This window comes from Salvia splendens, chromosome 1 (genome assembly GCF_004379255.2).
Source record: "Salvia splendens isolate huo1 chromosome 1, SspV2, whole genome shotgun sequence".
NCBI lineage: Eukaryota > Viridiplantae > Streptophyta > Magnoliopsida > Lamiales > Lamiaceae > Salvia > Salvia splendens.
Genome location: NC_056032.1, coordinates 41438864 through 41493320, shown reverse-complemented (window position 1 = coordinate 41493320; position 54457 = coordinate 41438864). Strand labels below are relative to the sequence as shown.

The 54457-nt window shown below is 36.8% G+C and overlaps 4 protein-coding genes, 1 long non-coding RNA gene and 1 pseudogene across 9 annotated transcripts in view; 2 read left to right on the top strand and 4 right to left on the bottom strand.

The window, feature by feature from the left end:
- Positions 1–5125: 5125 nt before the first annotated feature.
- LOC121752283 (putative ABC transporter C family member 15) lies at positions 5126–12372 on the bottom strand. Its single transcript, XM_042147270.1, has 11 exons — positions 12052–12372; positions 8297–10638; positions 8122–8208; positions 7271–7918; positions 7021–7185; positions 6654–6948; positions 6357–6571; positions 5959–6264; positions 5805–5868; positions 5490–5729; positions 5126–5415 (listed from the first exon to the last, which is right to left on the bottom strand). The coding sequence occupies exons 1-11, from the start codon at positions 12086–12088 to the stop codon at positions 5282–5284; spliced, it is 4533 nt and encodes a 1510-aa protein (XP_042003204.1). The 5' UTR covers positions 12089–12372; the 3' UTR covers positions 5126–5281.
- A 16945-nt stretch (positions 12373–29317) lies between these two features.
- LOC121752276 lies at positions 29318–30158 on the bottom strand. Its single transcript, XR_006040295.1, has 2 exons — positions 30018–30158; positions 29318–29726 (listed from the first exon to the last, which is right to left on the bottom strand). It is a non-coding gene; the product is annotated as an uncharacterized LOC121752276 (long non-coding RNA).
- LOC121752267 lies at positions 29558–33533 on the top strand (annotated as a pseudogene).
- Positions 33534–34250: 717 nt separating this feature from the next.
- LOC121752245 (UMP-CMP kinase 3-like) lies at positions 34251–39932 on the bottom strand. 4 transcript variants are annotated; one of them, XM_042147226.1, is made up of 9 exons: positions 39805–39932; positions 38731–38773; positions 37619–37673; positions 37330–37447; positions 36935–37091; positions 36541–36621; positions 36180–36287; positions 36035–36106; positions 34251–35699 (listed from the first exon to the last, which is right to left on the bottom strand). In XM_042147226.1, exons 2-9 carry the CDS (start codon positions 38758–38760, stop codon positions 35688–35690), a joined length of 633 nt encoding a protein of 210 aa, XP_042003160.1. In that variant the 5' UTR covers positions 38761–38773; positions 39805–39932; the 3' UTR covers positions 34251–35687. The 4 variants fall into 4 exon arrangements, with proteins under 4 accessions (XP_042003160.1, XP_042003152.1, XP_042003167.1 ...); XM_042147218.1 differs by lacking the exon at positions 34251–35699 and having other exon boundaries at positions 35740–36106; positions 39805–39928; XM_042147233.1 differs by lacking the exons at positions 34251–35699; positions 37619–37673 and having other exon boundaries at positions 35740–36106; positions 39805–39921.
- Positions 39933–48443: 8511 nt separating this feature from the next.
- Positions 48444–50647, top strand: LOC121752237 (phosphatidylinositol N-acetylglucosaminyltransferase subunit P-like). 2 transcript variants are annotated; one of them, XM_042147194.1, is made up of 4 exons: positions 48444–48824; positions 49543–49615; positions 50107–50225; positions 50335–50647. In XM_042147194.1, exons 1-4 carry the CDS (start codon positions 48611–48613, stop codon positions 50457–50459), a joined length of 531 nt encoding a protein of 176 aa, XP_042003128.1. In that variant the 5' UTR covers positions 48444–48610; the 3' UTR covers positions 50460–50647. The 2 variants fall into 2 exon arrangements, with proteins under 2 accessions (XP_042003128.1, XP_042003138.1); XM_042147204.1 differs by having other exon boundaries at positions 48642–48828.
- A 114-nt stretch (positions 50648–50761) lies between these two features.
- The window catches only part of LOC121752229 (phragmoplastin DRP1E-like), a 5163-nt gene continuing 1467 nt past the window's right edge, over positions 50762–54457 (bottom strand). Inside the window, exons 7-15 of the mRNA XM_042147185.1 lie at positions 54292–54382; positions 54131–54195; positions 53646–53840; positions 53439–53558; positions 53290–53360; positions 51844–52069; positions 51694–51744; positions 51214–51609; positions 50762–51067 (exon numbers count right to left, since the gene is read on the bottom strand). Coding sequence (XP_042003119.1) covers positions 50939–51067; positions 51214–51609; positions 51694–51744; positions 51844–52069; positions 53290–53360; positions 53439–53558; positions 53646–53840; positions 54131–54195; positions 54292–54382 — 1344 coding nt within the window. The 3' untranslated portion in view covers positions 50762–50938. The remainder of the gene's footprint in view (positions 51068–51213; positions 51610–51693; positions 51745–51843; positions 52070–53289; positions 53361–53438; positions 53559–53645; positions 53841–54130; positions 54196–54291; positions 54383–54457) is intronic.

Here is a 54457-nt window from a genome sequence, read left to right as displayed (position 1 = left end):
CGGGGAGCCTCAGCTGATGGACTACCCTCCTTCGCAGCGCTCTGCAATGGACGTGGACGTACCCATAAGGCAAAAGGCAAAACGACGAACCAAGCAGAAAACCGTCCGCGGAGAGTCGTCATCTCAGTTCGTACACGACTCCGATGACGATTTTGAGGACCCACCTCCACCGAGCTCTGCACTTCGAGGCCGTCATTCTATTAGCCATACCGGTGGTACCGGAGAAGATATTGGCCTCAGTGATGTCCCCGCTTCTCCACCGCGGTCGTCTGTGCAGGAGGATCTTGAGAACGCTGTTGTTCAAGATACTCCTCCCTCAAGGATCCCTAGATCTACATCTACTATTGGGAAGGGGATACGGCGTCTGTTTATGCGGAAACGTCGTGACGATTGAACTAATTTGAACTCTTGATATTACTGTAATTTGATATTGATGTTTTTTCATTTGATTTGAACTCATTGATTTTAAGTCTTTATGATTAAGTATTTGGATGTCTGAATTATTATTTCCTAGTAGAAATGAAAATGAAAACAGGCAAATAAAGAGATATTGGCGTTTTTGTGAATGTAAGTCTTTGTGAAAAACGCCAATGCTATTGGCGTTTTTAAGTTAGTTTATATTTTGCCCGTTTTTTCTACAACGAATGCGGACATTCTGAACAAACACGCCATTCCCGTTGGCGTTTTTAATAAGACGCCATTCCCGTTGGCGTGTTATTTAAAAACGCCAACGCTATTGGCGTTTTTAAGTTAGTTTATATTTTGCCCGTTTTGTCTACGACGAATGCGGACATTCTGAACAAACACGCCATTCCCGTTGGCGTTTTTAATAAGACGCCATTCCCGTTGGCGTGTTATTTAAAAACGCCAACGCCATTGGCGTTTTTAAGTTAGTTTTTTCGTTGCTCGTTTTTTCTACGCCGAAAGCGGACATTCTGAACAAACACGCCAGTCCCGTTGGCGTGTTTCAGTAATAACACGCCATTCACGTTGGCGTTTTAAAGTGAAAAGACGCCAATTAAGTAGGCGTCTCTTTAAACACGCCACTCACATCGGCGTGGCCTATAAAAAAACGCTCCCACAGTTAAGAGTTTTTAATCATTTCATCATTATTCAATATATAAGTACATACAAATATTACCCTATACATTAGTCCAAATCTTGCTAAATACAGAAATCCAATATTACACAATGCATACGTTCAATTGTCTCGCCTTTTCCGCGTAAAAAAGCTACGGATCCCCTTCCCGATTCTGGCGGTTGAGAGTCTAGACGGAGGAGTCTCTCGCACAACGACATTCTCTAAATCAACCCCAAAATATTCGTCTCGCACAGAAGACCGAGGTGGAGAATGTGGGACATCACTGAGACCGATGTGTTCGCCTGTACCACCAGTGTGGCTGACAGAGTGACGACCTCGAACTGCAGATCTTGGTGGAGGTGGAGGCATAAAATCGTGATCGACATCATCAGTGTGACTGACAGAATGACGACCTCGAACTGCATATCTTGGTGGAGGTGGAGGCAAAGAATCGTCAGCGGCATCATCTATCAACTGAGTATCCATCCTTGGTGGAGGTGGATGCAAAAAATCGTCAGCGGCATCATCTACCAACTGAGTATCCATCCTTGAATGAGCATTCGGGCAGTTGCGCCTGTCGTGACCTGGTTGACGGCAATGTTTACATCGGCGTCGGGCTCGTGGCTGGTCAGCTTCACGGACATCCATCTGATTAGGAATCCTAGTAGTACGGTATCGACCGCGACTTTTAGGCATTAACTGAGCTCGTGAACATTGCAAAGTCCATTCAGGCACGGCCCAATAATCTTGGTGTCTGGGTGGATTGAACACCGTAGAATATTGGTGTACCCAAACACTTGTGCGGTATACGGGATCAACAAGCGACAGCATGTTGTCGTTTCTAAAACGCGCAACTGCCGCTGCATGTGAACATGGAAGTCTCCACATCTGCCACTTTTGACATTTGCAGTGCGAGTCCAAGTACTTTACCTTCCACTTATTAGCGCCCTTTCCACCAATTCGACGCTTTGTTCGAACCACATAATGCCCTGCAATTGTGTTGGGTGCTCTCACATTATGCAATTGACCTTTTGCATCATTTTTGCACACCTTTTCATGCGCCCACGGGGTAAGTGGTGTGGCACACTGTGTTGATGCAATTGACCGGTCATTGAACCATTCTATTGTCCTCCAGAATATCATATCAATGCAAGCTTTAATTGGGAGTTGTCTTGCGCCTCTCAACACATTGTTGTAAGATTCCACCATATTAGTGGAAACCTCACCCCATCTTTTGTGTTTGTCATACGCCAGATTCCATTTTTCTAACTCCACGGCATCAAGGTACTGCAAAGCCTCGTTGTTGACGTTTCGAAGTAAACGACGTCTGATCTTAAACTTGCGCTTCTTGGTAGCAATACCAATTTTCCAAACAAGTCTTTTGACCATGATACCTTTGTGATTCTGCAAAACATTCTTTCTAACATGTACCAAGCAAAATCTGTGATGACCCACATTGGGTTCTTCTTTCCATATGGGAGAATTCATTGCATCTATGATTCCCACATGCCTATCAGATATGACACATATTTCATGCTTTGCTACATGAAGTCTAATGCGTTCCATAAACCAATTCCAACTTTCTTTGGTTTCCTCATCAACAATGGCATATGCAACAGGCAAACATTTCTTATTAGCATCAAATCCAACGGCAATAAGAATTTTACCTCGACATCGTCCACGTAGATGAGTTCCATCAACCGTTAAAACTGGTTTGCATAGTTGAAAAGCCTCCACAGCTGGTCCAAAAGCCCAGAATACGTACTTGAATACCTTGTTCATACCATTGCTTAATATGTCATCGTGCATCCATTCCACAATTGTGTCAGGATTTTGTCTTTGCACTTCATTCAAATAAGCTGGTAAAACTTTGAACGACCACTCCCATCCACCGTATACAAGCTCAATCGCTGTCCTCCGAGCATACCATGCTTTCTTGTAACTAACTTTGACATGAAATCTATTTTCAATATCCGCCACAATTGCTTTTACCTTGTAGCAAGGATCGTTTTCTATCTGATGGCGAACACTCAACGCTATCATACCCGACGAAAGATTAGCGTGGCCATTATAGTTACGATCCCCCATGCAAGTATGAGCAGTGCTGAACACTCTAATTTGCCAGTGTTCATCATGCTTCCTCAGTGTTGCTCGGCACTCCCACAAACATGGCGGTAAGGACTTATCTTTCGGATTTCCCTGTGGCCACTTACAAACTGCATGCCATCTCTTTCCTTTACTTTCAACAACTGTATATTGTCGGATTTTTTCCAAATGCCAATGAGTCACAGCTGCCTTCAATTCCAACTTCGTTCTAAATTTAGTATGCAAACCGACATTGGTAGGATCCTTTTCACTCCAATAATGCACACTGGGATCATCACGCTCAAAGTTTTTGGGATCAAAACTATCATATGGACCTGGTAAGGTGCGAAAGTAGTTGATTTCAGGCTGTGGGAACTGTGGAACTACTCTTCCTCCAACTGCCCTTCCACCAACTGATGTTTCTCCAACTGCTGTTTCTCCAAGTGGAATGGATGGTCTTGAAGCAACAAATTGTTCATCATCCGACGGATCACCATCTGAGTCTGTACTAACCGTGTCGGAATCTTCAGAATTATAAGGTGATTGTGGATCAAGAAAGTCGGCTTTATCAGGACCTATTATGTCCTCCACCACATCACAATTGTCACGATCCCCTAAATGCACGCCTCCAGCTTCAAAATCTTGTGTTGCAGCTAAATATGGTTCTTCGGCTCTCGTAGACGTACCAACATCAAAATCTTGTGTTGCAGCAAAATATGGTTCTTGGGCTCTCGTTGACGTACCAGCATCATAACTTATGACATGATGACTATGATGTTGAGTAATTGCCGAATACTCAACATATAATTCAATTACACCTCCAATAACCATACTCTCACTAAACATTAGTTGCATGCATACTTCTTCTAGTTGAACACCTATAAACGTGACTCCGGATCCAAAGCATATAGTACGTTTCCATATTATTTGAATATTGTTTTCATATATGCTTATCCCCATCCTTTCACAAATTTTTTCCACAAGGTCATCGTACGAAATTGTTTCATCCAACATAATGAATCCTTTAGCAAAAGGAGGATCATACGAAATAACTGCTCCGGGAATTATCTTTCCACCCCAATATAAATTGACACACCACGTCATACTATCTGCAATAATGTAAAACACAAATAAATATGTATTATTTTTACATTCATCATTATGTAGAGTCAGCCAAAAAATTGACAAAATAATTCTATTAAATACACTACAATATGTATTATCATAACAATCCATAAAATATACTATAACATATAATAGCATAACAATTGGTCAAAATATTTCCATTAAAATATATACTATCATAATAATCCATCAAAATATTAGTGTACCCATAATAATTGGTCAAACTATTATATTAATTACACTACAATATATATTATCACAACAATCAATCAAATATTGGAAGACTAATGTTTAGAAGAATGAGTCTAAAATTTGATATACTAACCGATTAGAAGGACTAATGGTTGAAAGAATTAGCCAAATTCAAAATATCCACGCTTAAATCCACCACCGGGTCGACCCGAGCGAAAGGTTTTTATGCGTTTGGGAAGGGTTTTCGCGTTTTGGGGAGGGAAAGTGTTTAGGGTCGCGATGTTGGGGGAGATCTGATAAGGATATGGTTCAACAGAAACACGCCGCTCAAATTGGCGTTTTTAAGCATAACACGCCAACCTCAGTGGCGTTTTTATTAATTAAACACGCCAACTACATTGGCGTTTTACCTTAAAACACGCCAACTTCATTGGCGTTTTTTCCCGCCGCTGTATTTGGCGAAAATACACCTCCAATACGACGCGAAGATAAACGCCAATGAGGTTGGCGTTTTTACTAATAGAAACGCCAATGTGGTTGGCGTTTTTCCCATTTTTGGAATAGATAACAAAATGGGTACATTTACGTAATCTTTAGTGTAAAGTGCCCCATAAACCCGATTTTCCCTGATAAGAATAAGAATACTGAATCATAGTAAATTTTATTCCTTCATGTTATCAGACATTACTACATCTTGGTGGAATGTTTGAGCTAATAGGTTGGTGCCATGGATTTGTGATGGTAGGATTACAAGGCGTTTTAGCTGATCCAGAATTTTGTAATCTGCAACCTTGGTATTTAATGGAGACGCTGCAGCTTTGGTACGCCGTTAATACCGTGAGATCTCATGGAGTACTCCTTGATCAGTTTGGAGAAGAATGAATTCTCTCTTTCCAGTAACTTAGCTGGCGAGTCATACTCTGCTATTCTCCCTGCTCAACGAAATACTAGACTTGTTAGAGATTGATGCAGATATTCATCAAGCACAATTAGGTATGATAATTACCATCACTCAGCACTAAGACCAGATCACTGTCTATAACTGTGTGGATTCTGTGAGCTATTGTGACCACTGTCCTGTCTTGGAATTCTTGACTGATGATCTTCTGTATAGCTCCGTCAGTTGCTGAGTCGACTGATGCAGTCGCCTCATCCAGGACGAGGATGCTGCTTTTCTTTAGCAAAGCTCTTCCGAGACAGAACAGCTGCCTCTGGCCAACGCTCCAGTTCTCTCCATTCTCCACCACTGATGCCACAATGTACACGTTTTAAAAGCTTTCATGCTGAAAAAACAAATGCTGAAATGTCTCCACATACTAACCTGAACTTTCCAGCTTATCTGGCTTTTGACGCACTATATCCCCGAGTTGGCATTTATCCAACGCCTGCAGAGAAACCAATAAGGATCTTATCATTTGATGATTTTCTGTAAGTATTTCCTTATGTAGGCCACATTTTGTAGTATACGATTGTACCTCCCAGATTTGGTTGTCTGAGTGTCGCTCTAAGGGGTCAAGATTGCCTCGGATAGTTCCTTCGAACATGGTTGGATCCTGTGGAATGATACTGAGCCTTGATCTGAGATCATGAAGGCCTATCTTAGATATGTCGACATCATCAATGACAATGCTGCCTTCTCTTGCTTCCACAACACGGAAGATGGCCTGTATGAGGGTCGATTTCCCACTACCCGTCCTTCCCACAACCCCTACTTTCTTCCTCCCAGGGAAAGTGCAGGTGATGTTTTTCAACACAGATGGGAGATGCTCAGCATAGCGTATCTGCACCCACAGAATCAATGTATACATTGTTATTTACGAGCAACAGAAACAAGGAATACTGAAAGAAATGCCAACTTAGTTAGTTAGTTAACCTGCAAATTCGTAAAGCAAATAGTTCCAAAATCTGGCCAGTTTAATGGAGGTCGGCTGTCTTCTATAACCAGCGGGGCTTCACTTGTGAGGTTTGAGTACTGAAGAATCCGCTCGACGGATATCATTTTGTTTTCTGCATTGCATATATTCCATATGACTGAAGCTTGTTGAACATTTAAATTTATACCGTAGGTGACTGCAAGTCCTGCAATGCCTGTACGATAACAAGTTGTTGGTAAGTTGATTTTTAAGTTTTTTCCCTTTGATATCAAGATCAGATTTATGAGTTAGCTTACTTGGGTTTATGACCCCTTCAGGGAGGGTAACTAGCAAGAGTAGTGAAAAGGCAAAGACGAAATTGGCCAACTGGTTTAGTCTGAAAGAAAGCCACTCCATGGCAGATACATTATGAAACCATGGTCTTGAATGGTTGTCGATGAGGCAGAGGTTAGCATCAGTGAAGCGCGCCTGCTGGTCAAAAGCACGGATGGTTGCTGCTCCAGTCAGTGATTCTGCAAAATGATGAAGGATTGGAGCTCTTTCAATTCCTGCAAGACGCGCTAGCTCTCTTGCTGTTGGTATGTAATATCTCTGAAAATCAGAGGCAAAAAGGTTTACAGATTGGAGAACACATGAACAAAATGGACATTTTGCAAGGCGTACCTGGTACCAGATGCAGATAGCCGTCACTGGAATGAATATGACGAAAACTTCCCACGCAACTTGTGACATGACAGCTATAGTTCCAAGCAGCTGAATTATTGAGAAGGCGCACCAACCTAACTTGTTCGCCATTTCCAAGTCCAACACGCTTTGATCTGTGGAAACCTGTTAATGTAGTGAGTTTTATCATGAGCCTGCATTATCAAGTTTTTTTTTGTGTTTTCTCTGTCAAAAGTTGGGATGTGCTTACTCGGTTTAGGATTCTTCCTGTAGGGGTTGAGTCAAAGAATGCCATTGGAGCGCGGAGAACACTGTTCAGCATGTTGCTGAAGAGCTTTTCTGCCGTGCTCAGACCTGCTATGGCGACTAAAGAAGCACGGAGTAGCACACAGAATGCACTTCCCACAGAAAGAAGTGTGTAAACCAGTAGTATGAAGTTCATTCCATCAACTAGCTCGTCGTCTCCTGTTGGACAAGCCCAAGCCATCCAGTAGTTGCTGAGCACCTGCAACACTTGGAATGATGATTGTGCAAGAAGGATGATTGGAACTAATGCACCGCCTTTCACAGTGGTCAAGTAAGCCATGTAGACTTCTCTCCCAATGCTTCCTTTCTCTCTCTCTTCATCCTGCACCAACCTGCCTTCTCTCTCTGTTATTTCAATGCTTAGATTGTGCTCTGAATCTTGCTTAGTATGAGGAAATTCTTGCTTTATGTTGGCATCTGCGTCTATTTCATTCTCCACTGCTGCAAACTCTGTGGTTCTACTTGAGCTCTCCATGGTCATAACTGAATCTAGAGCATCACTGTGAGCACCAACTAAAACTTCGAACCCGATATTTTGCTTCAATAATTCATCAAACGTCCCAGCTTGTGCAATTTTCCCGTTTTGCATCACCTGTCAAAATAAGTTTTGTGATTTAGCACTAATCAACTCAGAACTGACACATGTAATCATATAAAATTCCACCAAAGTTGCATATATAGATACTTATTACTTGTTAGTATAAAAGATTATTTTTGGAAGAGAACAAGTGATGATCTTATTCATGCTTCACTTGAACAAAATATCGGCAAAAGAATATGTTTCTCACGACATACCAGAATGAGGTCAGCTGCAGGAAGGAATTCTACTTGGTGAGTAACATAAAGTATAGTTTTATCCTTGAGAATTCCCATCAAGCAATCCTGAAAAGGTAAAGTAGCCATTGGATTCAATATCAAGAGGGAAGAAGATATGGTTAAAGTATCAACGTTGTTATTCACATGAAAAAACCTTAAAGAGTTGTGAGCCAGTGTGAGCATCCACGGCACTGAAAGGATCATCAAGAAGATAGATTTCAGCATCCTGGTAGACAGCGCGTGCAATCTGTATTCTCTGCTTCTGGCCACCACTCATATTGATGCCTCTCTCACCTATTTCTGTCATGTCTCCAGCGGCAAAGAGCTCAAAATCCTTTTCCAGAGCACAAGCTTCAATTGTTCTGTTGTACTTATCACTCTCATACGGCTTTCCAAAGAGTATATTCTCTCTGATATCACCTGTCAATATCCATGGCGACTGAGGGACGTAGGCCTTGTCACCGCTGATCTTCACTGTCCCTGATAGTTTGTGCATCTCACCGAGTATGCATGCTAGCAAACTTGATTTCCCTGATCCAACGGTGCCACATATGGCCACCTTCATTCCCTTTTTCACCTTCAACTGTATATGATCGAGGGTCGGATTCCCTCCCTGTTCCATGTCCCAGCTGAATACTCCTCCATCAATCTCCACATGACGCTCTGTCTCGTTCCTTGGAACGAATTCAACTGCACCTGACTTGATTTCATCTTCCTGCAGGTATGAAGAAATTCTATCTACAGATACTTTTCCCTGAGCAATCACATTGAGCAAATCAGGCAGATTGAAAATGGGATCTTGAAGCATTCTGAATGTAGCCAAAGCCGACAACACTCTTCCAGCAGTGAGTGGAATTCCCATCAGTACACATCCACCAAAAGTGATGACCGAGATGAAAGTTGGCGAACCCCAGAAGATAAACGCGGTTAATGCAGACAGTCTAAGTGACTTCCATAGCCAGTTATGCTCTATCTTTCTCAAGTCAATAAGCTTCAGAAGATAATGACTGTCCCATGCTTGCAGTTTGAGAGTCTTCATGTTTCTAAGAACTTCTGACGTGGATTTCATGCGGTTGTCTTTGGCATCCATGATCTTCGTTTGGTATCGCTTCTGGATTCTTGTCAATGGAATGTTGCCAGACATCACTATCAGAGTTGCAGCCAACCCGACTATAGCTCCATTTCCAAGATTCATATGGAGAATGAAGATTGCTAGGGAGATTTGTACTGGCAGCATCCATATTGTATTCAAGTACCATATGAAGTCCGTGATCCTTTGTACATCAACGCTCATGAAATTGATGATCTCCCCGCTGCTTCGGCTCTGACGCGACTGGCTTGACAAGATGAGCCCCTTTTTGTATATCTGAGAGATCAAAGCAGCTCTCAGGCGAAGTCCAAGCTGCCGAGCACCGAAAATCCACTGCCTCTGTGCTATCGTTTCAACCAGTTTCGCCCCGAGGAAGCCTAACACAAGTAGGTATCCACTTCCAAGACTCCTAAATTTCTTCTCATTCAGGAATTCTACAAAGTAATTGATAAGGTAAGGTCCTACATAAGATGCTCCTGCACTAGTGATGGCAAAAAGTGCATTAATAGCTGCTTTCTTCCTTGCAAAAATGTACATTGCCTTGTACAGAGATGGTATATCACTCCCATCTCTTTCCTTTACGTGCTTGAGGCATTGATCGAAGTCCTGAGATAGAAAAGCTGCAGAATCCTTGGTATCTACATCCGGGACTTCATCCTGGTCAAGCGGCTTCTTGAATCCAAACTCAAACAGCGGGTTAAGCCAAGAGAAGGTGACAAGCTGGATGAAGGTGGCTTTTCCATAAGGATTGTCTCTCTTCACTTCTGAATTCTTTTCTCTTTTCCCATTCAGAAGGGGAGCAACAATGTTGTCCTCTGTTGTGCTAAGAATTACGGCTGCCTTACCTCGGATGGACAGAATAAGAAGACAGAAAGAAGCTGCAACATTGATCATATCATCATATTCTTGCAACCCAAGTTGATCATGGTTTATTACCAGGCAATGAGCATCAATCATTGCACGAGCAAGACATAAAAGAAAGCTAGAAATCCACCAGAATCTCAAGATCCATGGAAACTTGAGTTGCTTCCTGCTTCGTATTCTGTAAAGGACAATCAATGTGATTGTCCATGATATCACCTGCATCAACCTTGATGAAAGAACTGAGACTTCTGATCCACACCGACTGTGTTTCCATGCCAGCAATGTCACAACTTGAGTAATGAGCATTACGATGGAACAGATGATACTGATTCTGTAGGAGGGCCCATATTTTCCATCTGTTGAGTATTTTTCTACATCCCTCGGATTCTTTCTTATTTTGCTGAAATAATCTAAATTATTTCTTATGCAGGAAAGCAACAAAATCGCCAAGAATCCAAGTTGCATGATTATACTGGCTTCTTCCCAGTGGCATGGGGAGATCATCTCTGGCCATGCTACTTCAAATTGGAGAAGCGCTAAATCTGTCGGGGGATCGTCAGCGGAATAGAGGTTAACCACACATGAAACTCAAACAGGTACTTGTAACAATATCAAATTACTTTTCGATGCTTCATCTTTTCTGTGCTCCACTTATTAGATTTTTCTTGATTATGATGAATTGCTAACTGTATGCAATGCTTGAATTGAGTTTAATATACTATTTAACCTGTTATAGATAGAAGTTGAATCAGATTCCTATCGACTAAAGTCCCAACTTGATCCTGAACCATTTTTTAAAACAACATTTGAAATCATGATCAAATCTAAAGAAAGTGCCGAAAAATTTAACTTTATCTCAGTTTTTTTTTCACTCCTCTGAATCAGCATGTTTTCTCTCTCTTTCTTTCCTATATTATATACGATGCCTTTTAACTTCCGTTTTACTTGGATTTTTATTAGTCACCTCAGAGTACCCCATCAATTTATTTATTTCGTTAATTTTTTTTACTACTTTCACCTCCCAACTTCTTAAAGAGTCTGATTGAACAAATATATCCAAGAATAGCAAAAGGTGGGCTCAGTTCTTGCCATCTGAGTATGATAAGTTAGACCATCTTTAGTTTATGAACAGAACCCTTGTCCAATTCTGTACATGTTCTCTTCTTGGTAAAACAAATCTTATCAAACATGACACGAAATTTATACAAGACAAAAAAGAGGCAGCCCTATTTTAGTTCAGTTGTGCTACGCCACACACATCTTCATCTTCATCTTCTCTTTTTCATATTTTTAGACCATACTTTATCACAAAAGTGTGTGTAAAATGTGTCATCATCGTCACAAACATAGCAAATTAGCATAATCTTGTATTTCATTTGCTGTCATGTAATGTTTTAAAAGTCTAGTCTGAATCATAATGGTAATATTCCATTTATATTCTCTTAATAGAAAAGATCCCAACAGGGAAAAGGTTTATAGTAACATCATAATAAGGTGAGTTTCTATCCTCATCTTCTATAATATAGATGTCACATCAGTATTGGAAGTACATGGAATATATCATTTAAACACCATGGACGAAAAGTTCCAGACTTGTTTTACCCGGGGAGCTTAAATTTAGAATATAGTAGATCGAGTCGAGGGGGAAAGCAGAACCTTGATTTTTGTCTCTATTAGTAAATGAAATTTGCTTCTCATAAGAGCTTCAGTAGGAAGATAAAATAACAAATAAGTGTGACTCAGACAGTAGAAATTCATGCATACTGCTCATAAACAAGAATGAGATTTAGAAGATGAACATAAATTAACATATGTAAATCATGTTCACATCATAAACTGAATGAGTGTACATGTTAAAAGAAAAAACAGAAACACACTCATCTCCTTGACAGTGCGTGGAGTGTGTGTGCGCCCATGCATGGTGTGGACGTTGAGAGAGAAATAAGGAGACTTACTTGTTACACTGCTGAAAATTCGTTCATTCACCACCATTTCTCTCTCTCTCTCTCTCTGGCCCTTTTCCTCCCTTGAGAGAGTTAGAGAGGTGAATGCAAAATATGTGGTTGAGAAATAGAAACTCTCTCTTTTTCTGTTTTCCTTTTTTATATAGATGAATCAGTGTGTGTGAGAGAGAGAAAGAAAGTAAAAACAAAGTGCAAAGCAAAGCGCCTCCCTTGATAGTATGGTATAGAGACGTGAATGATTGTGAGTTTGTAATCGGCGAAGACAGTGATATTAGGAGAAGAAGACACACCGAAAACCCTCTTTGTATATACATAGACACCAGTATTTAATATATATACTTAATTCAATTGTATGTCTGCTGACTGCGAGTGTCTTTTGGAATGTCGTCTTCATCAATCACGTGAGGACGTGAAGTGAATTTCGGAAAAGTCTTTTTTTATTTTCACTCAACAGTTTATAATTAATTTTTGACCAACTGTGGTGAATGTTTTTAGGCATTGGTGATTATCTTTAAGGAATATCAGAGGCATAGATATTATACATCTCTTTAAAGAAGTATATCTGTACGAGCAATTCTTTCGGAGGAGTCGTTTTCCATGTCATTTGTTGCAGTTGCTGACAGGTATGCAATATATTACTATCAATTATTAGTATTACCCTCTTCGAAAAGAAAACATAGTGATGCGATCGATTGCTAATTTTTGTTAGGGATAATAAGTCTTAAAAATCATTCAGTTTAGGCTTATGATATTTTCCATGAATTTTAAAAGTGGTCTATAGAATTATTTATTTCTAAATTCTGTTTCTAGTTGTATCATATATCAAGAAAGAGTAACAAGATATGAGTGCCGGCGGAAGTATATGAAGAGGCTTTAACTTCTATTGAGATAAATAAAGTCAGTAGTGGCATAAGAAGCTTGTTCCCCAATGCCATATAAAGAATAATAAAACATAGACTTTACTTCAATTACGAGGGGACTATTAAATTATACTATTAGTACAAAATAAATATTCACACAAATTGTTTACGTATCCTCCAAATTAAGAAATGTAAGGTGTAACAAGAAAAGTCGCCAAAAAGTCAGTATTGTGGGGTATTTATGGCCTAATCATCCCACTATTAAATGTTTGCTAAAATATAGAGAAACTTTCGAAAGGCTTGGCTCGAGGCTTGTCGCTTGTGACATACATACAGTACTTACTTTTACTCAATAATCGATCAATCACCAAATTTGTCTCAGCTTTATAAGGAAAAATTACTACCACAAATTTTTACTCAAGCACTGAGATAATTCAGCTCAAGCCACTTTCCCATTTTCATAGATTTGAAGACATCTTTGAACATTTTTTTTAAGTCGGGGTTATTCAAACTGATATGTTAATGCATGATTTTGCATTTGAATATATTATGATATCTAGATATAGAGAAATGATGAGCATCTTATATAAGCACCTCCCTAGTTTGATGCGCCTTTATTATTATTATTTGTTTTATATATTAAATTTGATTCTAATATATTAGAAAATGTTATTAGCATTTTTTTATTTTATAAAATTCATAAAATTTTAGTTCAATTTGATTTTTAATTTTATGAATTTTATAAAATTAAAAATATCAATAAAAATATTTTTTAATATGTTAAAGTCAAACTAAATATATATGAAACAAAACAAAAAATGTTAAACTAGCAACTCTAATACTATAATATATGTAGCATATCATTTATCTTGCTCGTGATAGTAGGATATGCCACTACCATGTACTCAAAAACTAGTATCGAATAATATGAGCAATTAATTAATGATACATTAAATTTGTGATCATTGCACGGCGATGATTCTGTTTTTATCTTTTCTTTAACATCGATTATATAAATAGTAATATTAGGTAATGAAACTGACTATATAACATGATTAACAATCATAAATGAAAAGGCTACATACTCTGTCTTAAAAAAATATACTCCTAACTTTTTGAGAAAGATATAGATTTAAATGTGCAATTGATAAATTATAAAAAGGAATTTAAAAAAAAGTGATTGAAGTATTATAAATGAAGAATGATAGTACTAATCTCATTTGGAGAAAATAAAAATGTTTTCTAAATAGAAGTGATTACTTTTACGAGACATTTGAAATAGTCTAAATGGTCGATTTTTATAGGACTAATTATATTAATACATTCTATGATTAGCTGGTGAGCACTCGTAAAATGTATGGCATGCCAACTTTTCGAGTGGAAAAGATGGCAGAATGGGTACAGTGCATAGAATAATCATTTTCGACCTTTTGATCTTTTCTTAAAAATGGTAATAAGTGAATAATACAGCTAATAAACCCCTAAAAATGTTCATTGATCCTACTTACTAGTACTATGAGTTATAAAGAATGGCAACGAACGGGCTTCCAAATCCCAATTAGTTTAAAAAATATTTATGATTTTCCTTGCAAATTTTGCATTAGATTCGTGACTTTCATGTAGCATTATTAATATCTAATACTAGTCTATTAGAAGAGAAAGTTCATTTAGTTTATAAAATCCACTACTATGAGTTATAAAGAATGCAACGAACAGGCTTCCAAATCCCAATTAGTTTAAAAAATATTTATGATTTTCCTTGCAAATTTTGCATTAGATTCGTGACTTTCATGTAGCATTATTAATATCTAATACTAGTCTATTAGAAGAGAAAGTTCATTTAGTTTATAAAATCCACTACTATGAGTTATAAAGAATGCAACGAACAGGCTTCCAAATCCCAATTAGTTTAAAAAATATTTATGATTTTCCTTGCAAATTTTGCATTAGATTCGTGACTTTCATGTAGCATTATTAATATCTAATACTAGTCTATTAGAAGAGAAAGTTCATTTAGTTTATAAAATCCACTACTATGAGTTATAAAGAATGCAACGAACAGGCTTCCAAATCCCAATTAGTTTAAAAAATATTTATGATTTTCCTTGCAAATTTTGCATTAGATTCGTGACTTTCATGTAGCATTATTAATATCTAATACTAGTCTATTAGAAGAGAAAGTTCATTTAGTTTATAAAATCCACTACTATGAGTTATAAAGAATGCAACGAACAGGCTTCCAAATCCCAATTAGTTTAAAAAATATTTATGATTTTCCTTGCAAATTTTGCATTAGATTCGTGACTTTCATGTAACATTATTAATCTCTAATACTAGTATATTAGAACAAAAAGTTCATTTAGTTTATAAATTCCACATTAGTTGCTCTCACAACCGATGTAGAATATTGAGTCCGTAAGAGCATCCGTAGCGCTGCTCATTCGGACGGACGGCGTCCGTACCGCTGGCGCGGCCGTGTGCTGTCCGTCGCTGTGCTCTTGCCGTTGGCACGGCACTGCTCGATGCATCGAGCACGTCCGTGACGTGGCGCGACGGGATTGGCCAACGGCAAAGCCGTTGGCATTTTCGAATTTTCTTTTTTTTTAAAATCGAATTTAATATAAAAAATCAATTTTAAATAAAAAATATTTTCCCACTTCCCAATAAATTATATCTGTTTTCTCCCTACTTTTTTTTCAATTTTTTCCCCCAAATTCACATTTTCATCTATAAATACTCTCACTTCCACACAAAAAATTTCACACCACACTACACAATTCTCATATAAATTGTATCATCTTCTCTTATCAATTCTCAATCTTTGACTCTTACAAAATAATGTCCGGCTCTGTCGATCACCCCTCCGACTCCCGCAATTGGAACCACGAATGGTTCAGCTCACAACCATTCCCTAGTCCGGAAACGAAATTCTCGGCCCCTCCTCAAACCCAAGGTTCTCAAGTTCCGGGTGGCTACCGGCCTTACCCGTTGGACGACCAAGATGCCCCCGATGGGCGATACGGGTGGGCACTCTAACCCAGATCGGGAGGGAGCGGCGGCTCTCAAACTCCTCCTCTTCCTACCCCTACTCCTCGTGGTGTTCGCACCCCGTACACTCCGGCAGAGTTGAATCAGTTATTCAAAGCCTATTTGATTATCTCCGAAGATCCGGAGGTTGGCACGAACCAAAGCGGGGATAGGTTTTGGTGACGTGTCTCTCGCCGGTACAATGAAAACCGCCTGGCTGGAACCATCGAGCGCAATGAAAGTACGGTGCGCAATGCCATCTTCAGAGCCAACGAATAAATCCAAAAGTTCCAGGGGTATTACCTCCAGGAAGAGAGGTAGGCGGGGAGCGGCAGGAGCGAGCTCGACATCATCAGTGCCGTCTTGGCGACCTACCAATCCCAACATTACAAACCCTTCAAGTACCTCAGCGCTTGGCAGGAGGTGCGTGTGCATCCGAAGTATAGGGGAGGCGTATCATCCTTCTCCAGCTCCTCCAGCAGATCGGTATCCCTATCCGACGCAGGCGAGGATGAGGTGGCTAGTCAGCTTACCGGAGCTAACTTGGGTAGCCCCGACGCCGGCCCGAGCAGTTCCCAACGCCGGCCGCAAGGAAGGAAGAAGGCGACGGCCAACCGCCGCGACTCCATCCGCCCCCGCTCCCGCTCCCTTTGTGCCACCTCAACCCCCCACCAACTCGTTTTTGACCCTTTTGCCTCAACTCAATTTGGCCGATAGGTCAAATATGATTCCCGAGCAACTTGATTCACATTTGGCAATGATACGGGGTCTCTGAAAAATATTGGGGATAGGGCCAGAGGACTAGTCTTCCACGGGGTATTTTCTAGCCTTTAATTATGTATTTTTTATTTTTTTAGGATTTTAAGTTTGTAATTTTTATTTTTTAGGATTTTAATTATGTAATTTTTAATTTTTAGGATTTTAATTATGTAATTTTTAATTTTTAGGATTTTAAGTTTGTAATTTTTATTTTTTAGGATTTAATTATGTAATTTTTATATTATAATGTATTTTTAGTAATTAAAGTATTTAAATTAAATAATGGAATGGTGGGACCCTTAAGCATGTTCTTGCGGAAGAGTATGGATCTGGGTGTTGTGCTCTTGGGGAAGAGTAGAGAGTTAAAAAGTAATAAAAGTGGGTCCGGCCCACATCCGTGCTCTTGCCAAAGAGCACGGATGTGGATGCTCTAACAATCGGCTCCCCTTAAGGATAACATCCCCGTTGGTTACGTCTAGTTTTTTGCCAGGCCACCACTCTAGTCGTTTGGGCTCTCAATGAAATAGAGAAATAATAAACCAATTAAGAGAACTAATCCTAAAAGACTTAGTCTGTAGATCGGATCCATTTAGTCTATAAATCTCACACCGACTAGTTACTCTCACAACTGACATGAGATATTGAGTTGGTAACAAATAACTTAGCCAAATATTCACGATTAATACTAGTACTATTCTGATGTTATCTACGACACTTGGTGCGCCTGCCCAATTTGCATTAAAATCTTGAATGCACGATATTGTGTTAGTGTCGTGCCAATTATTACACTTTAAATAGCGACTATGCTTTTCTTTTGCCATAAAGGAAGGGAAATTCGTAACTTCAAGTAAGAAAGATGACAGATAATAAAGTTAAAATAACACCTATGATTTCTGATGGAATGCAAACTGATTAAAACTCAAATCAGAGTAAGGTTTCAATAATTATTTTGTGAGTTTAGCTGAAAATGTGCAGTAATAAAATTCAAAGATGTGTTCCCAAATTATAAAGAGTCGTGTCCAAGCGTTGAATTTGGTGGGCAATCAATATCTGAGAATGAGAATATAAAGCTGATAACTCAATAATGAAACTTCTGCGTGCCTAATTAAATTAATCAGGACCTTTGAGCCATTAAAAATATTGTTTTGTTAATTTACTACGAGCCGCTATTGAAAATAATCTCAGATTAATTTTTTTTAAAAATAAAAAATTGAATGCAAATACTTACATATATATGGAATAGGGGAGCGTTATTCTCCTATTCATCCCTTAGATCCTTTATTCTTCTTAATATAAGCCGTTAGATCTCATTCATCAACGGTACAGATGATCTGCATTATTACACTATAATGGTGCATTATTAGTCGGTGTGCATTATTCAACTGAAAAGCAGCATTATTACACTATAATGGTGCATTATTAGTCGGTGTGTATTATTCAATGGAAAATCTGCATTATTAAATGACACGTGGCACTAATCTAACCGTCGGATGACAAAATCGTGGGGCTGAGATCAAGAAAGAAAAAAGAGAAAATATGCAAAAAGGAAATGAATACATCCCATATGGAATATGAGGATTTATGTTAGCTAGGAAAACTGCAACATAGTGCTATATAAAAGGGCATTACGTGTCACTTGAATTAAATTGATATGACAATTACTGTATTTTGTACAAAATTCAAGTTCTGATTATATTTCATTTCAGTCCTTTCTATCTAATTTGTTTTTAGGTGGAAATGGAACTCGACTAATACTATCATTTTTTCTTGCACGTTACGAATTTCAGACCTTATCACATCACTCATCAATGGAAATACTAACTAATAGTAGTATTTGTCTTTTTAATCAAATAGAATAACTTATTTTAGCTTTGGTACGGAAGAAAATTCAAGTGATTTTGAAGATAAGTGAACATAAAAATAATAATTACATTAATAAAAAGAGAATATTATAAGTAATGGAAACGATCCATTATTATGCATATTAGTTCACGTGGAAATTCATGGCATACTCTATACTTATATCTCATTTTATGTATATAAATCAAAGATTTAGCAGTTTATGGTGGGTATGATGCTGACATTGCTGTAATTCATATAGTAATAGACAAGAGGAATGGCAGCATGATTAATTAAAGATTTAATACGAACAACACCGGTAATTACCTTAGATTTATTTAGGATTTTATGAATCCTAAAGATACTCTGACAAAGAAAGATTCTAGGTGCATGTGGAATATTATCACGCACGTTGACTCATGCTAATTTTGCATTAAAAAGTATCACCCACTAGTGTACGGGCTAAAAAGCATATGGCAAGTTAAAATTATCGATCCTCAAAGACTAAAAGCCGGTTTGAGTATTACAATGCAACTTTGAACACTATATAGACTATTAAAAGGGGTTTTTTATTTTTCTATAACTAAGATCAAAGAACAATTAATCAAGTAAAGACAAATAACTAAGCAAGACAAACAAAAGATGGTTTTTCACACAAATTTGGAAAGGTAGGGATATGGATCTGTTAGTATAGATCACGGGTTTCACCTAGGGATCATGCTCATCTATTAGTTCTCATGTGTGGCTAGGATGGTCGGGTTAATTGGTTAGACCCCCTCTCGGGTGCATCTAACTCGTGGATTAATCCCTAATGTAGGAGTTTCCTCCATACAATTCAAGATTAACTCCCTAGAACAACGGACCCAAGTCCTCTCTCTATGTAACGCACGTAGTTGTTGATTACCTAACCATTCTAATCATGCATCTCTCAATGTCACTAATTAGAATAAGATATATCAAATTGTTAGCTAGGCAATTGGATAATAAGAGTTCAATAATCAACAAAAACCAACACAAGAGATAGATAGCATAAATCAAGGATCAACCTATGGATTCCATACAAACATCACCACATCCCTAAGGAAAATCTAGTTACTCATGTTCAAAGATGAAACAAAAGAAAAAACAAAGCAAATGAAAGAAAACATGGATAGAAATTGGAAACTAGAACTCCCTATGGTAGAAATGATGGTGTCCCGTCTTTTCCTTCAATCTCTTGAGAGGGGAAGCTCCTAAGCCTTCAAAACCTCTTCAAAACCGTGCTCTCTTACTCAGAATCGTCGTGTATGTCTTAGGGCTCAAATGTGTGAAGTCCCCTCTTATACTCGGAGTGAAAATCAGGATTAAATGGGTACTTATTCAAAACACCCGGTCGGGTGATCTTTAAGTGGCGAAACACTCGGCCGGGTCTTCACTCTGGAACCCGATTTCTGCTACAAAACACCCGACTGGGTTTTCCGGGAAATGGAAAACACCCGGCCGAGTGTTCTCTCTGGAGTCAGCCTCGTTCGCTCCGTTTTGTCTGTTTTAACCTGCTTTCACTTAAAAACTCCAATAAACTCATTACTCCATCTAATTGATGACTAAATGGGTGAAAACCCATAATAAACACCTTAATTCACCAAAAATATGAATTAATCACCTCTAAAACCATCCTAAACTATGAGTTCGTCACCCGTTAGCATTGCAAACCATTTAATCTCATCTAGTGCAGGGTATATTCTTTTTTTTATACAGTAGGAAAAGAAAAGTGTCAAATTATCATTTTTTTAAATTTACATACTTATATACTCCCTTTGCCATTCAATCTGATTATATTGTGAATGGTATAAATTTTAAGTTAGTTGTTAAGTTATATGGAAGTAGAAAATGAAGTTGGATGCATTAAAAATGAAATTTGTATATTTTGTATGAGACGAATATAAGTATAATTATAGGGTGTCCAAATAAACTATGCAGTCCATAATGTCGTACTTTTCCTTAATAAGGGAAAATTAAAACTCTAGACCCCATGGAAAGTCTTTATCATTTGAAAAAAAAATCAATATATTAAATATTGCATTTTGAAATTATACACTTGTAGAACCACTTCTTTTTAAACAATTGTAAAAACCAATTTAAATCTCTATAATTATATATCTAGTCTAAAAATATCCTGAACTTTGCTAATTTCGATCCAAGACCCAAAATGTTAAGCTTGTAACAATATTGTACGAGGTTAGTTACATTTTATATAAATGAAAATTTCAAAAACACAACTCCAAAAAGTTAGAACAAATTAATTATTGTTATCAAAAAAATGGGTGGAGATTTGTAATCATAATAATCCCAAATTAAAAACGTCAAATTTAGCATAAACGGACAATACTTTAGTCGTCCACTATCCTACTTGAATCGACAAACAATGATACGAGCATATTCCTAAATTACATGCATATCTTATTATTCATTTAGTATTGATTTATCTTATCTTTTCCATAGTTAATTATATTATTATATTTGATTTACTAGATTTTGGTAGGATATTATTGTATCCCCACATATTATAAATATGTGTAGGAGACCTTCATATTATTCATTCAAGAAATATCAATTCAGTTTATCCTTTATCGTTACTTTATCTTTTATTGTACTTTATTTTCCGCAAATTCATCTCGTCAAACCCTAATTGACCGAGAACCTTAGGTTGCTCGACGGGCGGACCCCGCGAACGAACCTAACCCTTCTCTGGTGACTTCGCGCTGCCGGAACCGATACGAGTACCCTCGTATCGAACAACTTTTTGAACTGAGTAAGCAAAAAGATTGGTAAAATCAAATCAAATCCTTCCAATTTATTTATATTTTCTAGAGCAAAAAAAAATCATCGTTTGTTAAGTGATATAGTAGTAATTATTAAGTAAAACCGTTCCGTCGCGAAAAAAATCACTACTTTGGATAATTATTACTCCCTCCGTCCCGCTTTAGCAGCCCCGATTACTTTTGTGCACTCGTTTTATAAAAATAATAATAAATAGTTAAAGCGGAGAAATGGATCTTACTTTACCATTTCTCCACTTTAACTATTTATTATCATTTCTCCACTTTAACTAGTTATTAGTATCATTTTTAAACGAGTGCACAAAAGTAACTGGGACTATTAAAGCGGAACGAAGGGAGTACTACAATTTCAATAGTTTGAGCGTTTGATTGGCATTATACACGTATTTTGTAGGTTAGATATGAGATACAAATTGCTGATAAGCTCAAATATAGAGAAGCAGAGATTCGTGAAATTAAGAAATAGTAGATGAGATCTATTATCTATATAATAACATTATATCACAATCATTCACAAATTATTGGACACACTAGAGTCACATTATGGGCTAACCAAGAAAAAATAACCTATGTTGTATCCCCACGTCCACGAGTCACATGCGTAGACATCGATAATGCATCAACTTTTTTCAGATTTTTTATTTTATTAAAAAGTTCATCATATTCTATTTAATGATTGTTGAACTTTGGTTCAGTGTGTCCACGTTATTGCTTCAGAAATTATCCAGAATTTAGTTGTCGTCCAAGTCCATTTCATCTCACTTACTAAGTGAGTATGAACTAGACTGAATTCGACCATTAAATTTATGGAACTCATTAATCACTTATGAAAGTTTTTAGTCCTTAATTTGGATACATTCATTCATATTTATGGTTCATTAATCTTAATTAAAGTTTAATATCGCCATGGTTGTGTCTCTTTTTAGAAAATTTAATTTCATGAAAATTGGGCCGTCGCCTCACGAGGAAGCCAAGTCGTTAAATCTTAGCCCACTAATTGGGCCCATCATTTTTTGTTAGGATTACTTCTTAAACTTAAATCCAATGATCTATATTTATACTGATTCTTATTCTTCAATATTCCCTTTTATTCAAAAATCCAATTCATATGGTGTTGGTTAGAGATGATAGATATACTTGTCTGTATGCACATAATAAGACTATAAATGATTACTATGATGAAATCAAATTTGGTACATATTCCTGATTTATAATCAATTAAAGTTAAAACTGATCGATAAAAAATTCGAGATAAACGAACTAACCCAAGTACATGGTTATGCTCGAATATATTTTTAAATTTTATCTATTAATATTATTATATTATATTAAACCGACTGAACTATAAAGTTACATGTTCTAGTAAAAATATAAATTAAAATACTACTTTGGGGCATAAGAGCATCATCCGTAATGGGCGGACGATAGCACGCCCGATGGCGCGCATCGTCCGCGCCATGCATCGTCCGCACCCATTGCGGGTGCGTGCCATAGGGCACGGACGATAGTCGCGCCCTATACTTCGGTCGCGGAGGATACCATCGTCCGCGCCATCGTCCGTCCCATTGTGGAGGTCGCGGACGATCGACTCGGACGATGGCACGCGGTTTTGATTTTCTATTTAAATCTCGTTTCTCATTCAGTTGTGCATACGAACATATCGACTATCTCTTTACATATTCTCTCTCTACATCCAACCAAAATGAATTTCGGCGATGACACCAATAGTTCTAGTTCGTCTGAATCTGGTGGTTCACTGCCAACAGACGCCAATACCATATGGGGTACTACTTGGCCGATGACATCTACCCACGGTGGCCAGTTTTCCTAAAGACGGTCAGCTGCCCAATTGGTGAGAAGAGGGTTTTATTTGCGCAAAAGCAGGAGGCGGCGCGGAAGGATGTCGAGCGGGCATTTGGGGTGCTCCAATCACGGTGGGCAATTGTGAAAGGGCCGGCTCGTTTCTGGTACAAGGAAGTCATCGCCGATGTCATATATGCGTGCATAATCATGCACAACATGATAGTCGAGAGTGAAGGCGGAAGCATCACCGACTGGAATGAAGACGACCGTGCATCTAGCTCTTCAGGCACATCGACCGACACACCCGATAGAGGGTTACCGTTAGGCTTCGAAGAGGTTCTATCTAGACAGGCCTCAATGCGCAACCAACAGGAGCATGCACAGCTCATGAGTGACATGATTGAAGAAGTGTGGGCTCGTAACCGCCGTCGCTGAGTTTGCGTTTTTTTTAATTTGCATTGTAATGTATTAATTTTTATTAAATGAAATGAAGTTTATGAAATTCGTATTTTAATGTATTATTTTTTTAAAATTCGTATGGATTTTGTAAATATTAAAAAAATGATGACGTGACGCGCTATAGGGCGCGCCTTAGGGCGCCCCACTGCAGGTGGGGAGGTAGGAGGATAAAACTGCTGACGTGGCGCGCCATAGGGCGCGCCTTAGGGCGCCCCATTGCTAATGCCCTAAAACACGTTGGTGTACCTGTCCATTTCATGTACTCTAGAACGTGCATTTTTATTTTGATAATTATATATCTCAATAAACGATGAAACTAAATATTCCAGAGTAGGAGAAATGCCGGAACACTATCTCTCCATAAAAATTGAATTTTCGCTTCTATCAAAATATCATTATTTCAAATTTTATTGTATGACAAATGAATGTTAAGATATTTTAATTTATTTTCGTACACATATATATATTATCATTATTTATAGCATTATAATTAATGAAAATGAATTAATTGGTCTTTTCACCTTTTGTGCTATTTTTTACTTTTCTTTTTATTCAGTAATGTCTCCATCAAAAAGAAAAGTTGTGAGCTTTTAGAGTACTTTTTTCTAATACAAAGTTATACTAGTTTATATGGGTGAGGTTATTATAAATATCATACTACATAATTGCATTCAAATCAAAAAAATTCGTTGACTTCTGATTAGTATTATAACCTTTGTAATCGTAATATAAAATTACTCCATGATCTCTAAATATTACTCTATATATATAATGTGAGTGAGAATAAGTTAGTGGAATGTGGGGTCCACTACCAAAAATGGTAAAATGTGAAATGCGATAAATTTTGTGAGACGGACGGAAATGGAAAAATGTGACAAAATTTCAGGGACGGAGGGAGTATTATATTGGCTATTCTTGTATATGGGTGCTTATTTATTTTATACACAAATTAGGGTGGTGGGCTCACAAACCTACCATGACTAGTCGAATTTATAGAATGCAAATGATTCTCTCAAAAGCATTTTGAATTATTGCAACAAGCATAGTGAATTATTGCAGTTGTACAAAAAGTTCGTAATAAATTATTGCACATGCATATCTAGTTAGTATAAAATAAATTACGAGTACTATTAGATTGAAATAAAGTACATGTCGTGATTTGAATGTTAGTTATCTACTTATGTAATGTTCGGTTTGCTAGATAAAATAATACTAAGATATAATTTAGGATTGAATTGTGAGATTATTTTAGTCATAGGGGGTTAGCTATGACTAACTATCCAATTATTATCCATCTAGCATTGAATTGTGGGATTGAATCTCATGAACCAAAAACACTACATATTTAATTCGGGATACAATCTTGCAAACCGAACACCCCCTTACAGTACAAAGATTATACCGAAATAAAATCGGCAAACCAATCCACACTTTGGTAGGACTTCATGAAATCTTGAACAACAAAAACAAACCGTAAAATGTACTCCTATTTAACCGTAAAGTCAAATTTAAGTCCTCGAAAAAGAACTAATTCGGGCTTATCATGCTGACCCTACTTGTTTTCTCTCCTTACCCTACCTTTTTAAGTAGCTTTATTAAATCTTTTCTTTGACCTTCATTCAGAAATTAAATTCAAATATAAACAAATGCTTAATTAAACTCTCTATTAAATACTAACACAATGTGATCGTGTCGTGTTGGCATAAGTATAGTACTACACATCATAATCCACAAACCATGCCATACTTTAGTTATTCATGGTCACTAATTATTCATAACTATTTCCATTTTTATTTGTGATATAAGTCACATCACTAGTCCGGCATGAAAATTTTGAAAAAAAAAACATTGTAATTAATTAATTAATTGAAAGCACAGCCCTCTCCTACACCGTCTCTTTCTATAAGGAGTAATAGATTATCGATCATCGTTGAATCTTGAACCTTACCATAATTGGGAAATACTAGTATTTGTCATCAAATAAAGGGTTCACACCACTTGGTCATCAAATTGGGAAATACTAGTATTAATTAATGCTACATGGCCAAACCCTAGATTCTAGGTATAACTCATAAGCTCCTCCCAAAATATTAATTTTTTTTGTCTTAAACCATACAACTAAATCCAGAGCGCCTAAACAAACTATTCTCAATATATTCATCCCATTAATCAGATTCTATTTTGCAATAAGAAGACATAGTATTGCTTGTTCACTTGTTCAAGAAGATTACTAAGAAAAACATGTTTAAGCTTTTAAACTCAATCGCTACATAAAAAGTTAAAAACCTAGCCCATGAATAGAAATTAATTTATATCTTCTCTTATATTTTATTATAATTTCATAACTCACTAAACACAATTTTTATAATTTTCATGCCAAAATGAAATGTATCACTTGAATCACTAAACGCAATTTTTAAAATCTTCATGCCAAAATTGAATGTATCACACATGATCGGGATGAAGAGAGTATTGATATAGTCACAAGAAGATAAATTAAAATATACAGTACACTTGTGTGTATATAGAATAAAACAATAAATATAAAAGCTTGTATTCATGTGATGCCCACATGCATGGGTGATATTGGCAAGGACCACTCCACTCATGCATGACTCATCGGTTCCACCTTTAAATATTAATTATGCAGTCTGGCATGGGAGAGCTATCAACTACTAATTAATTCCAACTTCCTCACAAGTAATTCCACGCTGTGTCATTTTCTCTTTCTTAGCAAAATATAATAGTTACAATTTAAATATGAGGATATGTTTTATATTGTTAGAAATCACCCAAAATTTGGGTGATGCTACCTGTCTACATTTAATTATTTATCTTGCTATTGTTAGAAATATAGGAAAAACTCAAACCAAATGCATACATCGATATTATAACTACTATAGCCCAATGAGATAAAGAAAACGCAATGGAACAAAAATTACAAGTAAAATAAAACAAACCAATTATAAGTCAAGTTGATGAAAACCCTATTTTCAGAAGGTGAATTACACACCACTAATGCTCTTGGATGTTACGTATTATTACAAATAGTGGCAACGTAAGATTTTGCTATTGGGGATCCAATATATTGGCAACAATTGTAGGGTATTTTTTTATGCCGGCGTATTGCGACAAAGATGTGCATAGTAATGAGATAGAAATAATTAAATGATATGAAAATATGCAATCAAGTAATGAAGTAGGAGTATATAACATGAAAATTTTGTGTATAATAGTTGTAGAAAAATAAAAAAAAAATCACAAAAAATAGCAAAAAAAAATGAAATTATCAATTATGAATAAATTTTGAAATGAGTTAATTAATGAATTACTCCTATAAAACATAAAATGTTTTTATGAATAATAGCTGAAAGAAAAATAAAAGACATCACAAAAAATTGTAAAAAGACATTTAAATAATAAAAAACCCAACTGAACTTGATGGGAATCGAACTCAGGTTGTACATTATTAAAATAAATACTATATAAATAAGTGACGAATGAGTAATTATAAAAGTAGAACCCACATTCTACTAATTTTTTAACTCACTTTTTATTACAATTCTTAAAATCCTTGTATGATCAAAGTGAGACACTTATTGGGGGACGGATGCAGTAATTCCAAGAAGAACCACGTTTAACCTCCTATTATGTCTATCTCACAAATTTTATTAGAACCACGTTTAACCTCCTATTATGTCTATCTCACAAATTTTATTAGAAACGAATTTATCATAAAATGACTTGCGACTTTTGAAAGCAATTTCACATTAGACAGGTGTTTGATGTCGAGAATGTGCATTTATTAAATATAGACATTAATGATGAATGAACATGCTAATACTTATCTATCATCGCAACTTGTTTTTTTTCCCTTATTAATTGGCAAATCAACTGCAAAGCCAATGTAGCATACAGAGGTATTTACGTATTCATTGATCAGTGCAAGCGGCAAGTCGCCATGCCTAGCAATTTCCTTGTCTGTTCAATTTCCCTTAACATCACTTTGCCTTTTATTATTTCAATTTATCTTTTTGCTATTTTTTGAGATTTTTTTTTCTTACAGCTATTATACACAAAAAAAGTTCATATTTTATATTGTTTCATTAATTAACTTATTTCAAATTTATTCAAAATTTATAATTAATAATTAAAATTTTTCTTTTTGCTTGTATTATTTTGTGATGTTTTTTTATTTTTCTACAACTATAATACACAAAAAATATCAATGTTTATACTTCATTAATTAACTTATTTAAAAATTATTTATAATTAATAATATTAAATACACACACATCTTTATAACATCACAACTCTAAAAAAATACTGATTTTGAAAAATACCCTAGAATTATGGACTCCTAACGTCAAAATCCTGCGTCTACCACAATAGAATCTGTTTGTAGAGTCCAATATTTAAGTAATCGTTTTTTTATTTTTTACTTGTTTGTCAATTGCTTCCAAATAAATGTTCAGGTGGACGTTGAAAAATCGAGATGGTTTAAAGTTTAAACGATTAGTGTACTAAGCGATGTAATTAAATTTTTTACGATGTCACCTCAGCTAGTCAATATTTTTAGCTATTCCATGATTTGAGTCATTTGACAACCGTGTGAAAACCAAAACAATTGAAAGTTTTTTGTGTATTTAGAAGCAAAAAATTTAGTTCACATGCAAAATCAAAATTAAATTAAAATTTATGTATTTGAACACAAGTACAACTTATATTATAAACCTGTTTATTAGTATGCTTTTCCTCTCTAATAGGTTGAACTTGAACATATAGAATAACTGAAACATGAAACACCATCTTCTTATCACCCCCAAAACATTAATTTTGTAGCCTCCTCAAATGAAAATATCTTATTGCACCGCTGAATAGCATCAATCCTTAAAAGTGGTGTAGGATTAGTTAGTTGCACACTATTAAATAAAGAAATAATTTCATATTTATTACTCTCATTGCAACCTTTCTTTATGTTTTTGCTATAGATATAATCACACAAATCAAGATACATGGTACAGAACAGATATGCGCTGCAATCCCTATTTAATTCTTGCTACCCTTTGATAAAACAAATATAGTATACCTTGGGATGGGGAGTAAATTCCAGCACAAATAGCAAATTATCTTACATTATAAAATTTGTCTCAAGAATTTTTTATGTTGTTTCTTTTTCCTTTCAATAAATTGTTGACAGTGATATGTAAGAGCGCAGGGCTCGTTGATCCAAAGCTAGGTAAGAACCACCTTGCAAAAAAGGTCAAGATTGGATAAAATCATTCAATGCTCCACCACTTCAACACATAATTACATGTATCAATTAGTATGATATAATGTGTGACTAAGACTCCCTTAAGCAGTGTCTGATATCACTAATTTGGTACAAGAATTATGATGTATGATTCACAATTAGTGATCTACTCTATTATCTAGGACACCATTAGCCAACTCTAAATAGTAAGGTCAATTAATGTAAAAAACTTTAATGAGATTAAGCCCACTCAAAAAACTTATGCCCCCCTGCACAGGAGAAATGCAGACAGCTGTAAATTGGGTGCAGCTTACGTCAAATTGGAAAGAAGAAATAAAGCAAGCAGCAAGAGATCAGAAATCTTTGCCTAAACTTGGATGTGAATGCCCAACCATAACTGTAGCATACTGTTGACATTGCAAGCCGACACTCATCAATTTGGGCTGGTGAAACTCATAAATGCACCACAGCTATCCACAGGAAAAACACACCATGCTACATTATCACACTTCGTAACAATTATACATCAAATATTAGGTCGCCAAATTTTTCTCTGTTTGTCCAAGTGCACTGATAATAATTTAGGAGACCAGGCATATAGTAAGACAGCTGCCCACCCCAGGTAGGTATTAGATGGACTGGACTTAAATGAGATTAAGCTAGTGTACCATTAGTAACACCACTATTTTGTTATATGTATGTAATGCTCATTGTGCCAAAACTTTAAGTTGGAGAAGAAAGCTGACCGGTTGAGGAAAAATGGCTAGCAAACCTGGGATTCTCACTGAGTGGCCTTGGACATGGCTTGGGAACTACAAGGTGGTTTTCTTCTCTTCTTGCATTTATCTGCATTGACGAAAAAGAAAAAGAAAGATGTGTCATGCGTTACCTTAACTTACGACTTCAACTTGTTTAGAACAATGTTGAGTTTGCTCATTGTGTGTGTCGGCACATATCAGGCTCCTGCATTTTCACTTCTGTGCTTATTTGTGCTTCAGTTAGGTAGGTGATATTTTAGCTAACTTTTTCAAGTTTTGATGCAGTACATTGTATTGGCTCCCTCAGTAGGACATGCAATGTACTCGTACATGTTTAAAGGAGAAAATGAGAGAGATTTGTCAAATTTCTTGGTGTTACCTTTACTGCTGTGGAGGATGGTGCACAATCAAATGTGGATTTCACTCTCCCGTTACAGAACTGCAAAAGGAAATAACAGGATAGTAGACAAGAGCATCGAGTTCGAGCAAGTCGATAGAGAGAAAAACTGGTAATGTTCCTTTTACTCATCCAAACTGTCAATGGATAATTTTGAAACAACCTAACTAAAGTATGAAAGTGACTCACAGGGATGACCAAATTATACTGAGTGGGCTTATGCTCTATACGGTGCCCTTGTTTTATGAGGCAGCTCAACATCTCCCCTGGTGGAGGACAGATGGGGTGATCTGGGTATTTCTGGTTCATGCTGGTCCAGTGGAGTTCCTGTATTACTGGCTGCATCGGGCATTGCACCACCACTTCCTTTACTCTCGATACCATTCCCACCATCACTCCTCCATTGTCACTGAGCCTATTACATGTAAGTAACCACACCTCAAAATTACACTGCGGCATTGCAAGTGATGCACGCATCATAAAAGCATTCGCATCAGTTGCATTTGTATATCTCTACTTTCATCACATGTCATAAGAGGAATAAAATATGTTCAGATGCTTATAAAGTAAAGGACAGATTAAATCAACCTCTGAGTTTCTTTTATGATTTCATCATTCATGAATTAGTAAGAATGCATATATGCTCCACTAAAGCTATAGCCTTGTATAATGTAGAAAAAGGTAACTATAAAATACCTCAGTAATTCAGCCCAATCATGTTAGTAGAGAATTATACTTATGCCCCCCTCCCCACCCCACCACCCTCTTATAGTTTCTCCCAATTAATTAGTGATTGTAATAAGCACTTAAAGCATGAATATTAAGTTATTAATGTCTAATCCTTACTAACTCCAGAATTCCATTGTTTCTGTAGCTGTAATTCACCCATTCGCGGAGCACATTGCATACTTCTTGCTGTTCTCACTGTCATTTATCACAACTATCTACATGAAGAATATCTCCATTCTCTCTGTGACTGGTTATTTAACTTATATCGACTTCATGAACAACATGGGCCACTGCAACTTCGAGTGCATTCCAAAACAGCTCTTCTCAATATTTCCACCCCTAAAATACCTCATGTACACGCCTTCGTAAGTATCTTGATACATGACTTAATTTAATTTTTTTGAAGATATTCCTAGATATCTTCAGTTTAGTGTTTCCTTCAGCTTCCAATCTCCATGTACTCTTGTTAAGTGGGACCTAGTTTTGGCTGAGAATACCAATCCAACTTTACTTTGAACACATGACCAAAAAATTCTCTGGTCCCCTACCGTTATGTCCCACTATCTTCCAAGATAAACGCATTTATATACTTGCTTCTAATTTGGTGGTCAATCATATCTTCTGTTAGCTTCAGTCAACATAGTATGTCGTATTGTCCTACTTAGTAACTCTTGTTTTGAGCTTTCACTACACTTTCATGTACAATCTCATCTTAGTCCACTAGTACAATATAGTTCTTATGATTATCACTGAATGATAGACGTTCATGGCATAACTAGCAAGAAAATTTGTTTTATGCATAAAAGGCTAATCTGGAGCTTTTGACAGACATAAAATTATCTTAGTTCCAGCATTAGAAGAGTTATTTGTGATGGTACTATTTAAAATATCATATTCTCGATGATTCTTCCTTACCATAGCAGTTTCGATGCAGGGATAACCTAGAAAAGTTATTTGTGAAGATAAAATTGTCTTATACTTAATGAGCACTTAAAATGCTCAAATACCTTGTGATAGTTCATTTCAGCTGACTACATATTCTGTGAAACAGGTACCACTCGCTGCATCACACCCAATTCCGCACCAACTACTCACTTTTCATGCCATTTTATGATTATGTATATGGTACCGCGGACAAATCTACCGACTCATTATATGAAAGCTCACTCGTAAGAAAGGAGGAAGCACCTGATGTGGTGCATCTGACCCATCTCACAACACCAGAATCCATATATCATCTCCGCCTAGGATTTGCACACTTGGCTTCTGACCCTCAGAAATCCAAGTGGTACCTGTGGTTAATGTGGCCCATCACTCTTTGGTCCATGTTCGTCACTTGGATCTATGGGTGCACATTCATTGTTGAGAGGAATGTCTTCAAACAACTAAAACTGCAAACATGGGTCATTCCCAAATACAGCATTCAAGTAAAGAATACACTGATTTTGATTCGTATGTTGCAATGCAAAATGAAGTTTCCTAACATTTGTATCATGTTTCTGCAGTACTACATGAAATGGCAGAGAGAAGCAATAAATAGTATGATTGAGGATAGTATACTAGAAGCTGATGCTATGGGCGTTCAGGTGTTGAGCCTAGGCCTACTGAATCAGGCAAGTAACAGAGTCACAACCGGATACTTTTGTATCATAAACCTTATCAACTATTAATGATCGTAATATTCTTCCTCATGTGATGCAGGGCGAGGAGCTGAATAAAAATGGTGAACTGTTCCTAAGTAGGCACACTCAGCTAAAAGTGAAGTTGGTAGATGGAAGTAGTTTAGCAGTTGCAGTTGTGCTAAATAGCCTTCCAAAAGGAATAACTGAGGTTGTCATTAGAGGCAACCTATCAAAGGTTGCCTACTCCATTGCGGTTTCTTTATGCCAAGAAGGAATCCAGGTATGGATAATTGGATGATAGCACAAATGGAAGGATGAATATCTTATCAGTTAATTGACATCATATTCCTCAAATTGCAACAGGTATATACCAGATTCGAGGATGACTACAAAAAATCAAAGCAAAACTTACAAAAGAAACCAGTGACAATTTGATCCTCTCTAAGCACAATGCCCCAAAGGTAGTTTTAATGAAAGTAATGTGTGGTTGTGTGACTCAGGCTTGTGCTAATACAAATTGTGACTTACACAGATATGGTTAGTGGGAGACGGTCTAAGTGAAGACGAACAGCTGAGTGCACCCAAAGGAACATTATTCTTTCCCATTTCCCATTTTCCTCCAAAGAAAATGCGCAGAGACTGCTTGTATAACAGTACACCAGCAATGCTGGCTCCCAAGCATCTAGAAAATGTTGACTCTTGCGAGGTTAAGAACAATCCAAGTTTCCTATTAATTAATTTGTCAAGGACAATACCTAAACGTCATATTTTCCTTTGTATGTGAATGCGCAGAACTGGTTGCCAAGACGAGTTATGAGTGCATGGCGTATAGCTGGAATACTACACGGTATGGAAGGGTGGGGTGTCCATGAGTGTGGAAACATGATGTTTGATATTGAGAAAATCTGGCGAGCCAGCCTTGACCACGGCTTCCATCCCTTGACTAAGCCAAATCCACCAGGGAAATGATTCACACATTCTACATTTAAACTCTTATCTAAATAGAAATATTCATGTCTACTCACACTAGTGCCTATGATTTAAACACTTGTCCAAATACTCAGAATCAACCAACCATCACAAGGCCTTGTCACCTGTGATGCATGTCAAATTTTCGACATAAAAAATTTCAGAATGGATTACTCAAGTTATGTTGTGTACGGCTTAATTAGGTGTTTTTCATGTCAATTTTCTTCAGAATTTCCTTCCAAACCTAAAATTAGGCGCATAATGTTTATTCTCACTGAACTGGAAACAGAAACATCAAAGGATACGAAATAGGAATGTACGCGAAAGCATCAGAACTCAGATATGCATTCGGAAAACTAAAATCAAGTAGATAAGATGCGCAAACCGGAGATGACAGCCGGCTCCAGATATTCCATCTTGATTTTGTGGAATTGCATCAAATCCGGGGATAGATGGTTTCTTATGTAGAATGATGTAATCTAATAAAATTGTTTTAAATACTTCACACTGTTAAATTTGATTTATTAGAATATGAGAAACTAAATTATGTAAAGTACTCCAGAATTATTCAAGATTAAAAATAAATAAAATAATAATAGTATTATTTTCTATTGGGCTACTTGAAAAGTTGAACTCTAATATTATTAGATTTCTAACGCGTACCCGATAAAACCCCAAACTTTTTTAATTTTGTGGGTGTTTATATAGTGTAAAAATTACTATTAATCTTATAATACTCCACCAATTAATGAAGTAAAGAAAATAAGATTTCCTTTTGGGGTCAAATGTGAGAGCGGACAATCATGATGACTACATTAACGATTTAATCATAATTTTAACTTGATTATTAATTCAACATTGGTCCGCGTTATATTAGGAATCTGTTACACATAAATTTTTATAACAATTTATATTAGCAACATTGAAACCAAAAAGAAAAACAAGGTTTGACCACATCCACATGATTGGCCACTGATGAACTATAACAATCGCATTGCAATAAAGCCTCCTCTCAGAAATAATCAAAATCTAAACACTAACAAATGACACCATTAGTATCTCAAACCACCTACAAATGCAAATGTCTTTCACCATTTTTAAGCTATTAAATTTATGGTTGAAACAGACTTTCAACAAATGTAAAGCTAGAATAGATAGTACCTATGCTGGCAGTGGCGGACACAAGTGGAGGGGGTGAGGGGCTTAAGCCCCTCCCAAACTTTTTTTTTTATAATAAATTTATACTATAAAAAATTTCAACTTTCTTAGAAATTATCTTAAGCCCTTCCCAAGCTAATATCTTTGGGGTTTAATGGGAAGAAGATTTAATGAGAAGGAGGGGCTGAAAAAAATAAAATCACCGAGAAAACGTCTTGGAACCATGGCAACCGCATATAATGGGAAGAAGAAGATAGAAATAAATAAAAGCTGTTAAACTTAAATGAATACAATATGATAATAATATTGAAAAAGTGAATCCCTATTCCCTAGTTAAACGGTGGCACGATCTTGCAAGTGTAACTACATTTTAATGATCTTACTTATAATAAAAAAAACTTTAAAAATTGTTTCCTAAATTTGCAAGAAACATTTTTCTATTGAACAACGTAATTTACCGAAAACTAAAAAAGTTTTTCCCTTATACAGCCACACTCCATTTAAATTTATTCCAAACGGTAGAACAAAAAATTATTGAATTTTTCTCCCACAAATTTCAAAAGAGAATTACAACTTGTCTTCTTTACCACTTTAATGGGTTAGGCCAGGTCAGTTTTTTCCTTTTCTTTTGTCATAGTTCACAAATTCAAATTCATATTTTTAATTAATATGAACATATTTGTGTAGTTTTGATTGCCACATAAGCTTTAATTTGCCATCTAGGAGAAAAGTTATAAAAATCAAAAGTTCATATATTTATATTCAAATTTTAAAATTTACGAGATAATTATGCATTTTTTTATTTAATACTATTAGATACTTAATGCTTTAGCAAAACAAACACAACAATTTTATTTTTCTTTTTGTTAATATAAAATTATATTCATCCATGAATAAATGTCCCATTGTTCACCTGCTCGAATTTTAATGCAAAATTGGTAAAATAAGAAATGAATAGAAATAAAAAGTGTTAGTGGAAAATGGATCCTTATTGAGAGAAAAAAATTTCCTAAAAGGGAAAGTTTCTATTTTTAGGGGACTGATAAAAAAACAAAAGAATTTCTATTTTTAGGGGACGGAGGGAGTATGAAAATTTTTAGGGAAGCCCCTGCCAAAATTTATTTCTGCGTCCGCCACTGTATGCTGGAATCTAATGCAATAATAAGCAGCGTCTTCAAGCAGCAACCTGCAGCAACACACAGGATAAAAACAAATTCAGCTACGACTTCGTCCCTCACATATTTCCATTCATCATTTGAAAGGATGGAAAATATTTGCATATGTCTACACTGGTGTGGTGTGCAATAACCCTAGATCAATACACCAAAGACTTGGCTTTTGTTCATATTTGTTACATAGATAAGTAACACAAAACAAAAGCTCGATACATATATACATATTATTCTACATTTCTAAAGCTCGATAAGGCAATAAGCATCGCATCCAACTGCATTTTTTTGCACCATTTCTAAATTTCTTTCTCCTCATAAATCTCCCAAAAACATCACGGTGGTGTTTTACCTTATCATCAAGTGAGGTGAAGAATTCTTTGACTGCCTCAAAAACTTCTTCAACTGGTTTGGAAGCATCAATCTGAGTTAAAGTACATGTCAGTTGCCACACCAATGTATTTTGCCCTCTGAGAGCGAAGAGTGAAACAAATTACCTTTCGAACCTTGCCTTTGGAATCGTAGTATTCAATCACTGGAAGGCTAGACTGTGTATACACCTTAAATCTCTTCCTTATTGACTCAATGTTATCATCAGCTCTACCCTTAAATTAGATAGAAGAAACTGATGATGAGAGAAGGTAAGGCTAAATAAATTTCAGAATCGAGATGAAGATCATTAAAAAGAACTTGGATTATAAGGCACATGAAGCAGCACGTGCTGCGTGCTACAGAGGCAGTTTATACAGTCTTACTTCATGTCAATTTCTACATAAGTATATGTAGAGAATAAATCAATTTATACTATCATCATGAGCAATGTGAAGTTTAGAGGCATGCAACAAAAGTATGTATAACCTGGTTTCTATTCAGCACACGCTTCTCCATTTCCTCCTCTGGACAATCAAAGAAAAGTACAAATTCAGGCTCAATTCCAGTCTGCCAAGATAGAAAGCCAGGAGATATGTCATATAACATGAAACGGTTGGTAGCGATATGTTCTGTTCTGTTCTACTCAGAAGCAAATTGATTAAATAAAATTTTACAACATACCGCATGAGAATAAAATGAAATTCATTAATTGCAATATCTTTTACTCCTAGTATATTAAGACTAGAAGACACATATACCAAAAAAACAGTTATTATGCCATGTACATTGTGACAGCATACAAAATGTAGACCTATATACTGGTAACATTTGTGTGTGTGTGCAGCTATAAACAGGAAGAGTGAAAGGGAAGAAGACATACAACAGACTCAAAGGCTGCACGATTCTCCTCATTACGAGGAAAACCATCAATAAGAAATTTGTCATTTCCACTTTCCTCCATTGCCCATAGGAGAAGCTTGACTGTTACCTCTGAGGGTACGATTTGCCCATCCTTAATCATGTTCTTAATCATTTCCCTGCAGGTCATAATATGAAGAGAAAATCCCATTGATATGAGTTGGATATGCATGTAAGAAGTGAAAATTATATAAAAATTCTACCAATATCCTTGGAGTTTCACAAAGTATTTGCCAAACATAGAATATAACAGGTGAGCAAAGATAACACCTCATTTAAAAAATAGAGGTAGAATTTTATGCCATTTTAAGTGCGTATACTATCATTATATGGAAATAGTGTTAAAATAATTTGTACCCATTTTCAGAACCGGAATTTTGCTCTGCTCGGAGAAGATCACCAGCACTAAGGTGAGTATAACCAAAATGTTGAACAATATTTGCACATTGTGTGCCTTTACCACTGCCAGGGCCACCTGCTCAAATTTAAAGAGGATAAGATTTAAATTGTGGGGAATGAGGTACACGAACAGCCATAGATTTTAACAACATAACTTCGACATACAAATTTTGTTAGCTTATGGATGATAACCTAACTTCTGAACAACATTACTGCAGCATAATCACTTAGAAAATAGAGAACTCACCTAGAACAAAAACTACAGTGGGCTTCTTATCTGGGAGTGAGCTCCCATTTACTTCCTACACAAAATTAGCTCGTATCGATTGTAGAAGTGTCACCATATTTATAGTATTACACCAATAGCACAAGTATCGCAATGGCCCTTTCTTATGAAAAATATTGTCGTGTATGATAACAATTCCTCTAGCCAAGAATTTCACATGAACCATTACTGAACATTTACAAAAATAGATCCTTTCTATACTCTAATTAGTGACCTTAGTATAACACCTACCATAAGAGGACATGATTTTGCAACTGAAATCTTTTTAAGTGTTAGATTTTGAGTGTTGACTGACCATGAAAGTAATTGTTGTCACTTCTCACACAAGCCAATTATCTCTCTCCTTCCATCAGTTACCACAAGAACATTGTTGGAACACAGGTCAACAAATGGGATTCAGCCAGATAGGTCATGCAAATGTGGATGTGTCCTAGCATGCAAAATTAGATGCAACGCTACTTTCTGTAAATCATTCTGGCTTGAGATTTCTTTATATATATCTTTTTATGCTGTTCATGAAGCCAAAATCATAATTCATAGACCACCATACTTATTTTTCTCTCTTAAAGATAAGAAATGACTAGAGTATACGTCAACAAATAAAAATTATGGAGTTTAATACTCTTGCTAAAACTTAATTCTGAATTACTTGGATGGAACTTAAAACCTCAAAAATGAAACAGATGGTTCTTGATAAGTGTGTAATACATAAAACTCTCACATTTACAAGTACATGTTGTTTTTAAGACATTGTGTGTTTTTAAGACATTGTACTTTAAACATTAAAAACAGAGAATAACTTCACTGGGAATAAACAACAAAAAGTAGACAACATCTCTGGAAATGAAATCGAGTTATTGGTTTATAACTATCGGGCTAGAATGTACGGTGTATCTTAGAAATATGTATATTGGCGCAGTTTGAATTAGAATTCATAATTCTTTATCTTGTACTCCTATTAGGAACAGGAAAACTCCGGAATTAGGTTTCACAGTTATAGCATCAAGTTTTAAATTTGAAAAAAAAAAGTACTATTCAAGAAGAACAAAAACAAGGAATATCCAAATACATACCTTGTTTGCAGCATCACCAATAGTCCCCATGCCTCAGAAGTATCTACATGCAAGCACATATGTAACATACGGTAAGATGCATGGTTTTGTTTAGCTTAAAAATCAATCAAATAAGAAAAATAGCATAGCTGTTGGGAGTTGGGACCCTTGTTTCTTGTCCCAGATCAACATGGTAATGATCCTATCTCTTTTAGTATATAAGTTTGGATAACCCTCCTCTCTTATAGACATTTTAGGAGGGTTAGTGGCTATTTCTACAACAGAAGACAGCCTCAAACAATCAATGAAGATAATTTCAGAACCAAGAAAAGACCAATGTATGTAACCATTAAAACTTCATGTGATTTTTAGGTATAAAATTCAGAAAATATTTCCCATTAACCAAACAGTGATCATATGTCACGGTATCACAGAGAAATGCGAAAACAAGACACTGGTTGAAGTTGAAATAACGCTATTGCATGACCAAAGCAAAAGATGCAAATGAAAAGGAACTTTTTTAGCAACAATTGCTAGTAATTAACATGAAAGCGAACCTCGGATAGATATGCTCAAAAGGATGCATGAAGTTCTTTGAGACGATTACAACAAGGAAATTCAATGATGAAAAGTTCAATCTCCATAGCCTATTTTATACTAATTCAGAGAGAAACATAATTCATTTTTTCACAAAAAAATGGGCTTATAAGTTATAATCCAGACAACCATATGCTACTAAATGCAGATTACATCTTAGTACTCAAATACAAAAAATTCCAATTTACACCAAGCAAAAATCGTGTCAATATAAAAATGATCAGATTCCTTTCAATAAATGAACAGAAGATGTAAAAATCCTAACCAAGTACTTCGAAACAGCTAACCAAGTACTACAAAATATTTCATAAGGAATCAAATTTCATACTCACAAAACGAGAGAGAAGAAAAAAGAACAAAAAAAATCGTATCTTTACAAAAAGGGAAGCTCAAGTAATTAGCTTTCTGCACGACTCCTCACCAAAATTTAGACGAGGAAGATTAATGTAACGTGGTTTGGATCAAGAAATTGAAGAGAATAATCAACTCTTGTCTCACCTTGATTGTTGCAAAATTCCAAGAGCGAGTGAAACTTGTGGAGAAGTGAATATCTGCGGAGAAGACAAGCAGCTAAAAATCAATATGCTCTGTATTTATAGATAGAGACAGACAGGAATGATCTTGATTTTCTGCTTTTCAATCTCTGTGATTTTTATATCCAAATAAAAGTCGGGGTTTGTCGCGTATTTTACTTTTACTCAGGGATTAAACTAAATAATTTTATTACCAAGATTAGTTCGATATAGTAAATAATGAAAAATAAATTCGTCATTCTAATCATGGGAAATAAAAAATCATGGTATATATAAAAAGGAATCTCTTATATTATTCAAATCATGAGTGGGATTATGTTATCCAATGTAGCGAAAACTAGGCAGTTTAATATGAGCTATATTCTATTCAGATTCGTCGAATTTTCACTGACAGATGTATGGTTTAGCTCATTTTGGACTTGTTACTTTATTATTGGCGATAACATTGATAATACTAGTAGTTTCTATATAAATTATTTTAAATATACTAACTTGTGTGGAATAATGCTCAATGCACTCTTTATGCAGCTAAATAAGTACTGTTAGGTTTTTATGCTATTTTAGTACATCGACAAAAATTAATTATTTTTATAGATAAAGGCCCATAAATGTTTCCTTGTTATTTCAATTTATTTACTTTTGTTTATTATACTACTATCTTACCATTTTCTCCTATTGCATAGTGCATACTACTAGGGATGTCAATTCAGCCCGCAATCCGTGGGTTGGCCTGAATAGATCGCCAAATTTATAGGGTTAGGGTTGAAAATTTATAGCCCGATAAAATTACGACTCGATTAGTCTGTACCCGATTAACCCGCAATCCGTTAGAGCCAGACCCGAAAACCCGATGGGCTGGCCCAAAAATTGGATAAATTTTCTACTGTTCTATTTATTTGACTCCTTATCAGACACTTTCATTAATTATTTTTACAATATAGATAACTAAAAAAATAACTTTCAATTTTATATTAAATATACAAATTATATGTTAAATTTTCATTAATATAATAATAAATAAATAAATTAGAACCTTTAAATTCATAAAAAATATATTTAAATTTCTAAAACATGCTTTAAAATATTTAAATTTATGTATTATTTTACACAAATCTCAAATATTAGTATTTGATCATGTTTATGTTTGAGTTTTAGTATATATCTCAAATTTATCATAATTAAATATTTTATCTTTTATAAATATGACTAATTTTCGTCATTATTTATTGGATTGATCGCATGTTAATTTTATCGGTAGCAACCCGATTAGCCCGTTGGGCTAGCCCGAAACCCGAGCTTTTAGGGTTAGGGTCGAACTTTTATAACCCGAAAAAATCACAATCTGATTAACCCGCACTCGATTGACCCGCAACCCGAGTAAGGCTGGCCCGAAACCCGGTGGGTCGGCCCGATTGGCATCCCTACATATTACTACTAGATACTATAAATTATTAGGCCATCTGCAACACTGTCTCTTATCTGTCCCTTAACTGTCTCTTAAATTACTATTCTTGGGTCTCACTGTACTTTTTACTTCATCTCTTAACTAAGTGACAGAACCTGCAACCCTCCATCTCTTATCCGTCTCTTAACCATCTCTTAAATTACTATTCATTCATTTTCATTTTTTATTTTTTATTTCCAACAAATTCAATTAATAAAAACACATTTCATTAAATAAAATAAATTTACAACATAAAATTCTTAAAAAAATAAAAAAAACATACTTAAAAATCCTAAAAAATAAAAATACATAATTTAATTTCTTCCGCTCACTCTCACTAAATTCAAAATCTTTAAAGCTCAAAGAACCAGAAGAACGGCGATGATGTGCGTCTACCGGTTGCCAAATTTTGCCCAAATGTGCTCAATTAGATCATCTTGGAGTTGGGTGTAGGCGGTAGAGTCACGTGTCCTTGCTCGAATAGACAACCGTTCTTGTAAAGACGGATGCACTCCACTGCGAGGCGGACTACTTGCGGTAGAGCTTCCGGGGGCTTCAGGGTCGAACCAGTTTCCCGCCTCAGGTCCTTCGTCTTGGACAATCATGTTGTGCAAGATTATGAACGTATACATGATGTCGACCATACTCTCCATAAACCACGTACGACCTGGGGCTTTGATAATGTTGAAGCGCGCTTGGAGAACCCCGAACGCCCTCTCCACATCATTAGAGCAGCCTCCTGCTTCTGTGCAAAAAGAGCCTGCTTTGCGTTCACAGGCCTGTTGCACGTCTTTACGAAGGTTGGCCACTTCGGGTAGATGCCGTCGGCAAGATAGTACCCCATTTTATACCGCCGGTTATTAGCGATGAAGTTGATGGCCGGCGCTTTACCATCCAAAACTTCGGCGAAGAGGTCGGATTGGTGGAGCACGTTTACGTCGTTGTTCGATCCGGGGACCCCGAAGTACGCATGTCAGATCCATAGCCGTTAGTCGGCAACGGCCTCGAGTATAACGGTGGGGTGGGTGCCTTTGTGGCCGCTCGTGTACGACCCCCTCAACGCCACAGGGCAATTCTTCCATTGTCAGTGCATTCTGTCGTGCTTGGCTTCCGGAGAAATTCGTCGGTGAAGGCTGTCTGGACGCCTTTGCAGAATTGGATCAAGCACATTCTCCCAGTGCTTTCTCCAATGTGGAGGTATTCGTCGAACAAATCCGCCGTTTGTCCAGTCGCAAGCTGACGGATTGCTGCAGTACATTTCTGCAGCGTCGTGTGGCTGGGACGGCCGACGGCGTCGAACCTTTCTTGGAAGAACTCTTCCCGGGCTGCCAATGTATTTGCGATGTGGAGAAATAGCGGTTTCCGCATGCGGAAACGGCGACGGAAGTAGGTATCTCCCCAAACCGGGTTATCGCAGAAGTAGTCGCGTACTAACCTTGCGGCAGCTTCCTCCCGATTACGATGGATGTAAGTTCGGGAGTATCTTTGGGCGGCGCGGCTTCCTCCGCCTCCCGGCGTCGATCTTCTTCAAGTGATTCTTCCATTATTCGACGCATTTGCTCATATGGATCCATTAGATCGATTAACTTTGGGGGAAGAATAAAAGAGTTGATTTGAGATGAAAATTGGAGTGGAAAAATAGATGATTTGAGAAGAATAGATGTGTGTTTGTGTGTAAAATGAGGATGAAATATGAGTATTTATAGAGTAAAAAAGTAAAAATAAAAAAATTGGGAAAACGGTCGAAAAACGGTAATATTACTGTTTTCAAAAAAAAAATTTATTAAATAAATTATTTTTTTAAAAATGATTTATTGCGTCAGCATGACGAAACCCACTAGCGGGCCGACGAGTGGGCGTCACGCATCGCGCCGGAGGGCGCCACATCGCGCGCGCGTGGCGAGACAGCTCGCGGGCTGTCTCGGCTAGCAGGGCATCTCGGCGGGCTGGGGACGAGACGGAATGCTGCAATGCGTCCCGCGCCCGTCTCGTCACTGAGGGACGAGATTGAAGCCACCCGCGTAACGCGTTGCGGGTGACCTTAGTGTCATTACGCATCATTAGTCATTACTATCATTTATCATTAAGATGAGTCTCTTCCTCTATTCATAATATACTAATTTTTGTTAAAAAAAACCATAGAGCTCTTGTTGTTTAAGAATGGATGAAGTAATCAACAGTATAAATAATACTCCTACAAGATTAAAATTAATATTTCAAACTATAAATTTATACCTATTTCAAATTTTAAACTTATATAGTACTCCTACATATAACCATCCGATGAATTCCAATTGCATCAATTTATAAATATAGTAGTAATACCCATTATTTATGCTTTGATGAATTTGTCTAATAATGTAACAAAATCTAACTTACAACCCTAGCTATTTGTTGAACCCAAAGATGACTATTTATTTGACTTACTATTAATTGGACAGATTATAACTATTTAACATAGTTTTATTAGTATAATTATGCATGAATTTAGAAATGTCGTATACAATTCTCTAGTTTGGTATTCCTATCTTATCAAACACATGTAACGTATCCACTACTTCAAATTGTATGTATGGTACCTCTAGCATAATTATGCATGATTTAAAACAAAGAAAGGAAAGCAGAAAAGAAAGCTAAACGATGGCAGAAAATCAGTGTGTATTGATAACTTCCAAGTACAGCATATATATAGGCAACTACTTAACAAATTCCTAAAAACTCTCTACCACTCTTCCCATATCTGCCACTAACAAAAGGAAAATAACTGAAATTAAATTGACTACTAAATCACTCTACAAGATGAGTGACTCCTAAAAACTAGAACAAAATGAGAGTAATAACAAACTAAATAAATCAGCCACTAAGCATAACAGCAGTTAGTGGTTCCTAAAGTTTAGCACTAATTTTAACACTCCCCCTTAGTGCAAACTTCTGATCAATGACACCTAAGGCAGCACGAAAAAACTCGAACTTAGATTTCGCCAAGGCCTTAGTGAAAATATCAGCCACTTGATCATTGGTGCAGACTCCCTCTAGCTGGACCTCTTGATTTAGAACCTTCTCACGAATAAAGTGATGTCTGACTTCAATATGCTTCGTACGAGCATGAAAAACTGGATTTGAAGCCAACTTTATAGCACTCTCATTGTCGCACTTGATCTGCACAGGATAGTCGACATTGCTTAGCATATCTCCAATCAATCTCTTCAGCCAAACACATTCTTGTGCAGCCATGGTTGCTGCAACATACTCTGCTTCACTACTTGATAAGGCCACAGTATCTTGTTTCTTCGAACACCATGAAACGACCGCTGAACCAATATCAAAACAGTAGCCCGTAGTTGACCGACGATCATTTGAGTCTCCAGCCCAATCTGCATCAACAAATCCACTCAACAAGAAGTTATCACAATTCTTGTATAGTAGCCCGTAGCTTATAGTTCCTTTCACATAGCGCAAGATCCTCTTCGCAGCATCTAAATGATGACTCCTTGGATTTTGCATAAATTGTGCAACAACGCCAACAGAGTAAGAGATCTCGGGCTTTGTGATGGTCAAGTAAATCAGACTACCAACAAGCTGCCGAAACCTCTTAGCATCTTTCAGTAGCTTTCCTTCATCTTTCTTCAACTTGAGATTCAATTCCATAGGTGTAGCCATTTCTTTCGACTCCCCCATGTTGAAACGCTCCAAGAGACTCTTTGCATAGCCTCTTTGAGAGACAAAATATCCTTGATCTGCTCTCTCCACTTCTAAGCCAAGGAAACATTCAACCTCTCCCAAATTTTTCATCTCAAAACGAACCGACAGATCAGCCATCAATTTAACAATTTCTGACTCATTTCCTCCCGTTATTATCATGTCATCAACATACAATAATACTAGAAGATGCACTTGTGGTTCTATTTTGACGAACAAACTGGAATCTGAGGTAGATACTCTAAAACCACAAAAGAGAAGGTATTGAGCAACTTTACCATACCAAGCTCGAGGTGCTTGCTTCAAGCCATATAGAGCCTTCTTCAAATGACACACATGGGCTGGAAACTTTGTTGAGACGAAGCCTTCGGGCTGCTCCATAAACACCGGGCGATCTAACTCACCGTAAAGAAATGCATTCTTTACATCGAGTTGCCACAACTTCCAACCTTTGAATGCAGCAATAGAGAATATAGATCTTACTGTCACCATTTTTGCTACTGGGCTGAAAGTCTCTTCATAGTCGATTCCATAACTTTGAGAAAACCCGCGAGCAACTAAACGAGCTTTAAACCTATCAATGGTTCCATCCGAATTCTTTTTGATGCGGAACACCCATTTGCACGAGACGATTTGACAGTTTTCAGGCCTGGACACCAGCTCCCATGTCTCGTTTCTATCTAAGGCTTCGATCTCCTCTCGCATAGCTTTTTCCCAATTTGGACAGCCCTTTGCTTCTTCATAGCTTATTGGATCTTCAACATTCATCTCTCCTGTAAAGAAACACGATACGACCGAACAATGATTGATATCTACCTCATAATGTTTGAGATAATCTGGTTGTCGTATCTCTCTTCTCGGCCTTCCCGAAACCTGCTGCACATCATTATTTTCTGCACTTGCAATCTGACCAGAAACTGGAGAAGCATCAGCAATCTGTTCTGTAATTGGTGAATCATTTTCAGCTTCTTCACGGCTAGAAGCTTGTACATCTATGTCAGGAAATAGTGGCTCCAAGTTATCTTGATCCCCATCAAGAGATGCAAATTCTTGAGCAGCATAAAGAGATGATATTTCATCAAATACCACATCTCTATACGTAGTATACTTCATCGTCTTTGGATCCATGCACCTCCAGCCCTTTCTACAACAGTCATATCCAACAAATATGCACTTCTTTGCTTTCGGGTCAAGCTTGGTTCTATTAGACTTAGTAACATGTACGTAGCAAATAGAACCAAAGACCCTAAAGTAACTGACATCTGGAACTTCACCATATACAATCTCAAAAGGTGATTTTTGAGTACCTGGCCAGGGAGGCAGCCTGTTCGTCACATGACAGGCACATTGAACAGCTTCAGCCCAAAGTTCTCGTGGAAGATTCTTGTCATGCAGCCATGAAAGACAAATTGAGGTGAGATGAGCTAGTTTTCTTTCCGCTACACCGTTCTGCTGAGGAGTGTCTGGACAAGTCATTTGTCGTTGAATGCCATTGTCTTCACAATATTTAAAGAAAGCATCTGACATGTATTCTCCACCATTATCACTGCGGAGGCACTTTATCTTCTTCCCGAACTCCTTTTCAACAGCATCTCTAAACTCCATAAACTTGGACAGAGCCTCACTCTTTTCTTTCAAAAATTTCACCCAAGTGAACCTTGAGTGATCATCCACCAACACCATAACATAGCGATGACTGCTGCAGCTTGGTGTTCTAGTCGGCCCCATCAAATCTGTGTGAACTAACTCGAACAACGTAGATCTACGATTTAAGGACTTTTTAAAAGGAAGTCTATGTGATTTACCATATTGACATCCTTGGCAAATCACATCTTCGCGCACATTCACCAGAGTAGGCATACCAGCGACCAGCTTTTTAGACGACATTTGCTGCAGTAGCTGATAGCCTACATGCCCTAACCGAGCATGCCAGATCGATGTATTGTCGGTTTGACTAGTTTTCTTGACATAAGCTTCACCTGCTGACATAACAAACAAAGAACCCTTCTTCTCTCCAATATACGTTACATCAGCAGAAATATTCTTCACATTATCAAGCACCTTCACATCATTGGGACCAAACAAGACATACTTTCCAGATTCTGTAATTTGAGTGACCGAAACTAGATTTCGTTTCAAACCTGGAACGTGGTAAACATCATGCAGCTTGACACTTTTGGCTGATGGATTTCCGACAATGTCAATGGTCACGTCACCTTCTTTGGCTACTGGATGAGTTGAGTTGTCTGCAGTGACAACAACTCTCTCTCCATGGTGATCACGCATCTCCGAGAACAAAGTGTCATTTCCGGTTGCATGATGAGAGCAACCAGAATCGATGATCCATTCCTCCTTGTCGTTGATGTAGTTGACATGGGCATCACCTGCCTTTTCTTTGATTGCTTCAACGGTGAAGCACTGGTCCCATTCAATTTTATCATCTCCATCATTTGTGCAGGCAACGTTAGCTTTAGTAAGCTTAACACGACAGTTCTTCTTAATATGCCCAAGTTTTCCACACCTGAAACAAGTGATAGGTTTCTTACTTGGAGATTTACCTTTGTCTGCACTCGTTTCTTCATCCTTTCCTTTGTTTGAAGTCCAAGCATTCTTCTTGTTTGATTTCCCCTTTGAGAAAAGAACAGCATCAGAATCAAGATTTTTCGCCATTTGTTTCGCCAAGGCTTCTTGATTACAAAGAAGATTCTCCAACTCCTCTACTGAAGGTTGATTTGACCACCCTTGGATAGAGGTAACGAAGGGCCCATATTCCTTCCTCAGACCACGAATAAGATAGCGACGCAGACTTGCTTCGCTGATCTTTTCGTTCGTGTCTATCTCTGATATTTCAGCACAGCAGCTTTTAATCCGTAAAAAATATTCGGAAACTGACATACCTCCTTGAGTTAACATTGCTAACTCATTTTCTAAAAGTTGCAGCCTTGCGGTGTTTTTCTTGGTACAAACACTTTCAAGTGTTTGCCAAACTTCTTTTGGAGAGCTCACATCACGAACATGATCAATGAACTCCTTGCTGATTGATGTCCTCAACGCAAAGAGCGCTTTACCGCACTTGATCTTCCACTTCCTTCGTGATTCGGCATTTTCAGGAACATCTCTGGGGACCTCCGTTTCAGCACCAGCGACCAGCTCCCACAGATCCTGACCTTGAAGATATGCCTCCATACACATCCTCCAGAACTTGTAGTTGTTATGGCCTACAAGTTTCTCCATCCCGAACTGATTATTTCCACCATTTGAGGCTTCCATCGTATTGACGACAAGAGCTTTCCCAAGAGCACAACTTGGCTCTGATACCATAAAACAAAGAAAGGAAAGCAGAAAAGAAAGCTAAACGATGGCAGAAAATCAGTGTGTATTGATAACTTCCAAGTACAGCATATATATAGGCAACTACTTAACAAATTCCTAAAAACTCTCTACCACTCTTCCCATATCTGCCACTAACAAAAGGAAAATAACTGAAATTAAATTGACTACTAAATCACTCTACAAGATGAGTGACTCCTAAAAACTAGAACAAAATGAGAGTAATAACAAACTAAATAAATCAGCCACTAAGCATAACAGCAGTTAGTGGTTCCTAAAGTTTAGCACTAATTTTAACATGATTTTCTTGCTAAATGAGAGAATATATAAATCTTCTTTGGATAAATATTTAAATCAAACTAGAATACAAAGAAAAAGTTCCCAAGAAAATGGATTCAGCGACTACTCCTCTAACAATAACAAAATCAGACTCCGATCCCACCACATCCCTCCGTCGATCCATGCTTTCTCAACTGTATGGCTTCCTCGCCTCCATCACCGCTTTCGTTGCCGTAGGTTTGATTGCTACTGCTTTTCCCTCATTCTATTAATTCCGATTTCATCACCTATCTCAATCGTGTTGTTGATTGGAGCACAAATTTATAAAAATTCCCTATCTTGTTCCTGCAAAACACACACACAATTTGCCCCTGCAATATTTCTTTGATTAGTTGCTGCTAGCTAGCACTGTTCAATGTTGATGTATTGTGGTAATAGATGCAGGTTGAAATCTAAGGAATTCTCATCTATGTTATTCAAACAAAAACCTGTTACGATCTTCTTAATCATCATTTGTTTCTGCTTTAATTGTCTATACTTTTCTTCGTATGTAATTAACATGGGGAACTTCCTAATAAGTTTACTTTACTGTTAATTTGAGAGAACTGGCATCTTCAGCTTAGAGTTTTGAGTCTCAACTTGTCTCAGCAGTTGCTTTTAATTTATATAAAAGGTTGATTAGAATTAAGATGTAGGTTTTGTTTTTACTTAGAGCTGAACATCTTTGGGTAGAAGATACATAAGGTGGCATTTACTTTTTTTTTCTCAAGATATGATCTTTAACAGACATTTTGAATAATTGTATGGGTATATATTCCTGACTAATGATGGTTGATAGGAATGGATTGTTCCTGAATCATGATCTTGACATGTCAAGATGCAGATTCTGTTTTTACTTAGAGCTGAAAATCTTTGGTTTGGAGATACATATTGAGTTTTTCTCTTTAACAGGCATTTTCGCTATAAGGGCATATGTTCCTGACTATTGGTTGCTGTATATAGGAATTGATTACTACCCTAGCAGGTTAGTTCTGTAGAATATATGCTTGCCCTTTATCTTTCCACACTTTTGTGCGCTTTATCATTCTACACTTTTGAGCTTTATTCGAAATTCCTCCAACACTACTTGTTATGCTAAAAGTACTTTATTGGACTAAATGTTCTTATCTTGTGAAAAAGAACGAAGTGGTTATAATGGTGGGTGCAATTCAAAATTGATACTAGATGTTTCATCTTAGTTTACAATCCGATTAGATCATGATTTTAAGCATGTGAACAATGCGGAAGAACAGTAAAAAATGCATATATCTTGGGCAGGCTATTCTCTATGTACTTTAAATGAAAAGGCTTGAAACTCGACAGCTCATGCTCATAGGCTAGAGAGCATTATTTTTTTGTAAGAAAGTGTACACAATCTTTTCTTGATATAACTCAAGATTAATGTGCCAAGATTATAACATTTGTGCTATCGAGCTTAGGATCTGTTTATAGTGATCTTCTCCATACTTTTATCAGGTATTGGGAGCTAGGCGTGCCAACATATGTAATGGTGATGATTGTTGTTGCGATTGTATCATATACAAGCCTCAACTTTTTGGCTACTCCTCCTCCTACCTCCATGAAGTTGATTTTTGGTACATAATTTTGAACATATTCCTTTACAACTAAGTTTAGGAATTGGACTTTAGCTCAAACATCAAACTTTGCGCAAATGTTTAACTTCTACTGTATTTACTTATGCAGATGACTACAGTGAGGATATATTGACAGGCATCCCAATAACAGATGATGGTGAGCCGGCCATTGAGCCTTTATCTTATATGAGCATCGACCAAGTTAATCAAATGTTTGATGACCTAAACTCATGACCTTTTAAGGATGAGCTACATCTTTTTATCTTTTCGAGCGTTTGGCGTTTGTTAAACTTAGTAGGAGTATCTAATTATGTAACTTCAAAAATTGTATCAGGCAAACTTCACAAAGAAAAAGGAACAAAATGTTTCCTGCATGCAATCTGTTCACTTTTTACGAAGAGCAATTCGATTTTCTTTTCTAACTCTTTATTATCTTTTAGTTACGAATAATATTAAAAGCAAAAATACAAGTCTAAGAACATCATGAGAGTGAAGTAAGAGGCTAACTCTAAACCGAAGATGAATAAAAGAGACGGTGAAAACTAAGAACATCATCTTTCATTTACGACGTTACAACAAATAAACAAAATCTAACAACATCCAGCTAATCAATATAATGAATCACAAAACAGTCATTCAGTCACAGAATCTGATAAATCACGCCTTCGTGAACAACATATTAACATACAAACTAGACCTGTCAAGGATCAAATTCATCGAACCCATGCCACAGAATCAACCTCATCCCGCGCTTTCTTGTACAATTCAAGCCTTTTCGCGCATTGCAGCCTTCTATCCATCAATGCTGGATCTTCATCCAATAACTCTGAAAGTTGCTTACCCTACAAAAATGCAAAAATGTGAGTAGAAACTAAGCATAATACGATGTAGCGCAACTTAGTTGGAAAGACGACCCATGCTTTCATTGTTAGTAGGAAGTGAGATTTCAGGCAACATCTAGTATAGAATGAAAGAGTAGAGAAAATACCTCTCTCCTCCCAATTTGGGTGTAGAAGTAATTGAGTAAATTCTGTTTGGCCTCCTTAACTTGGCAGTAAACCACTGCCTTGGGAATCGAGTTCCTCAAAGTCTCAGATATCATATATACGTAAGACGACACATTAGAACCTATCCTCCTGAAATGTGCCTCTGCATAGCGATCAATGTTCTGTACAGCTGGTGAGTTTTCCCGTGGGTTCCCTCCTGGGTTTCCGGCTTTCTCTACTTCCTGAGGAAGTTTCCGGAAGAAATCTACTGTCAGATATGAAGATTCCATATCGACCAATCTAACAACTGTTTTCTTGCTTTCCTCACGGAACCTCTCCAACGATTCATTTGCTGCTCCAGCTATGGTTGATTGTAGAGTTGGGAACCGTCTCAACTCCTGTTCCACCCATTAGATTAAATAAAAAGAATGATGGAATAATGTGAAAGACAAAATTATATTAACAAAGAATGACTGACTCACCAGGCACTCCCCAATTGACTTCCTGACAAGCTCCTTTAATACAAGGTGAACCTGAACAACAGTTTTTTGGTCAGTAACAGATGAAACAAGATATTAAATTCGAGTATATGAGAAAAACGGTATACAAAATGACAATATCAGAGTACTAACAGCATCAACAGAAGCTTCAGCAGGCCCCCTGAAATAATTTAGTGACCCCTCAATAAGCCGCCGATAACCTTGTTCAGGAGCAATCAAGTGTGGTTGGTAACCATCAGCTTCTGAGACAATTTTTCTCACGTTCTGTACCGAAAGATGACGATCAAAAGGAAGTTTTTTCAATGCAGCAGGTAGCTGATTGTCAAAAACTCCATAAATTCGGTCACCTCCAGGACGGCTGAAATAATTATGCAGATTTTTAAAATCTATAACAGTAACCATTTCTATAAGCAAGCATATTCAAAGTGATATCATTAGAAATAAAGGTCTGATTATGTAACAAGCAGATAAATAGAAGTCTTTTTTTTTGCCATCTCGATATAATGCTAAAATTACAACTCAAGGTTGAAATCCAGGGACCCATTTGGTTCTATTTCTTGAAACCTTTCTGAAGAATGCTCAAGTAAAGAGGTAATAAGAATTCCCCCAAATATTACTTCATGAAACAGATATGCTAGAAAAGGTTTATTTTGCAAATTTGTTTCGTTTATTTTTTTTCCTACAAAGCCAAATTTGATCTCATGTCACTTCCAAGTGGGATTCTGTCTAATGCTACAGACATCAATCACAAAGATATTTTTCTTATTGCAATTGAGAACATGCAACACAAACAAACAGTGACTCACTGTTGCCACTAATGCAACATAATTTTAATTTTAGAAGACACTAGAAATAGCGCGGCAAAAGAAGTAATCGTAGAGATAGACAAATTAAAAGGACAAAAAAAGAGGGGTTGGTGCACTAAGAAAAAAAAATTGACTGTTGCAATTGGATCTATCATCCAGAAAGTGCAGGCAAACCAAACTTTAGCAGAACCATGACCATGAAGACATTGCTAGGTTGGAAATCATGAACTATTAGACATGTAGGGACTGTCTGAAAATAAGAGTAGGGAACTTATTCATTGGTTGTAATAAAGGACTTCATAAAGACTAAACACATCAAGATTAGGATGCATTATTGCAACGGCAATGTGCCACAAAAATGAAAAAGTAGGTCAAGCAACGAAGAAACAATATGACTACCTGACGCATCGATTCATATATATTTCATATTAAAATCTAGATAAGAATGCAATACTAATAAGCTTCTAGACCAGAAATATTAGAGCATCGTCTACATTAAAAATTGCAAATTTAGGGTTGTATTGACAAACTCTTGTAAGTTTGACTGCTGACGCATTTTATTATTGGAAATGAGTGGCAACAGGAGGCAAAAATCTCATAATGGTAGAAAACTACATGTGTTGGGGCCTAGGGGGAAGATAAAGCATATTGATTTCAAATAAGAGGGATATCCGATGCATAAAAATCATAAAAACCCAGGTAAAAGGTTCTCAAATAAGATCTCGGATGTTAAACAAATCTTATGTTGATGTAAAGAAGAAGACAAGATTACCCTCCATCCAGATGCTCCTTGAATATCTTGTCAAAAGCACGGCAAAGTTCCAAGATGGTGTATAGTTGAGCCTGAATCGCAAGCATCAGTTGCTGGCAAAGTCAAAATACTTCAAAATACAACCATGAAGAGCAATGCAAATATCTCACCCCAGCATCCAGAGCAATAGGCCTTCCGAGGTGGTCCATCTCAGCTTCAAGTTCATCTATACTTTTGTTGATCAAGGAAGTTATACTTGGAATTCTAGCCCTGATTACAGATTCCAAGTGCTGAAAAAGAAATACCCAATAACATAAGCTTAATCCAGACAGCGGCAAGTAAAGTATATCAATTGCAGCTTATACACAAAATCATACCCTAGAGAGCAGCTTTGCCAGATATTCAGAACCCATTTTACCAGCCAAATGCCCATAGTCGGGACTTGTAGCGAAGTACTCACGTTCCTTACGCCTAGCAGCCATCATATCAACATTTTTGTTGATATCTGCTTGTGAACGATTAACAATACCCACCCACGGCTGTTGTAAACGATAAGCTCTTCCTTCCAGAACCTATTGTGAGCAGTAGAGAACAAAAAAATAAGTTCAACTGCGTATCTTTAAAGGTACACAGTTAAAGAGAGGATACTTAAATATGAGCGGGAGTCAGATTAGAGCGCTCATGTAATGTATGGAAAGAGGGGCAACAAATAAGTGTGGTCAATTTTGAAGCTAAAATGGAAGATATGAGGGTAGCAGGAAACACTTGAACTGAAAAGCTAAGTAACATCATTACTGCTCTTTGTCTCCAAAGTTTCTTTCTATTTTATTATGCATAATATTCACATATAGGAGGGGATTACATCTACGGCATTGGTTCCTTTGTCCATCAGATCAAGCTTTGTAAGCACTCCAAATGTACGGTCACCTGCATGAATACTATAATGATTACCATATGGCACTACCAAATTTGCTACATTCTATATCAAAAATTACACTTTAATTTTAGGACGAAGGTTCTTACCTGATGGATCCACTTCCCTTGCAAGTTTAATAGCATCTGATGTAGCAATATCTTGGTTCGCAGGAGTTATTGCCAGTATGATGCAGTTTGGCTGCAGGCAAAATAAAATTGTAATACACACATGTACAGTACCACTGAAAAATACATAAATCTCATATAAAGTAAG

Coding starts and splice junctions, on each gene's coding strand:
- LOC121752237 (XM_042147194.1), top strand. CDS start 48,611: ATGATTTTCTTGCTAAATGAGAGAATATATAAATCTTCTTTGGATAAA. Junction 48,825..49,542: donor CCATCACCGCTTTCGTTGCC/GTAGGTTTGATT, acceptor TCTCTTTAACAG/GCATTTTCGCTATAAGGGCA. Junction 49,616..50,106: donor ATTGATTACTACCCTAGCAG/GTTAGTTCTGTA, acceptor TACTTTTATCAG/GTATTGGGAGCTAGGCGTGC.
- LOC121752283 (XM_042147270.1), bottom strand. CDS start 12,088: ATGGTGGTGAATGAACGAATTTTCAGCAGTGTAACAA. Junction 8,209..8,296: donor CTGGCTCACAACTCTTTAAG/GTTTTTTCATGT, acceptor TTACCTTTTCAG/GATTGCTTGATGGGAATTCT. Junction 6,572..6,653: donor TGAAGGGGTCATAAACCCAA/GTAAGCTAACTC, acceptor GTTATCGTACAG/GCATTGCAGGACTTGCAGTC.
- LOC121752245 (XM_042147218.1), bottom strand. CDS start 38,760: ATGGGGACTATTGGTGATGCTGCAAACAAG. Junction 37,448..37,618: donor CACTGTAGTTTTTGTTCTAG/GTGAGTTCTCTA, acceptor AAATTTGAGCAG/GTGGCCCTGGCAGTGGTAAA. Junction 37,092..37,329: donor AATTCCGGTTCTGAAAATGG/GTACAAATTATT, acceptor TATGACCTGCAG/GGAAATGATTAAGAACATGA.